Source organism: Schistocerca serialis, chromosome 5 (genome assembly GCF_023864345.2).
Source record: "Schistocerca serialis cubense isolate TAMUIC-IGC-003099 chromosome 5, iqSchSeri2.2, whole genome shotgun sequence".
In the NCBI taxonomy this organism is placed as follows: Eukaryota; Metazoa; Arthropoda; class Insecta; order Orthoptera; family Acrididae; genus Schistocerca; species Schistocerca serialis.
Genome location: NC_064642.1, coordinates 688,662,860 through 688,734,948, shown reverse-complemented (window position 1 = coordinate 688,734,948; position 72,089 = coordinate 688,662,860). Strand labels below are relative to the sequence as shown.

Genomic DNA, 72,089 nt, shown 5'->3' with positions numbered 1-72,089 from the left:
GTCATCGCAGTGGGTGGGGAAAGGGTCATCTCTTCCAAAAAAAGCACGCATGAGCCAGTCGAAGGTCAAGGTGATGTTGGTGGTGTTTTTTGACTACAGAGGCATTATTCACCATGAATTTGTCCCACGTGGTCAGATGGTAAACAAGGAAGTCTACCAGGGAATCCTAGTGCTCGTGATGGTTGCTGTGCACAGGAAGAGGCCTGAATTGTGGGAAAACCAGAGTTGGATGTTGCATTATGACAATGCGCCAGCTCACGCATCACTCCTTGTCTGCAGCTATCTAGTATAACACCACATTCCTGTTGTGTTCCACCCACCATATTCTCTGGACCTAGGCCCAGCACACTTTTTCCTGTTTCCAAACTGAAATACATGTTGAAAGGATGTTGTTTCCAAACCATGGAGGAGATGAAACTTCCTGGCACATTGAAACTGTGTGCTGGACCGAGACTCGAACTTGGGACCTTTGCCTTTCGCGGGCAAGCACTCTACCAACTGAGCTACCCAAGCACGACTCACGCCCCGTCCTCACAGCTTTACTTCTGCCAGTACCTTGCCTCCTACCTTCCAAACTTTACAGAAGCTCTCCTGCGAACCTTGCAGAACTAGCACTCCTGAAAGAAAGGATATTGCGGAGACATGGCTTAGCCACAGGAGGAGATATTGGACAATGCGAGGAGAAACCTGCATGCCATTCTACAAAGTGTGTTCCAGGAGGCATTCCCGAACTGGAAGAAATGGTGGGAGCAGTGTATTGCAAATAGAGGGGACTATTTTTAATGGAACAGTGCTTAAAATATTCTACAATAAAGCTGATACAGAAAAATTCAGTTTCTTTTTGAACACACCTCATATATCACAAAGATAGGCCATAGACTGGTGGTGTAGATGTGAAACAATTTGTATGAAACTTGCCTTCATAGCTGAGATCGCTTACAGACATCTGTGTGGTGGCATTCCACTCACACATAAGCTGGTTCAAATCGTGATGTGGATCAAGTTTTCACTGGCAGTATTTGGCTGGAAAGTGAGGAGAGGTGGTGGCACAAAGTTCCTTATCAGCAGTCTTTGCTCCAATGTCCTGAATTAAATTCAAAACTTCTCCGCAGTGACATGTGCAAAGACATGTGATACCATCAATGGTGATCCATCTGTCAGATGGGGACACTAAGCTCTCTTGGTGCTATTTGAGAGTAGTAGTCTGTGTGGCAGCACCTGGTTTCACCTTCTGCTTTCTTTCATCATCATCGTCATCATCATCATCATCTAAGACTGATTATGCCTTTCAGCATTCAGTCTGGAGCATAGTCCCCCTTATAAAATTCCTCCATGATCCCCTATTCAGTGCTAACATTGGTGCCTCTTCTGATGTTAAGCCTATTATTTCAAAATAATTTTTAACCGAATCCAGGTACCTTCTCATTGGCCTACCCCGACTCCTCCTACCCTGTACTGCTGAACCCATGAGTCTCTTGGGTAACCTTGCTTCTCCCATGCGTGTAACATGACCCCACCATCTAAGCCTGTTCGCCCTGACTGCTATATCTATAGAGTTCATTCCCAGTTTTTCTTTGATTTCCTCATTGTGGACACCCTCCTGCCATTGTTCCCATCTACTAGTACCTGCAATCATCCAAGCTACTTTCATATCCGTAACCTCAACCTTATTGATAAGGTAACCTGAATCCCCCAGCTTTCGCTCCCATACAACAAAGTTGGTTGAAAGATTGAACAGTGCACAGATACCTGTTGTAACTTTGTTCCTCCTATTTGGCACTCAATCCATTTATATCTCTTTCCCACTGACATTAGTTTCGTTTTGTAGATGCTAATCTTCATACTATAGTCCTTACATTTCTGATCTAGCTCTGAAATATTACTTTGCAAACTTTCAATCGAATCTGCCATCACAAATAAGTCATCCGCATATGCGAGACTGCTTATTTTGTGTTCACATATCTTAATCTCATCCAGCCAGTCTATTGTTTTCAACATATGATCCATAAATAATATGAACAACAGTGGAGACAGGTTGCAGCTTTGTCTTACCCTGAAACTACTCTGAATCATGAACTCAATTTACCATCAACTCTAACTGCTGCCTGATTATCTATGTAAAGACCTTTAATTGCTTGCAAAAGTTTGCCTCCTATTCCATAATCTCATAGAACAGACAATAACTTCCTCCTAGGAACCCGGTCATATGCCTTTTCTAGATCTATAAACCATAGATACAATACCCTGTTCCACTCGTAACACTTCTCCATTATTTGCCGTAAGCTAAAGATCTGGTCCTGACAACCTCTAAGAGGCCTAAAGCCACACTGATTTTCATCCAGTTTGTCCTCAACTAATACTCGCACTTTCCTTTCAACAATACCTGAGAAGATTTTACCCACAATGCTGATTAAAGAGATACCTCTGTAGTTGTTACAATCTTTTCTGTTTCCATTTTTAAAGATTGGTGTGATTACTGCTTTCATCCAGTCTGATGGAACCTGACCCGATTCCCACACCATTTCAATTATCCTGTGTAGCCATTTAAGACCTGACATTCCACTGTATTTGATGAGTTCTGACTTAATTTCATCCACCCCCAGCTGCTTTATTGCACTGCAATCTATTGTCCATTTTCTCCACTTCCTCAAATGTGATCCTATTTCCATCATCATTCCTATCCCATTGTACATTGAAATCTGAAACATTACTGATTGTATTTTCACCTACATTGAGCAACTCTTCAAGATATTCCCTCCATCTGCCCAAGGCATCAACAGGATTCACCAGCAGTTTTCCTGACCTGTCCAAAATACTTATCATTTCCTTCTTATCTCCCTTTCAAAGACTGCTAATTACACTCCAGAATGGTTTCCCAGCAACTTGACCCAAAGTCTCCAACCTGTTTCCAAAGTCTTCCCAAGATTTTTTCTTGGATGCTACAGTTATCTGTTAGGCTCTGTTTCTTTCTTCAACATAACTGTCTCTGTCTACCTGAGTTCTAGTATGTAGCCATTTTTGATATGCCTTCTTTTTCCTTTTACAGGCTGCCTTGACTGTGTCATTCCACCAAGCTGTTTGCTTCATGCTACCTTTACACACTACCGTTCCAAGAAATTCTTTAGCCACTTCTGGTACTGTGTCCCTGTACCTTGTCCATTCCTTTTCTAATGACTGTAATTGACTACATTCAACTAACTGGTACCTTTCTGAGATCCCTGTTATGTACTTGTGCCTGATTTCCGTATCCTGAAGTTTCTCCACTCTTATCCTCCTACATATGGACCTGACCTCCCGCACTTTCGGCCTCACAATACCAATTTCACTGCAGATTAAATAGTGATCAGTGTCATCAAAGAATCCCCTGAATACACATGTGTCCCTCACAGCCTTCCTGAATTCCTGATCTGTTATTAAATAGTCAATGACAGATCTGGTTCCCCTGCCTTCCCAATCATACAACACAAACATAACACTACACTAGACCTGCAGCCATTACAGTCACCTGCACTCTACAAATACACATACAGCATAATTCTCATGCATCCAAAAGTAAGGGGCCACTGTGTGCAAAGGAAGAAGACCCTTTCCAACAGTTGACTGAACCCACTCCATGGGATATCTCAACAAAAAATGCTGTACAACATTTAATTTACATTTGTGTGAAGATAAGTATTAAAAGTGGATCAGACATGATAACTGGCTGATTTTTTAGGTCACCCTGCCTCAGGATCTGTTGTGGTAGATCATTTCATGGATAAACAGGACACTATCACAAATAAATTTTCTGATCATGTCATAGTATTAGGTGGAGATTTCAACCTACCATCAGTAAACACAGTGACTCAAGCGAGCAGATTAGGACAGGCATTTGTGTGATATTGTTCTAAATGTCTTATTTAAAAATAGCTTGAGCAGCTTATCCAGTTAACTACTTACGAGGTAATGCCTTAAACCTCCTGGTTACAAAGAGGCCCAAATTTTTCGACTCAGCTATCATAAAGCGGGGAAACTGTAATCATAAGGCCATTAAAGTACCACTAATTACAGGTGTCAAATAGAATATTAAGAAAACTAGAATGATATTTAAGCTTAGTAAGTGCAACAAGAAACAAATATCAGAGTATCTGAGTGGTTAACATAAAACATCCATCTCTGAGACTTCAAATGTTGAGTATAAATTTAAGAATTAATGAGAGTAGACAATTATGCCCTAAGCATTGTGAGGTATGGGAAACAGCCGTTAGAAAGCTGCTCAGAAACTGAGGAAGAGTTCATCACTGATTTAATCATAACTCACTTCTTAATGACAAACAAAAATTGAACAGAATCAAAATGAGTATAAGAGGAGCCATGCGTGAAGTGTTCAACAAATTCGGAAAAAAAAGAAAAAAACATTGTCAGCTATCTGAGCAATCACTCAGTGACCATACTGGCACCAAAACGGAGGATGACAGAGAGAAAACTAAAGTACTAAGATCACACTACAGTTCCTTCTTTTAACTGTACAAAACCAAAATGGCAGATACTGAAATAAATAATGGTGAGATAGAAAATCAGTTGAAATCATTTAACACAGGGAAGGCAGGATACCTACATGAATCGACACAAAGAATGTGAAAGAACTTGCTCCTCTTTTTGCAGTAGTGTTTCATAGGTCATTGGAAGAACAATGTGTTCCAAATGACTGGAAAATTAACAAGTCAGCCAGTTTTCAAAAAGTCATGTGTACAGGCCTGTGTCTGATGTCAATCTCTTGTAGACTTTTGGAACATAATTTTGGCTTTCATGAGAACAGAAATCTCCTTTGTCAGAATCAACACAGATCCCATATCCTGCAAAATACAGCTTGCTCTGTTCATCCACAGGACCCAGAAGGAAGTAGATACCACCACTGAAATGGATGCAGTGTTCTTTCTTTTTGGAAGGTGTTCAAGAAAAGCCTGCACATTTGCATAATGAACCAAATAGAAACATACAGAATTGCAGACCAGTTTTGTCATTTGAGCAGTTAGTCTGTAATAAATAGAACACTGTGTGTTATTTATAGAGATAAATCTTGAAATGTGAAATTATCTTCAGGTGTATTCCAAGAGAATTTTAGAGAGACATTGCAGTTCACACACACATATATATATATAACAGCCAATGTCAGAAGCTCACTGAGGTTATTAACAGATGATCCTGTTGTATATACAGAAATTGCAACACTAGACAGTTATAATAAAATGCAGAAAGTCCCTGTCTGGTGCAAAAATTGGCAGTTGGCCTTAACATAAACAAATGTATTGTATTTTGTACAAATAGGTGAAAGATAGATTATACAAATTAACCATAAATTTCTCTAAAACTAATTATATCCATTACAGGAAAGCAAAGTCACACTCTGATCTAGATCTCAGAATACAAAATAAAGAAATTGTGAGAGTTGCTACCACAAAATTCTTAGGTGCACATATAGATGAAAATTTAGACTGGAAATCCCATATCCTGTATCTCTCACATAAGTTAAGCCCTGCTTGCTTTGCTTTACACGTTATTAGCTTTGTATGTAATAGGGAATGTAGCAGAGCTGTTTACTTTGCTTATATACATTCTGCTATTACCTATGGCCTCATCTTCTGGGGTCATAGTAAGAAAAATCTCAAAACCATCTTCACTCTACAAAAACGAGCTGTTAGAATAATTACCAACAGTTCAAGGCTAACTCCTTCAAAGCAATTATTTAAACAGCTGAATATTCTACCCCTACCGTGCCTCTATATACAGAAAAGCGTAATTAATGTAAAACGAAATATTAACAATTTCCAATCCAACTCGGATCTACATACTTACAACACAAGAAAGTGCAATGACATTCATATAAAAAGAGTTAACAAGGCTTTGGCGCAGAAACAAACAAACATACAAGGAAGTAGATTGTATAACAAACTACCGGTAAAGATAAAAGAAATAAAAAAAATTGTCTTCATTTAAAGAAGCAGTATTCAAATTTTTAATGACCAACTGCTATTATAGTGTAAAAGAATACCTGGAATAGCTCCATACTAAACAATTATATTTATGTACTCTGTGCCAATAGTAATTTTTATCTGACTGTTGCTATGATCTAAATAAATAATATGTACAAAAGTGCTAGAATCGTATGTGTTATATCTAAATATCAACTGTGTATTCCATGTAAAAAGTCTTTCTCATACATCAATGTAAATAATCAAAGTTGTACATGCTATTTCAATGTGGTCTGATGTTACGTAGTCTACTATGCACATTTGTATTTTGTATAGTATTGTTCATCCTATAAGTGTGTATATATATATACTATGTATTTTTTTGATGAAATCCATGCAATGTAAATTGTCTCTGGATGAATAAACTACTACTACTACTACTACTACAATTGGCAAACAGTCACTGAAGACCATCACACCCATTAAATATCAAGGAGTACATATGTGTATGGAATGATTTAAAGTGGAATGACCCCATAGGGGTGCCCACAAGATTGTGAGGGGTTGGAGTGGGGAAGGGGGGGGGGGGGGTTGCTGTAGGGACATTTGTTCTTAGTGAGAATTCATGTGACTATGAATATGAAAAAGGACCAGTAAACTCAGTGTCTAAAATTTTATGGCCTAAAATGCCTGGATAAATTATCATTAAAATGACATGAAAATAAGCATTAAAATTATATAAAATGTTTGCAAAGTGAGTCATAAAATGAACTAGAAAGAACTGAAATGTTGAAGCTTGTGGTAATGGTTCAATGTGGGGAATGTTATTCCATTTGAAATTTTTAATTGCAGGAAAATAATGAATTGTGAGGATCTGTCTCAGAGTGAGACTGACAGTAAGTAACATAAATATGGGGAAGTAAGATCTGAGAATTTAAAAACAGATATTACTACAATTAGCTTGTTTGTAACTCTGACCAGGTACTAAAAGTTCACTGTAGAAACTGATAGGAGAAATGATAGGCAGATAATAATGTCCTCAAAGTTTCTAAACCACTTATAAGAAGTAAAATGTTTTGCCCCTGCTGACACAAAACATGCAAGCAGCTCTGTGATCACATACAATAAATCATAGAGAAGAACTGAAAAAATTCTTATAAAACTTAGTCCCTCTGAGAAGAAGATAGTTTACAAAATCCTTCAGTCAATTGATACTTGAATGTTGCTCCTCTGTTTGGGCCAATTACCACATAGAATTGACAGAAGAAGTAGAGAAGATGCAAAGAGAGCAATGCATTCCATCACAGGATGTATAATGGAGATGTTCTTATTCAGGTGCAGTGATGATGCTACAAGAAAGGAGTTGTGCACCATCATGTGACCTGCTGTTAAAATTACCAGAGTGTACAGTCAAGGTGGACTCATTCAGTGTATTTGTCTTCCTATATACGTCTTGCAAAATAAAATTAGAGAGATTCAGTTTCATGCGGAGACTTACACTATGTGATCAAAAGTATCTGGACATGCCCAAAAACATAAGTTTTTCATATTAGGTGCATTGTGCTGCCACATACTGCCAGCTACTCCGAATCAGCAACCTCAGCAGTCATTAGACATCGTGAGAGAGCAGAATGGGGTGCTCCGTGGAACTCATGGACTTCGAACACGGTCAGGAGATCAGGTGTCGCTTGTGTCATACATCTGTATGCGAGATTTCCACACTCCTAAACACCCCTAGGTCCACTGTTTCTGATGGGATAGTGAAGTAGAAGCGTGAATGGACACATACAGCACAAAAGCGTACAGGCTAACCTCATCTGTTGACTGACAGAGACCACTGACAGTTGAAGAGTGTCGTAATGTGTAATAGGCAGACATCTATCCAGACCATCACACAGGAGTTCCAAACTGCCTCAGGATCCACTGCAAGTACTATTACACTTAGGCGGGAGGTGAGAAAACTTGGATTTCATAGTCAAGTGGCTGCTCATAAGCTGCACATCATGCCAGTAAATGCCAAACAACGCCTTGCTTGGTGTAAGGAGTATAAGCATTGCACAATTAACAGTCAAAACACGTTGAGTGGAGTGACAAATCATGGTACACAATGTGGCGATCTAATGGCAGGGTGTGGGTATGCAAATGCCCAGTGAATGTCCTCTGCCAGTGTCTGTAGTGCCAACAGTAAAATTCAGGGGTGGTGGTGTTATGGTGTGTTCGTGTTTTTCGTGGAGGGGGCTCGCAGCCCTTGTTGTTTTGCATGGCATCATCACAGCACAGGCCTACATTGGTTTTTTAAGCACCTTCTTGCTTTCCACTGTTGAAGAGCAATTCGGGGGTGACGACTACATCTTTAAACATGATCAAGCACCTCTTCATAATGTAAAGCCTGTGGCAGAGTGGTTACACAACAATAACATCTCGGTAATGCACTGGCCTGTGCAGAGGCCTGACCTGAATCTATAGAACACCTTTGGGATGTTTTGGAACGCCGACTTCGTGCCACGCCTCACTGACCGACATCGATATCTCTCCTCAGTGCAGCACTCCCTGAAGAATGGGCTGCCATTCCCCAAGAAACCTTCCAGCACCTGATTGAATATATGCCTGTCAGAGTGGAATCTTTCATCAAGGCTAAGGGAGGGCCAACACCATATTGAATTCCAGCATTACCGATGGAGGGCACCATGAACTTGTAAGTCATTTTCAGGTAGGTGTCCAGATACTTCGATCGCATAGTGTACTAACAGATGTTGTTCTCATGCACCAATTACAAATGGAATAGAAAAGGGGTTAAATAACATTAGTACATGAAGTACTCTCTGCCACACACAATAGGTGGCTTTTGCAGTACAAACGCAGATGTAGCATTTTAGAGAGGCAGATGATTGGAAGGCAAAAACAGTAATAGTGCTGACAGAAACACTTAGAGTAGGTAGATACTAATATCTTTCGGAAATAGATGTAAATGTTTCTTCTCCAAGGAGAAGTTGGAAAGGGGATGTCACAGATTGGGAGGTGGGATGCTCAACCAAGCATCTGTGAGACCTGCCCCCCCCCCCCCCCCTATGAATAGAAAATTGGGGCAGAGAGAGAGCTACAGTGAACATTTCAGTGATAGGGTTATCATCAGATTTGACAGCAAACCAACACCCACAATGACAGTTCAGGTATACATGCCAATGTCACAAGCATAAGATGAAGAGACAGAAAAAGTATGTAAGATTATTAAAGGGGTGATTCAGTACGTAGAGGGAGATCTAAATTTAATAATCATGGGGGATTGGAACACTGTTGTAGGAGAAGGAATAGAAGTAAGGGTTATGTAAGAATTGAGTTCTGCAATAAATTATAGATGGTAATAACAGACACACTGTTCAAGAATCACAACTGGGGTGGTATACTTGAAAAGACCTAGAGACATGGGAGGATTCCAGGTGGATTACATCACCTTCAAGTAGAGATTCCGAAATCACATATTAGACTGAAGGTACACTCAGGAGCAGAAATAGACTCAGATCATAATTTAGTAATGATGAAGAGTAGACTGAAGTTTAAGAGAACTGTACAGGAGCGGGATACTGAAGTGCTGAGGAATGATGAGATGCCCTTGAAGTTTGCTAAGAATGTGGATACTGTAATAACCAATATCACAGTAGGCAGTTCAGATGAAGAGGCATGGACATATCTAACAAGGGCAATTACAGATTTTGGACAGTCAGACATATGTACAAGGAAGGTAACACCAAAGAAACCTTGAACAACAAAAGAAATACTTCAATTGATCAATGAAAGGAGGAGTACAAAAATATTGAGAGAAAGAAATAAGGCAATACAATTCACTGAGGGCTGAGGTAAATAGGAAGTACAGGGAAGCCTAGGTAAATGGCTGCCAGAAAAATGTGAAGACATTAAAAAATAAATGATTTTCGGAAGGACTGATTCAGCATGTATAAAAATCAAAACAACCTTTCGTGAAATGAAAATGAAGGATGGTAACAATTAGACTGCAATGGTTCAAATGGCTCTGAGCACTATGGGACTCAACATCTGAGGTCATCAGTCCCCTAGAACTTAGAACTGCTTAAACCTAACTAACCTAAGGACATCACACACATCCATGCCCGAGGCAGGATTCAAACCTGCGACCGTAGCGGTCACGCGGTTCCAAACTGAAGCGCTTAGAACCGCACGGCCATGCCGGCCGGCTAACTGCAATGGTAATTCCACTGTTAAATGCAGAAGAAAGAGTGAGTATTTGGAAGGAGTACATTAAACACTTGTATGAGGGGTAGGACTTGTCTGATGATTTGATAGAAAAAGGAAACTGGTGTTGATGAGGAAGACATAGAGAGTCCAGCATTAGTGTCAGAATTTAAAATAGCTCTGGAAGACTTGAGATGAAATAAAGTAGAAGGGATAGATAATATTCCACATGACATTTTAAATTCATCAGGAGAAATGACAACCAAACAACTATTTAAGTTTTTATGTAGAATCTATGGGACTGGTGATGTACCATCAGAATTTCAGAAAAATATCCTCCACACTATTCTGAAGATAGCAAGGCCACATAAGTGTGAAAACTATCACACAATTAGCTTAACATCTCATGCATCCAAGCTGGTAACAAGAATAATATACAGAAGAATGGAAAAGATAACTGAGGATCTGTTACATGACAATCAGTTTAGCTTTAGGAAGGGTAAAAGTACCAGAAAGGCAGTATTGACTTTGTGTCTCATAATGGCAGTAAGAGTGAAGAAAAACAGAGATACACTCATAGGATTTGTTTATCTAGAAAAAGCATTCAATGATGTGAAATGCTGCAAGATATTCAAAATCCTAAGAAAAACAGAAGTAAACTACAAGGAAAGATGGGTGATATGCAAGATGTACAAGTCCCAGGAGGAAACAATAAGGTTGAAAGAATGAAATGCTCAGATTGTAAAGGGTGCAAGACGGGAAAGCTGTATTTTGCCTCTGTTGTTCAATCTATACATCAAAGAAACAATGATGGAAATAAAAGAAAGGTTAAAGAGTGGGATTAAAATTCGGGGTGAAAGAGCTTTGATAGTAATATTTGCTGATGACATTGCCATCCTCATTGAAAGTGAGGAAGAACTACAGAACCTGTTAAATGGAATGAGCAGTCTAATGAGTACCACATATGGATTGAGGGTAAACCGGAAAATGACAAAAGCAATGGGAAGTAGCAAAAATGATAGTAGTGAGAAACATAATATTAAAATTGGTGATCATGAAGTAGATAAAGTTAAAGAATTCTTCTACCTTGGAAGCAAAATAACCCATGACAAAGAGGGCAAGAATGGCATAAAAAGTGGACTGGGACAGGCAAAGAGGGTATTTCTAGTCAAAAGAAGTTTACTGATATCAAACATAGACCTTAATTTGAGGAAGCAATTCCTGAGAATGTATGTTTTAAGCACAGTATTGGATTGTATTGAATCACGGACAGTGGGAAAACAGGTACAGAAGAGAATGATGCTACAGAAGAATTTTGAAAATCAGATGGATTGATAAGGTAAGGAATGAACAGTTTCTCCACAGAATTGGCAAAGAAAGGAACATGTGGGAAATGCTGACAAGAAGAATTGACAGAATGATAGGATATGCGTTAAACCATATGGGAATAACCTCTATGGTACTAGAGGGAACCTAACACTTGTGATGATGACAGTGAAGGTATGTAAATGATTTGGCATGTACCGTTACAAGATGGATAATTTACTATATACAAAGAAATAGCATAGCGGAAATATGATGAAAACTGCTAGAAGAGTTAAATGCAACTCTAAAATCAATTATTTTTTAAAATACTTTAGTTTTTTAAGGAAATGATATCATACTATTCTTGTTATTTGCGTTCCAGTGTAACTTAAACTGTCACATGCTTTTTTGTTTCTTTATACCACATTGGCACAGGGTTGGCATTGTTATTAACAAATTTGGCATTGTTACTTTAAGGGGTGGCTGGATGCCCTTCCTGTCTTGTCATCCTGTTATGCATGTAGTGTTTTTCATGTGAAAATGGGTGAAAGATCTATAAACGTTTGTGAATCATGTAACTGAGACAGGAAATGGATACCAGCCCCATGTTCACTCAGTAGGATGAAGGAAACAGCCAAAAACCACATCCATGCTGGCTGGCAGACCAACGCATGTTGATAGTGTGTCAGGTGGATTCTAGCTGGGGTCAGCACATCTCCACATCCTGGACAAGGAACTTTGATATGCACAGTTATATGGGTGTAACAAAATTATGAAAAGGAAAGCTGCTACTCACCATATAGCGGAGACACTGAGTTGCAGATAGGCACGACAAAAAGACTGTCCCAGTGAATAAAGCTTTTGGCCATTAAGGCCTTCGTCAACAATGGGCACACACACACAAACACACACACACAAACACACACACACACACACACACACACACACACACACACACACACACACTGAGGGTTTCAGTTACCTGAGACTGCGGTCGTGTGTGGGATTGTGTGTGTGTGTGTGTGTGTGTGTGTGTGTGTGTGTGTGTGTGTGTGTGTGTGTGTGGGTGGGTCGGTGGGTGGCTGTGTGTCTGTATCTACGTCTATTGTTGACAAGGGCCTTACTGGCTGAAAGCTTAATTTATTTGTGACAGTCTTTTTGTTGTGCCTATCTGCGACTCACCATGTCCACTATATGGTGAGTAGCAACTTATCTTTTCATAATATCCTGGATTTTCCTTTGTTTGACAGCTGTACAGATGGGATCATAAAGAAGACAACACTTATCATAAAGCAAAATGATCACTTAGACTGAATTTATTCATTGATTTCAGATGAGTTGTTGTTATGTCATTTGTTATTACAGCAATCAAAAAGCACTGATAGATAAATCAGAAATTATTTACTAATTGGATTAGTTTTTAACAACTGTTAGAAATCATGAATAAGTCATCTAGAGGAATGAGGAGAATGAGTCTAGATTAGATCATACAAGAGTGCCTTATTAATGGATGAACAGGTCCTTACTCACCGATGCACAGAAAGTGTTGAATTTATAATATTATTGTTCAATTTTAAGCACAAGGGAATGATGTTTAATGGAATGGAAATAGACATTAATAGCTGCAAAGTGAATGAAACCCTGTATGTGAAAGTTATTCATAATTTGATAAATGATGGTTACAGTAGACTCAAAAAATTGAATATTGATTAGCTGAAGACCAAATTCCATTCATCGTATTATGCATCTGCCAGTACCTACTAGATTATTGTACATTCTCTTACCCACCATTTTCCATTAGAGTTATCAACTCTTGTAACACACTTGACAAAGATTTGTTATACAAATTTGGGTAACATAAATATTGTATTAAGCCTTGCATAAGACTCCATAAAAAATTGGATTTATTGCATTATCAGAAAAACATTCCTTGTGAGCTGAAAATTAATGTGTGCTTTGTATATCTGAAATAACTGGACTATTTTTCAAATTTCCCTTCCTGTAAATGTGAAAGTGAACCAGTTTTCTGGAAGGAAGAGAGTCAATTCCTAAGATACGACCGTTTTGTCCAAACCAACTTTTGAGTTACAAGCTAGTTTTATTAAATAAACCACATTATACACAAATACAATAGAAGACATAATAATAATTCATGTCTTGTGTAAGTTCAGAAAGGGATCCCATATGTTATCCAAAGTTCTTTAGCACAGGGCTAAACTCTGGGGATCACTACAGGTTTAAAAGTATTTTAAATTGAAAAATACTACTTGACTACTTCCAACAAACAATGAGAAGAGTCAGTCTTGTGAATGTAGTTGGGTTACATTTATAAAATTTTGTTGGATTTTAGGACTAAACCAACAAGTCCAGTTATGTAAATGGCCACATATGGCCACGTTTTCACAGAGGAAATGTGTTTTATATTTAAAGCTATTGACACGTTCCACATTTTGGCAAATTGTCATGCATGTGATCCATGGAACATGTAAAAAACTAACTAAAGTTTAAATTGAGCTCTGTGGACATGTGTTCATTTTAACTTGCACCACTTTTGTCTATCACATTCCTTGTGTTTGCAGCCCAGAATTTTAGCACTGATACTATTCCAGTAGTACAGAGTATGGTCAGACTGATTCAAAAGATGGCATGCCTCCCAAGACTTGGGACACTGCATCAACAATATTGTCTGCAGTGTGCATGCTGATCTTCTTCAAATCCAAAATTCCACATTGAGAATGTTATCACCTACACATCCAAATACAGAAACTATTACCATTGCTGTCTAATGCCATCTCTTTAAGCACATTCATTTGTTTCTTGTCTTCAAATTTTAAGCAAGTATGTAACTTATGAGTTGCAGTCTATCAGGAAGTGAGACAGTCCTGACGGGTTCAAATATTGGAAAACAAGACTTTGTTTAATGTTGGGCACATAGTTACAGCTTGATTTTGACATTGAGTGCTGCTCATCTTGAGACATCTATGTTAGGCTTTCTCACCTCTTCTCCATATCACTGACAGCTGCCGTGAGGCTTCCCCATTTTTCATACTACCCTGAATTTAACAGGCCTTAAGGCACTGAACCTCCTGCTGTGTCAGAGGTCAATAACACACACCTGTCTGTGGGTGCTCATCTTGGAGATAAGCTGATTCATATCCTGGTGTTGGAAGAACGTTTCACTGCCAGTATTCGGCTAGCAAAGGGAGGAGGGTAGGTGGTGTAAATTTTCTGATCACCAGTCTTTGTGCCAATGTCCTGGATTAAATTCTAACCCCTTGCAGTGTCTTCTGAAGTGTGGGTATGTGACACTATTGATGGTGATCCATTTGTCAGATGGGGACGTTGAGTTCTGTGGGCCCCCTGGTGATTTTTGAGAGGAGGGCTGTGTCCCAGCACTTGATTTTATCCTCTCAATTTCCTTCATTCATAAGAACACAGACCAAACACTACACTGTACCTATGTCATCCACATGACATAGGTACAAACTTGACATGACATAACTCGTTGGAGGAAGGCAATGGCAAATGACCTCCAGTAGGACCTTGCCATGAGTGATGGTGCAGGATTCCTGCATCTGCTCCCCCTAAACTCATTCCCTTTGTAAGGAAACTAATTGTTATTGTAATAAGACATTGAAAAGAGGTGTAATCAAACTCTTGTTATGTGTTTGTTGCTGTACCACACCTAGAATTGTTTGTGCCTAGCTTTTGATTATTCCCTGCAGTAAAACTCCTAATGAGGATTGAAGGACAAAGAGAAACATATCCCACTGCTTTCATTGAATTATATGTAAAAGTGATATGCAGTGGTTAATCTATGGTAGGCAAATATTAGCAATACAATATGCAGACCAGATAAGTTCAGACCACAGGAAAAATGTATTGAATCACAGAATCATAAACAATGACTCAATGATAATTGCAAGAGAGATATGATGGAAAGAACATAAGAAAGAGATTTATTGTGCTGACATTGTACCCAGAATGTTTAATTTTTTTTTTTTTTCAAGCACATTCAAACATCACTGAGTGGTGTTGCCTTCTAAAGTTAACATGTGTAAAAATGAGTGGAACTAAGAGCAAGGGAAGAACAGCCAGTAGTATAAAAGTATTTTGCATGAGAAAATGAGAGCTTTACAAAAAAAAAAAAAAAAAAAAAAAAAAAAAAAAAAAAAAAAAAAAAAAAAAAAAAAAAATTTGTATGAAATCTTATGGGACTTAACTGCTAAGGTGACCAGTCCCTAAGCTTACACACTACTTAACCTAAATTATCCTAAGGACAAACACACAGGACAAGAGTAGAAATTCGAATTCCTCTAGTACCATAAAACCCATCTATCTGTTACCAAACAAGCAAAACACATCACAGTGGCAGCAAATATTGCACTTACTAATAAGAAAAGAAAATGGATGCATTAGATTTATTTTGGCAGCGCTCTGAGCACTACTAAAATTGTGTATTGAACTGGGGACTTAGAAACGACGGAGAGGCTTCATCCCAACATAGTCCTCAGTGGTTCACAACCCCACAACAGGCCACAGCAGTCCACCCACCTTACCACCGCCCCACACCGAACCCAGGGTATTATGCAGTTTGACTCCAGTAGACCCCTTGGGAACATCTCATACCGGACAAGTGTTACTCCAATGTTTGCATGGTGGAGTAATGATGGTGTACACGTACGTGGAGACAGTGTTTGTGCAGCAATCACCGACATAGTTTAACTGAGGCGGAATAAGGGGAACTAGCCCACATTCGCTGAGGCAGATGGAAAGCCACCTTAAAAACCATCCACCAGACCTCAACACTAATCCGCTGAGCAGATTCATGCTGGGGACCAGCACACCTTCCCGCTTGGGAAGCAGCGTGTTAGACTGCACCGTTTCTAAAATAGAACACTTACTAAGGTCACTAAAAACTGGTAATTATTCCGCCTGTTATGAGTTTAGAGTACTAGAAACTTGTGCTGAACTGACAGAACTACCATTAAGCTGTCTTTGTAAGAAACAAATGACAGGGCGCATTTCCTGATGGACTGAAATATGCAGCAGTAACACACACAAATAAAACTGGAGATAGCAAAGCCACCTCTATTTATGGACTCATTTCACTCTTTCCAGACTTTCCAAAAAACTGAGGAACTGGTATGTGATGAAGACTCATTTATTTGCATGTAAATTTCTTAATTGTCTCTCAGTTTGGTTTTTGTAGGGGAATCTCCTCAGCTTGCCAGTTAGCCCTTCACATGTTTCACACACAAGAGAATAAATTGCATTTTTTTTTTATACTCATTTTTATGCTACTGGCCTGTAGTTGCCTACACAATCTCTTTCTCCCTATTTATAAAGTCATTTTACTGACATCTGTATTAATCTGTTTGGAAATGACATTCTCGAAAGATATATTGCACAGATGAATTAGCACAAAACCAACATATGATGCACAATCTTCATAAGTCTATTTCATATTTCACTCTGCTAATGTGAGTCCTTACTCTTTAGTTATTCAATATTCATTCATTAATCATGTTCCTTAGATTGCATCAGAAGGAGAACCTTCAGCATTTAGAATGAGTAAAGATATACAATAACAAAAGACAAGAAAACCACAGAAATTTTATCTGTATACTGTATTAACAGCAAACTATGGCTGTACTGCTTCATGCCTATCATACTTATTACATTTAAATTTAATTGAGTTAATTAGGAAGAAAACTGCTACACTGGAGAAATAAAAAAGCTACTGCCTTGTCAGTTATGCCATATACCTGCTATTTATCTGCTCCTGGTTATTTCATATTTTCTTGAATGCAATGGTATTTTTTGAGATATCATTTACCACATCTCTAAAAATTCAGATAATTTACAGAAAAGGTGGCTGATGATGTATGTTGTAATTTTCTTTTGGTTGGTTGTGATTGCCAATTTCTTGCTTTGTGTTAGATGGGATTCTGTGGAATATTTTTCCACTGGAGTACAGAACTCAATTCTGAACCGTAAATAAAGAGGTAAAGCGTACATGAAAATTATTTTTGCACCTTGTATTGTAACTGTGTGAATAACAGCTCAGCTTAAACTGAGTTTTACCAACAAAAACTATTGAGGATTACATGTGTTGGGAAGTGAATGTAAAAATTCTGTGTTGATTTCATTTTAACTTGTTATTCAGACTGGACCCCTAAGGAATTTTGCACTGGGTGTTTCATTTTGTGTTGACCATTAATGTCTACTTTGAGTGCTAACAGGTTTGAAATTTCACACTATGAACCACTGTGAGATTAAAGCTTGAACTGTTAGCTGTGAATCACTTGTAGGCTTATTCAGCTATCATCTGATCTAAGGTTGAGTTTGGCCCCATGATTAATGTGTCAGAATGGAGACAGCATAGACAGAAAAAGGTCCAGAATGAGAGCTGAAAAATTTTATGTGCCACAGGGCTTGATATTGAGACCATATCTTTTTATAACATATGTAGACAACTTTCTCAGGACTCAAAATAATAACCTTTCATCATCATGTATGCTGATGATAGACTTAGTCTTTGCTGAGCAAAAGATCCAGGTAATCTTCATAATGAAGTTCAAAAATTTATAGAGAAAGCACAAGATCATTTTGAAAGTGAAAGTTGAATGGTTAACCTCTCAAAAGTCAAAATAATGTACGTTCAGCCTGGTGGATAAATGAACAACATGCATAGAAGGGAAATCTACTGGACAAAACAAGCCCTCTTTCAAGTTTTTGGGCGTATTTCTAGAAAATAAACTGATCTGGAAAACTCCAAGTTGACTGTGTACCAATATGTAATAAGCTAACATATAGACGATATATGTTAAGGAGGGTATCACCATACCTAAATTCAGAAAAATTAAGGATAATATATTTTGGACTTATGCAGCCTTTTCTGATGCATGATATTGTATTTTGGTGAGGAACATATCATACACACATAAACAAGTCTTAGTGTTACAGAAGACGGGTAGTAGCTAAAGTCAAAGGAAGAATTTCATGTAAATATCTATATATAAATTTTAGTATTATGGCTATAAATGCGATGCATTAAAGTGATTTTAATCTTTGATAATTATGTACGTATATCAATGTTGTTTTAGATGTTGTATTTTAGAGGCTATTTTTGAATACATAAGTCAGTTTACTGATACATGCATGTAGTTATAAATTTTTGAAGCTTGTAATTTTTTGTACTTCATGTAAACTTTTCCAATACCATTGAACAGAATGATCCATGTAGATAAATTAATAAATAAATAAAAAATACATAAATTTAGACACTCGAAGACTCAGACTAATGGAAAGCAGTCTATAATGTACCATGCCCCTTTACTCAGTGAGCTGAGAAACCTCAAGAAATTGCATAAGAGAAAGTCAAACCTCAACCACAATTGGATACTGAAATAAATCCAGTGGCAAAAAGAAAAAAATCGTGCTGAATGGGAACTCACACCCAGATTTCCCACTTTATGGAAGCAGTCATCTCAACCACTTTGGCTATCTGAGCACACTTTTGTACAGTCCAAATTCTCAATGTGTCACACACAACACATGTAGTGCCCATTGTCCATTATTCTCACACAGATACTCAAGAAATGGTGTATAGAAAAAGCTGACATGGGACTCTGAACTGAATTAAGGAAGTTGGTAAATATAAAATTTAAAGTGTTATGTAAAATATGTGGAAGGCAATGACTTACCTGTAGAGAAATGCTGTATGGCACACAGAAACACATAATAGAAAACAATTAATACTAGCTTTCGAGCTCTGGTTCATTTTCTACTAAGAGTACACATGACCACACAGACATCCAAATGCACATGCTCAAGGCAAAAGAAAACAATGAGGATAGTAACTAAAGTCAAAGAGAGAATTTTATGTAAATGTCTATTTATATATTTTAATATTATGGCTGTATACACAAAGTATATGTTCCAAAAGCTTAAAATAGTATGTTATTTTCGTTATTTCAACAAGCATACCTGTTTATATATTATGCTATGAGACCATACTGCTGCTGTGTCTGATTACATTTTTTATTACTGTTGAGCCACCAGTGTTATATCAACTACCAATACAGCTGTCAGATAACATCATTATGGAATAAACTTTCATGACTCAGAGACTTCAGAGACCACCTGATATAACCTGAGATGGCAGTTATGCCAAAATAGGCCAATTATAATAAAAAATGTAATTGAACATAGCAGCGTCTTGGCCTCAAAACATAATATATAATGTCCTTACATGACATATATGATACAGCAGTCCCAGATGAGTACAAATCCACCTGTGTAACTTAACTGCATTTTAAACTCACACTGTTCTGCTATTAATTTGTGCATTAAAGATTTAAGAGTATAAAGGTATGGTTTGAAGCTCATGCATGTCTTGTCACATGTTGGGAACAAATAAATGAATAAATTAATATTCCAGTATCATCAGCAAATACTACATTTTCTGAACTACCCTTAAAAGTTATTAGAAGATTATTTATATAGGTTAAGGGCAAGAGCTGGCCCAGTGTTGGGTCTTGTGGTGCCCTATCTACTTCCATATTCTGCAAGCAACCATAAGGTGCATGGTGGAGTGTACCTTATACAACTACTAGTCATTCCCTTTCCCGCTCCACCTACAAATGTAGCAAGGAAAAAAATGACTGTTTGTATGCCTCTGTAAAAGCCTTAATTTCTCTTATCTTGTCTTCACAGCCCCAACATGAAATGTTTCTTGGCAGCATTAGAATCATTCTGCAGTTAGCCACAAATGCTGGTTCCCCAATTTTGTCAATAAAGTTTCACTAAAATAATATATTCCCTGCAGGTATATCCATTTGAGTTCACAGAGTATTTCTGTAATACTAGCATGTAACTTAAACCTACCAATTACATATCTAGCAGCACTTATCTGAATTACTTTGATGGCTTTCTTTATCATGACCTGGTGGGGATCAAAAACATCCGAGCAGTACTCAACAATGGGTCACACAAGTGTTATGTATGTGGTCTCCTTTATAGATGAGCTACTCATTCCTAAAATTCTCCCAATTAAGCAAAATTGACCATTTGCCTCTCCTACTACTGTCCTTACGCGCTCATTCCATTTCATATTGATTTTAAACATGTTGTTGTTGCTGTGGTCTCCAGTCCAGAGACTGGTTTGATGCAGCTCTCCATGCTACTCTAACCTGTGCAAGCTTCTTCATCTCCGAGTAGCTACTGCAACCTTCTGAATCTGCTTAGTGTATTCATCCCTTGTTCTCCCTCTATGATTTTTACCCTCTGCACTTCCTTCCAATGCTAAATTGGTGATCCCTTGATGTCTAAGAATGTTACCTACCAACTGATCCCTTCTTCTAGTCAACTTGTGCCACAAATTCCTCTTCTTCCCAATTCTTTTCAGTACCTCCTCATTAGTTACATGATCGGCCCATCTAATCTTCAGCATTCTTCTGTAGTGCCACATTTCGATAGCTTCTACTCTCTTCTTGTCTAAACTATTTGTCGTCCATGTTTCACTTCCATACATGGCTACATTCCATACAAATACTTTCAGAAAATACTTTCTGATACTTAAATCTACAGTCGATGTTAACAAATTTCTCTTCTTCAGAAATGCTTTCCTTGCAATTACAAGTCTACATTTTATATCTGCACTACTTCAACCATCATCAGTTATTTTGCTCCCCAAATAGCAAAACTCATCTACTCCTTTAAGGTCTCACTGCCTAATCTAATTCCCTCAACATCACTTGATTTAATTTGACTACATTCCATTATTCTTGTTTTGCTTTTGTTGACGTTCATCTTACATCCTCCTTTCAAGACACTGTCCATTACGTTCAACAGATCTTCCAGGTCCTTTGCTGTCTCTGACAGAATTATAATGTCATCGGCAAACTGCAAAGTTTTTATTTCTTCTCCATGGATTTTTAATTCCTACTCCAAATCTTTCTTTTGTTTCCTTTCTGCTTGCTCAATATACAGATTGAATAAGATCAGGGATAAGCTACAACCCTGTATAAGCTCTTTTCAACCACTACTTCCCATTCTTGCTCCTCGACTCATAACTGCCATCTGGATGGATCGGCCGCCAGGCAGCCCGTGACAGAGCACTTCATCACTGGCCTCCAAGAAGCCCTGATCTTACCCCCTGCGATTTTTTCTTATGGGGGTATGTTAAGGATATGGTGTTTCGGCCACCTCTCCCAGCCACCATTGATGATTTGAAACGAGAAATAACAGCAGCTATCCAAACTGTTACGCCTGATATGCTACAGAGAGTGTGGAATGAGTTGGAGTATCGGGTTGATATTGCTCAAGTGTCTGGAGGGGGCCATATTGAACATCTCTGAACTTGTTTTTGAGTGAAAAAAAACCTTTTTAAATACTCTTTGTAATGATGTATAACAGAAGGTTATATTATGTTTCTTTCATTAAATACACATTTTTAAAGTTGTGGTATTCTTTTTGAATCACCCTGTATATTAAAAAGTTCTCAACACAGTTTCAGGAAGGGCAAGTCTACAATAACAGCCATAGCCACATTTATTCAAGCAGTATTGAATAAACTTGATGGAAACAAAGTTATTGGCACCTTTCTAGGCGTATCTAAGGCTTTTGATACTGTAAATCACTCTATTCTTCTACATAAGTTAGAAACTTATGGGGTCAGAGGAGTGGCATTAGATTGTTAAGATCATACCTTGCTGACAGGAGACAATGTGTTAAGTTGTATCATACAACCAGGGGACTTATACAAACAGTAAAATCATCTTATAAAATTCTTAACTGTGGAGTCCCTCGGGGAAGTATTATTGGGCCTTTTCTGTTTGTTGTGTACATCAATGATATAATAATTCCAAAAAATGCAGACCTTGTGAATTATGCCGACGACACCTCCTTCATAAGCTGGGGCCCTACAAAACAGCTAGCAGTGCAAAATATGAAGAACACTAGCGTCATCACAGAATATATGACTAAAAATAAATTGGCATTAAATAAGGAAAAGACAATTCTAATGGAGTTTATGCTAAATTACAAATCAAGACAAGAGGATACTGAGTCAGAGTTATCAATTGAAACAATTGATAAACATAAATTCCTGGGTATTATAGTTGATGAACATCTTACATGTAAGGAGCACATCAGTTACATGTGTAAAAAAATCTTGTGTAATACCTACCTGATAAAACGCCTTTCTAGCATAATAGCGCCACCAGTCTTAAGACAAATCTATTTTGGTATTATACGCTCCCACCTACAGTACGGTATTGAGATTTGGGGCTGGGCACCAACGGTATACATAGATAGGGCTTTTAGAGCCCAGAAGAGAGCTATTAGGATAATAGCGAATATTAGTAAGTGTCAATCCTGTAGAGAATACTTCATTAAGTATAATATACCAACAGTGTATTCATTATATGTTCTAAGGACTATACTGTTTATAAAAGGAAATATGGAGCACAGTATAATAAATAGTGACATCCATAGTTATAATACAAGGAAGAAAGAGGATTACCACATAAAAGTCAGAAATAAAAAAGCAACCGATCATAATCCATTTTCTGCTGGAAGATTTTTTTACAACAGACTGCCAAATACCATAAAAATGTTTAAAGGAAACAAATTTAAAATAAAATTAAAGCAGCTGTTAATTGCTAAATGTTTGTACTCCATCAAGGATTTTTAATGTTCTATGTACTTTATTTCTACTACTAAACTATTATTATTGTTCATGTATGTACTGACTGACTATGTCCATGACTGTAAAAGTTATTATGGACAAATAAACCATTATTATTATTATTTCTATTTTTCTCAGACCTTAGGTCTGGTTAAAAATGGAAAGTGACGCGGACCTTCATCAAGCGTGACTTCCTTTTAACTGTACGGTATATGTTACATTGTATTTAGAAACTTTCGGGTTATTGAACATGTATCAATAATTACAGATTTCTGTAGTTGTTTATATAAGTTTGGATGTAGCTGTATTGTGTTGATGCAATGGTGGATATTGTGTGGTATGACTCCTGTAGTTGATAGTATAATTGGTATAATGTCAACTTTATCCTGATGCCACATGTCCTTGACTTCCTCAGCCAGTTGGATGTATTTTTCAATTTTTTCTCCTGTTTTCTTCTGTATATTTGTTGTATTGGGTATGGATATTTCGATTAGTTGTGTTAATTTTTTCTTTTTATTGGTGAGTATGATGTCAGGTTTGTTATGTGGTGTTGTTTTATCTGTTATAATGGTTCTGTTCCAGTATAATTTGTATTCATCATTCTCCAGTACATTTTGTGGTGCATGCTTGTATGTGGGAACGTGTTGTTTTATTAGTTTATGTTTTATGGCAAGTTGTTGATGTATTATTTTTGCTACATTGTCATGTCTTCTGGGGTATTCTGTATTTGCTAGTATTGTACATCTACTTGTGATGTGATCTACTGTTTCTATTTGTTGTTTGCAAAGTCTGCATTTATCTGTTGTGGTATTGAGATCTTTAATAATATGCTTGCTGTAATATCTGGTGTTTATTGTTTGATCATGTATTGCAATCATGAATCCTTCCGTCTCACTGTATATATTGCCTTTTCTTAGCCATGTGTTGGATGCGTCGTGATCGATGTTTGGCTGTGTTAGATGATATGGGTGCTTGCCATGTAGTGTTTTCTTTTTCCAATTTACTTTCTTCATATCTGTTGATGTTATGTTATTATTATTATTATTATTATTATTATTAAGGTATGCTCTGTGCAAAATTCTACTAAGCACCTTCCTCCTTCATTCCTTACCCCCCTTCCATATTCACCTACTACTATTTTTCCTTCTCTTCCTCTTCCCACTATTGAATTCCAGTCCCCCAGTGACTATTAAATTTTCATCTCTCTTAATATCTGAATAATTTCTTTTATCGCATCATACATTTCTTCAATCTGTTCATCATCTGCGGAGCTATTTGGCATATAAACTTGTACTACTGGGGTAGGTGTGGGCTTTGTGTCTATCTTGGCTACAATAATGCATTCACTACGCTGTTTGTAGTAACTTACCTGCTCTCCTATTTTTTATTCATTATTAAACCTACTTCTGCATTACCACTATTTGATTTTATATTTATAACCCTGCATTCATCTGACCAGAAGCCTTGTTGTTCCTGCCACCAAACTTCACTAATTCCCACTATATCCAACTTTAATCCATCAATTTCCCTTTTTACATTTTCTAACCTACTTGCCCAACTAAGGGATCTGACATTCCATGCTCCAATCTGTAGAATGCCAGTTTTCTTTCTCCTGATAACGATGTCCGCTAGAGTAGTCCCCACCCGTAGATCTGAATGGTGGACTATTTTAGCTTCAGAATGTTTTCCCAAGAGGATGCCATCATACAGTAAAGCCACATGCCCTTGGAGAAAATTACAGCTGCAGTTTCCCCTTGCTTTCAGCCGTTCGCAGTACCAGTACAGCAAGCCCGATTTGGTCAGTGTTATGAGACCAGATCTGTCAATCATCCAGATAGTTGCCCCTGCAACTACTGAAAAGGCTGCTGCCCCTCTTCGGGAACCACGCATTTGTCTCATCTCTCAACAAATACCCCTCCATTGTGGCTGCACTTATGGTATGGCTATCCGTATCGTTGAGACACTAAGCCTCCCCACCAATGGCAAGGTCCATGGTTCATGGGGAAAGTGATGCTTAAATATTTAACTGACATGACTGTCAAACAGCACACTACTAATGCTGTATTCGAAATTTACAGGATTTTTTTTGCTACTTGTCTTCATTGACTTACATTTTTCCTTTTTTCTGTTTAGAGTAATCTGCCATTCACAACAACAAAGAGAAAATCTGTCTAAGCCATCCTGTAACCCCTTGCAGTCACCCAATGATGACACTTTCTTGTACTCTACAGCATCATCAGCAAACTCTCACAGATTGCTGCTAAGCCAATGCATCAGATCATTTATGCATACGGAGAACAAGTGCAGTCCTACGACATTTTCCTAGATTGTTCCTGATGATCCTCTTGTAACTGGCATACACTTGCTGCTCAGGAGAGCATACTGAGTTTGATTTCTTAAGAAGTCTTTGATCCACTCACACATCTGAGAACCTATTCCGTATGCTCATGGTTGTTAACAGTCTGTAAAGAGGCACTATGAAAACACTGTCTGGAAATCTTGGAAAATGGAACCCACATGTTGCCAGAATGAAATTTTTGGTCTGCAGTGGAGTGTGCACTGATATGAAACTTTCTGGCAGATTAAAACTGTGTGCCGGACCGAGACTGAAACTCGGGACCTTTGCCTTTCGTGGGCAAGTGCTCTACCATCTGAGCTACCCGAGCATGACTCACGCCCCTCCTCACAGCTTCACTTCCGCTAGTACCTCATCTCTTACCTTCCAAACTCCACAGAAGCTCTCCTGTGAGGAGCTTTGGGTAGGTCACATAGGATTCCAGTTGGTGCCAATTTTCTGTTAAGGGATTCGAGAATTTGATCAATGAAAGAGAAAATAGTGTCATCAGTTGATAGGTCTTGCAGGAAACCAAACTGACATTGACTGAGAATGTTATGGTGATTAACAATTCTCCTGTATACCAATTTCTCAATGATCTTTGAAAAACTTGTTAGCAGGGATACTGAGTGGTCGTTTGGTATATCAGTTTTTTCACCTTTCTTGAAAAGTGGTTTCACACAGCCACATTTTAATCTAAGTGGAACAATACTTGTTTTAGGGATTCATTAAAAATGTGACACAAGGCTGCATGTATATAGCCATGACAGTGCTTAAGTATCTTAGTTGAAATATTATCAACCCACAAGAGTTTTCTGACTGTATCTGGCAAACTCTGGCATTGTCAGCTTTATGCAGGACTGTCGCATGACCCACTGAGCCTTCACAGCCAATTTTTTTCTGCAGCTGTTGAAAAATGTTTGCTGAAGATATTAGCAACTCCCTCAGTATTTTTTACAGTATTTCCATCCTGAATTAATTCTATGTCAGTCATGTACTCTACTTTTTTGCCACTCTCCCTTTTTATAACTTGCCAGATGGTTTTTGATTTGTTGTTTGAGTAACCAGTTTCAGATGTTATGTACATAGTTTTAGATTTTTGTATTACCCTTTTTAAAATATTGCAGTACAATCTGTAGCCCTTTTTTAATGGGATCATTAGATAGCCTAAGGGAGTCATCTAAATTTATTTTTGTTGTACAGGAAATTCTGATCCCTTTACTAATACAGGGTTTCTGTTTTGCAGACTGAGGATTGTTTCTCAAGATTTTTTTGGACATACAGTTTCAAACAACGACACAAACTCATTAGAGAAAAGATTGAATTTTTCATTAATATTCCTCTCTATAAATACGGGGTTGGAGATTTCTAAGTGATCATTATTTACTGGCCTGACAGTTTTAAAGGAGTGTTTCAGTTTATCACACATTTTGATATCATTTACTGTAAGCAGCTCACCATCATGATCTGACAGACCATTGAGAACTTGACTTACAATAATACTGCTGCTTCTGTATCTGCCCAGGAATATATTGTCAATTAGGATCTTACAAGTACTATTTACCCCAATGGGAAAGTTAACCGCTGAAATTAGGGTAAATGATACCATCAGGTGCTCTAGTTCTCTTCTGCTGTTATTTGTAGTTAAGAAGTTAATATTAAAATCGCCCTTGATAATTAAATCCTTGTGTTTTGAATATATTTGGTTCAAAAGTTGTTCCAAATGGTTAAGAAAGATACATGGTTCAAAAGTATGACTCCTAAAACATGGTAACTCCTATGGTTATAGTGGTTTGTCCAGTAGAGTATTAAAACCCTGTGCTGAGACTTGAAATGATTACTCTCATGCCATATTTGTAAACAGTCAGTGACTACAAATATCTCATAACAAATACAAATTTGCTCTGAGGGAGATTTCTTGACAGACTTTAACATTCCAACGTTAGACCAATTCATAAAAATGGAAATAAGAAAAACCAGCTGTGATTACAGACCCATCTTACTCTATTCTGTCTTTCCAATTTTTTTCTAATAAGGGGTGCATGAAAAATTATGGATTCATTTTCCTATGCAAAACTTATTTACTGCTTCTAGTTTGATTTTCTTAGAGTATGCTCCACAGTGAAGGCATTCTAACACCACAAAATTAAATCCTTTCAGACCTAAACAAAAAATATTCCACGACTTACAGGTAAATGGTACATAGCAATGTTCATTGCAAAGCTGCATGACAAGTAGTATTGTATTGTTAACAGATTTCTCTAGTTAATTATTTTATTTATTTATTGTCTGTGTAAATCTCTTTTTCATTATCTACTTTGTACACAAGATATTGGACACAAAATCTTTTTACCTGTTGGTTTTACAACTAGCAAATACACATCATTTAAATTTTTATAATAAATTGGATCCATGTTATGATTAGATATGAAGTTGAATGTATACTGTGCATTTACAAGTTATTTCTACAATTAAAGGTATGGAGTACATATTTTCATGCTTGAAGTACTGAGAGATTAATTAATAGTAGTTTGACAGTTGGTAAGATGTCACAGAGTTTTTTAAGGTTTGTGGTTCAGAAGAGATTTAACATGTCTGAATAATCTGTTGTATGGTTTTGTTCCTGCATGATATAAAGAATGGGTTGCATGATTCGCTGCTGCAGTTTTTTTTTCCCCATAAATGTCAATCTGTCCATGTAACTATTATGCTGCCTGTAGAATGTAGCAGTTATTTAATATAACAGATCAAGCACCAGTGTTGTTCAAGGTAGTGGCTTTGAACAGTAGTTTTTTTCAAGGTAGTGGCTCTTCTGCTAATTTACTAAGTTATATTTATCGGGTATAAACACAAATAGTATTGAGCACCATGATTTAATTTTGTGTGTAATGCATTGTATAGACTACATTTTTAAGAGTTGCTGTTTCTACAGTATACAGATTAAGGTTCTAAGAACTGCCTCTTTTTTTCTAATGTCTAAAATGTCTATGGTGATTTGTTCTACAAACCTGAAACTACTTCTTTTTCATGAGTTCTGTGAAAAATAATGAATGAATTAATAGATGGTTGAATGAATGGGTCTATTCAGTAGTATGAGTCCCTTAGAAGTCTCAAAGAAACAGAATACCAGGGAGATAATTTGTTTCAGATCTATTTTTATTACTTCCATCAAAATCTGTTTTCATGATATCATTAGAGAAAGTGTCACTTTCTGAGTTTGTTAATCTTGTACAAAATCCCCTCCTAACAGAGTTGGTAACTATGTTTGACTCTTTCATTTTGCTTTTGCATGTACTATTCACTATTTGTACTGTAAATATAACATGTTTGTGTTGGGGTGAAAATGGGAAACCTGTAGTTGGAATCTTTCAACTTAATTCTTGTAATGTGGATCCAGATTTGGGCGAGTTAGTGTGCATTCAGTTAGTATATGTAAGCAAAGACTGATGTTCTACAAGTGCTTTTATTTTATTTGTTAAATGCTGGAGTGTCTGTTTCATGATAAAGTTTGTCTTTGTTGCCACAGAAAAGTTAATTGCATGACAACATTGGTAGTTTCTATAAGGAAAAAATAAAAATAAGGCTCCATGGCTCTCCCAAAATAACTAAGAATGTTTCAACAAACAGTGAAAAATCCAGAATGGAATGTAACAGTGAGTGGCAGCTGTACTCTTCATAATATTGTTAGAATGTTTCATCTTAAGTTTTGTAATGTAGATCCAAATTTGTGTGTATTTCGAGGAATTTGTTGCTCTAGAAGTTCAGTTCCTTGCCTCTATAACTAAAACAGACTATTAATTTTCAAATATTGTATTTTGTGGCCTTTATGAGGCTCAGTCATAAATTACTTCAACACCCAATTCTAAATACATTTATATATGTTTCCATTTTCACTTTTAACGCTATGAATTAGTGATAGTATGGTCATACTACAGCAATTTTTGCCACCTTTAAAAATAAACTGTATATCTTCTTTAACATATTGCTGTTTTTAATTGTGGTAACAACCTCATCTGATCTTATTTTCCCTTTCAACTATCTGCATGGAGCCCTCATCTTTCCTTTAATTTCTTTTATTGGTGGTGTGAGGATTCAGCAGTAAGATTCTAAATCCTTTATGCGTAATACAAAACCATTTCCAAAGCAGATTAACTGCTTTACAGAACGAATCATAATATTATAGTTTTAATGTATATTAAATGTATAGTGTAGGGCGGCTAATGTTAAATATAAAGAAATAAAGAGTTTCTAAGGAAAGCTACTTCATACTGTCATAGAAATTCTAATCCAGTACGAATAACAGTAATATCTGAAGATATTCCCGTTAGTCTAATATTTTCAGACATCTCAACCTCTTACTTATTTTAACAGTTGTTAACAGTTATGAAATGCAAAAATTTCAATTAATTTTGCATTAAAGGGGCTCAAATTGTGCCAGAATATTTGTAACGTAAATTATTTGTGTTGCATAGGAAATTATCAAACAGTTCACACTAAATTCCGTTATTATATTTCACCTGACAATCAACGTCAAATAACACTCAAACGTGACGCGTTTACTGCTACATTTTTTAGTTATATCGTTTGCACGTTTAAATAAATTACGTACATTAAATGATCTATTGCCTGAATTTGTTACTGCCCGCTCATAGACAGTTCGCTTCAGTAATGCTAAACGTATGAAACAGATTTTTTTAAAGCGGTGGGGAGAAAAATTAGAACGGAGAAAAAAAAAGTTTGAAACCAGCGCCTGCGTCGTATCGATTTGCGCACTCGAAGTGAGCAGTAGCAGCCAATGAGAAACCTTGAGAGTCGATCGATCAACCAATGAAATGTCTTATTTACCCCGACACTAGTAAACAGAGGCGCGATAAACCTGCCATCTGGCGAGGGAACGGCAAAACAGTCAGAGAAACAAAAGTTTCGCCGGCAGCGTACTTCATAGGTGGATCGGTGTAGCAGATGAAGGACGTGTGCGTGTGAGAGTACAAGACGGTTCCCCCTCCCCCGGCTATCAAGACTACACGCAGCTTCAAGAACTAATGGGGGATTACAAGTTTAGTGTCAATTCTAACGTTGGGTCTGTTTCATCTGTGGAATTTCCCGCAAGTTCGACTAGTAGTTCATCGCTGTTTTTTACGACACCAACGTCTGTGCCGGATACTATTTCGTCACATCAGCATTCAACTATGCAAGATGAACTTTTGATAGAAAAAACTGCTGTAAAAACGACGCAGCAACTTTCACCGAATTCAGATGTCAACGGAGAGCAGGCAGTGAAAACCAAAGAAGATGAAACTTCATCTGGAAACATTGTGCAGACTGAAAACAAGCAGAACGAACAGTCACAGATCGGGCCTGCCGTTACTGCTCCGCTCCAGCTCGGAACTGGATTTAATGTATCTGAACCTAGTCTTAACGTGATTAATTCTAGTAATACTTCCACGGCTAGCTTGTGGTCTTCAGGACCGATGGAGGAGGGTCTTTTGCACAGTTTAAATGTACCTGCTGTAAATGGGACCTTAGCATTTCAGAATTTTCCTCCTACTAATCCAAATCCTTTATATAATACTAGTTTAGGACCTCAGATCGCAGGCTTACCACAGTCGCAAGGACAGCCTCCACAAAGGCGAGCCATCACAGCAACTCACAACTTTCCACATAATTTATCTCGCCAGATCCAGCACCAAAATCATCCGCAGAATATGTTTATGGCTAATAAGGGTTATACTTCTTGGTCCAGTCCTCAGCAAAATACATGGTCACCGGGCCCGCAGAACCAAGCTAACATGCAAGGTTTGTCACCGTGGAATAGAGGAAGATCTGTACCAAATTTGAATCCACTTCAAACCATGGGTAACATGGGCAATCTAGGCAACAGGAAACCTAGTCCAACATTTAATCATCAACACTCCGGAATGGTTATTTCACCGATAAAATTTCGACGCAGTACTTCATACCCAGGCAAAGGACTTTTTCCTCAACCACCAACGTTTGAAATTACCAACATGGATGAAAACAGAGAAGTGCTGCTTCCTTATCCGGTGAGTTTTATTACCATGTTTTGCATGATTGTTGTTGTTATTTTGTGTATGTGCTATGTTTACGAAGTGTGTTTTTGTTGTCATAGATGAGCTTCCATGCGTGTATGTGTATTAAGTATTTTATACGTGTTCCAGTGTGAATCGACAGCTTGGTATCTGTCTTAGTATTTCATTCGCGATTTATTAACGTCAGCCGTAAGGGGAATACTGCATTTACCTTTTTGTTCTCTTATACTTAGTATTTGCGGAAGTGTTATAATAGCATTCATTGAGAGATGTTTCGCAAGAAGTACAGTGAATGCAAATCTTGACAAATGTGTGTGAAGCTGTCAGTATTTAACATAACCTCAGCTGCCCATACTTATTGATCCGCTGTAATATAACACAGCCATTCAACATGGCCTCTTTACTAGCTTGAAAATGCATTAAAGCAAAGGAGCAAATCGTGCCCATGCTATTATTTCAAGTGTGTAATATACAGTATTATCAACCAGCAATCAAGACAAAATTGTGGCCTAGAAGAGCAATAGGATCTCATTGTGTTAAAGAAGTTATAAATCACTCCTGTGTCACCATTTCACGTTTTCTGAGGTTTTTTAAATAGGATTATTTTTTTAGGCCGACAAACTCTGTTATTCAAAGTGTCTTACATCAAACAGAAAATTCCTTTTGCATGAAGTTTTGTATATAATTTCATAGGGATGTGTGTGTCTCTTTCTCAACTGCAGAACCATTCATGTATCTACTAATTTTTCTTATTATTTCTATGTGCTGTGGAATGAAGCACAGAAATAGTCAATTTTATGAAGGATTCAGTGGATATTCTTTCTTCAATACAGTCCAAAATTTATAAAAGTTGGGGTGAAGTGATAGTTTTCACACAGGTCTCTCACATGACTACAGATTTGTAAAGTAAAGAAAATGCACATTCCAATTTGATTATTACCAAATATAGTGTTTATTTACTTAGTTGATTTACTGTGAGTAAAGCTATACCAGAATTTTTCTTGTGCAGTTATTGCTGGCACATGAAACAGGTACTATAGTGTTTTCCCTTTTGGGTTGTGAAGAATGTTATGAATTCTTGTTTTTGTTCATGTGAACATTTATGTCACATTTTGCTTGAAATATTAAGGGTTTGCATTATTTTACCTCGTATCAGTAGTTGTGCATGAAAGAGAATCTTCTCAGGCATTATGATATGCATGTTGCCCCTATAGTAGCTCTGAGTCTCATTTTTGTTCTTTAGTTTTGTAAACTGATTACCTACCCATTAAACCTATGTACTCCATAGGTAGATGCCTTGATTTTTGTTGGTGAAGGATTTTTTTTTTTTTTTTTATCCTGTAGTTAAGACTTTGTGTGTACAATATCTATTTCAAACTATAATGACTGTAATCTATTGATGCATATTGCATTTTGTTATGATGAAAGCAAAGAATTCTCTTTGTATGTGGGAAAGGAAGGGAATACTGATAGTTACAATATTTTGTTTCTTTTAGCCAGTAATAAGCAATGATAAGCAAGAAACCACACCAATAAATCAGTTATTACAGATATGAGAAGGTGAGGGTTGTATTATCTGTTGGATGTTCTGGTCATTATTGCACAAAGAAGTGGTTCATGCAGTGAGTAACCCTTATAGGACTTCTTGTCGGACTTGCAGGTTCATTCATTACGGCAACTGACTGCATATAATTGTAGTAAGTACAAATTGTTTATGTGCAATGAAAGGTGGAATCTTTTTGCCTGACATCAGAATTCTTTTGAGTAGGTGGGGCCTCTGTGTAGAATTATGCTATCAACTGCACAAGTGTAGTTTAGAGTGTCTTGGAAACAAAACCAAAAGAAATTAATGGTTGGTGAGCAAGCTCCTCCTATTAATCTGATGCTATAGTAGAGAAATGTAAATAACATTCATGGATTTCAGAAGGTTAACCATTGGCGTCAGATGGCTTATTTTACAGAGAACTACACTCAAGCCTCACAAAACAGTGTAAACGTTAAATAATGTTGAAATCTATAGTATCTCTCCCCCCCCCCCCCTCCAGACCAACATTTGCCCCTTATGTACAACTACATAAAGACGACCAAAGCATATACCTCCACCGTATGTTACTAGTTTTACGATCAAGATTTACGCAAATGATTCGTATCGCTGTATATTTTGAAATGAAGTAAAAATAATAATTATTATATTGAATAAAAAAAGTGTATCTGAGTGAAGCTGTGAGAGTAGGCTAGTACCAGATAAACGGTCACGAATTGCTTCCATTCGGAACGTGGACTACTTTCTTGATAAGATTGACATCTCATTTCCAACAACTTTAATCAGTTTACAATCAGATGAATTTACTATGTATATATATTTTTTTTTTTTTTTTTTGCGTTTCCTCACGCACTCCGTAATAACACAAAATTTCCCTGTTTAAATTGCTAACCTTTCTTGTTGATAGTACATAAAAGTTAAATCCGCTGGTGAGCGATACGTATTATTCGTACAAATTGAAGGGTTTATTGTGATAGTTTGGATTTGTTTCGTTCTGTTATGTATTGTGAAAGACATGGTGTACACCTGTGTGATACTGCTGTCGATAGACGCAGTCCAAAATTTTATCGGGTGCAATGTATAAGGTAGGATGCAGTAATGCATTTTCGTACAGTGTGCATGAACTTAAGCCTCTTCTGCCCTCTGCGAATATTGTTAACACGAGGATATAGTGGAAACATTTGAAGATATATATGGTCAGGCAGGAAATTGTTCCACTGTGACAGAATATTGGTTTGTGATTTTGGTCAATGGGTGACTAAACAATTTGACTTTTGAATGAATTAATAATGTTAGGCTTTGTATGTTGCGTCACTCAAGTGCGCCCATTTTAAAGTAGATGAAAATCTTATAACTGTGTCCCGAATTATTATTTCGCTGCAGTATAAGCATAATTATTGAACTGATTCACTGCCTTATCGAGCATTATGTGGTCCGAGCCTGTAGCTTCATGCACTGCATCCTGTAGTCAGGGCATCTGCTCTAAGACATCAACTAAATGGTGATCTGCTGTGGCAGCGGTTAACTCAATCTCTTTCTTATAAGTATAACGGAAATCTTAATATCAAGTTCTTCATCCTGTCTCCCACTATTTCACTTTCAGTCAGTGTTATCAAAAGAGCACAGTGAAAACTAATTCACTCGGGCCATTTATATAACTTCTGTACCGGAATATAAATACTCTAGAGACTGCAGAACACATGGTTTGTCATCGAAAACATCGATTCAGAATTCCAACAGTTTTCACCGTGAATGTGGCTGAAGATGGAAGTCTGAAAACGTGCAGATGGTTCACCAAAAAGTACTGCCTTAGTTTCGTAAACCACATAATTATATAAGCGTAGTTGGTAACCCATTTCACAATGGATAATTAGTCGCTTCTTTGTCCGTTTTTTCCGCACATTGCAGCCAGATAAGCTGGCTGGTGCACTGAGCTTCCTTGCATTATTGGTATGCAGTATGAGACAATATAGTAGTTTTCCGTCTACTTTAAACTTCGTTTCATGATTTACCTAAAGGAGAAAAACCTCTTTCTTCCAAAGACTAACAATTTTAAGCTCTCTGATCGTCATCGCTACTCATTGGTGTGGATTTAACCGCCAATCAGAACGCTAACAGTACCTCTCATGCAATTTTATTCCGAAGACCGACTGGATGAAGGGACAATTAATTTCGTCTCTTATCATTAGAAAAATTTGGATATCTATGTTCATTAATCCATTTGATTAGTGATTTTTCTTTCATTTTCTCTTCAGCCCTTTGGTATCAATGGATTGATTCCATACTTCCAAATCATCGTTTGACGAGTTCGCGGAAATACTGATAGTTGGTAAAGGGTTGTAATGCGTAAGATGATTTATTAGTGTTTGTTCTGCTTTACATGCATACTAAACTGCGTCGAGAAAATCACTAGGTTTCAGTGGACACCAGACGTTTTATTGTTCTTTAATATTATTTATTTCATTCGCGAGATATACGGCTTATATCTTATTTTCCTCATTGTTTCTCAATATCTGCGTCTATATACTGCTACTGGGTTATTACGTTTTGTATAAATGTTAATAGACGCCATTTCGTATTGCGAGCTGGTAGTAGCGTAACAGGATTTCCTTGTTCTGTCAGAATGTGTAAAACGTTAATGTACAATTGGCTAAAAATGGAAATTTCTCATAAAGCGCCTGAAATAAGCATATGAATCTTCAAATTCTGGCGCCATTCTTCCAGAAAAACGTTCCATATGTCGTCAGTCTTAGCGACGTACAGTACGTGTGTTATTGGAGATACTGAGCTTATGAAGATAAGATGATGATAAGGAATGCTGTCTCGAGATATGAGTCGGAATTACCTGGTGTGTGAGATAGAGAAATTTATGTGTCGGTTCTGCCCACCAATTAAGCAAAACAGTTTCGAGTTAATTCGGTAGTGCGCTGCGCAACTATGCTTAACTAGGAACGCTGAATAAGGTCCGATTAGAGCTCTCTATTTTCTTTCATCGCTCGTCGCTTTTTAGCATCTTGTGCATCTGCAAACTCTTGTTTATCATAAACCGAAATCGTATGATTTTCTACAATCACCATCTCTCTACAGCTTGACAATACTGGAAGTGTTTTCGGTAACCATTGTAAACGTTAAGGGAAGGTTGTACTATTCAGATTAAGCATGTTGAATTATCTCATCCAGCAGTACTAAGCTATTTTGTGAAAATGGCAAGATAGTCTTACTGCATCGTATTTCAGTAATAACTAAATCGGATCTAACCACTTTTGTTATAGATGATGTTAGTGAAGATGAAGATGTTATGATTCTGCGGGAAGATGTAAATAACCCTGTGAGTACATAAAGTTCGTATGCACATAATTATTGTCTTTGCTGACTGGTTCCAGGGATGAATTCATCAGTATAGAGGTATTTCAGATCTGAAATTTGAAAACGTTAAAAACGTTAAAAATTGCACCGTCAACATCTGCACATTTTCGAGTTCTTTCGAGAGTGTAGAATAAAAAGGAACTTAACGATGAAAATACTATTTCATGAAGATACGATCATTTGGATCTACCTGTCCATTTGTTTTCTTTTGTACACTTTTGTCTTGATCCAACCCCCATAAATATAAGTGGGTATTGTGCCTGAATGTCATCGTTCATTGTCAGCACGTAAAGTCCAGCGACATCGGATAGTCGCCTAATACATTTGGAAGAATGTGGAAGGATTTAGCCACACAGGAAATGCATTTGGATTCTCTGTGCCCATGGAAATGCCACACAGCTGTCAAAGTAATAGATTTGCTGACAAAATATGATTGCTGTCTGTCGTTTGTTTTGTCGAACATAACGGAGCCTACTAACATGACGAGACGGAGAAATTAATTTGGAAATTGTGCTGCAACAATCTGGATAGTATTTGAAGTCATGATAAATGAAGGTGGGTGAGCGAAAATAACTAATGACCTTCTACCACAGAAAATGATTCAAAATTAGCCATTTATATCGAAACATAGTAGGGAATACCCCATACAAGCAAATAAGCATTTTTGCAACAAATATCAGTTTTTTTTCCTGTAACGGAGCATTGAGAGGATGAAGTATTTTTAAAATTACATAAGCTTGCCGTGGGAGAAGACTATTTAGTGAATGAATTCATCTGTATGAGATACACTTCACTTATCAGAAAAAGGGTATCCATTTATATATGGACCCAGCAGTTAGCTATTTCAAATCTGTAAGTGACAAATAACAAAATCTTCGACGTTAAAATGTCACATTATACAGACAAGATCGATTAATGAGCGCCATTAGTTATTGAACATAGCTGCCGTTTTTACTTTTGTTGGTTCACAGAAAATGTTACGAACCGACATTGTGCCTTTAAAAATGTAACCGTTCGTTTACTCACCAAATTTCTTTAATCTTAGATTACTACACCCTCTTAAAATTTTTGATTGCTGCTGGTACCAATTCGCGGTTCCCGCCAATCTGATGTTCTCAGTATAGAGCGTAAAACAGGACATTTTGTACTTATTTTGTATTCGACATAGATTTGGAGAGCTTATAATTGTAATTAACTAATGCTTAAACCATAAATTATAACTTCCTTTGAATAAGGGGTTAGTAATAATGTAACAGCCCTCCCCCTGCCCCCTTAGTGTTCCATGGCTGTGAGATGTCGTCGAAGAGCCTTGCAGAAACTTGTTATGTCCTTGGTTACATAATTATTTCCCCAGGTGGATTACTAGGATGGGGGACAGCATAGTTTGTGATGACAAGGATGCGCGAAAAGGCTTCCGGCGTTATTTGGCTGGGATGAGAATGCGCCTTTGAAACTGAACGTCATTTACGCGAGTCGTATTATCGCTAAATAATGCAGATCCCTCGGTATCCAAATTGTAATCTTCTGAAGTATGTTCGTAGCTGATATCCGATTTCGTAGATGCAAGAGACTCTCTCTTCTCTCTCTCTCTCTCTCTCTCTCTCTCTCTCTCTCTCTCTCTCTCTCTCGTGGACTAAACTATGTCTCGTGTACCCTTTGTGACGCATACCTACCAACAGAAATGATACAAAATTTTCACGGTGTACCTGTCAAGCGCTTGGGTATGAAGTTTTGCTATTTCCTCCGCATCGTGTATGTCTTTTTTTTTTTTTTTTTTTTTTTTTTTTTTTTTTTTTTTTTTTTTCCAGTGTAACCCCTTATTTCGAAAACCGCGAATTGGTACCAACGGCACTCTTAATTTTACGAGGGTGTAGTAATCTAGAGTCAATGCAACATCAGATTCGACTACACCATTATGCAGAGGTTTCAACGTTGTTACCTGGTAACATCAAACTGTATTCGCTGACACGTGGAGTGGGATTGGCGTGCGTTTGACCGTGGTCTAAAGCCATTCGTGAAAAGAGACTAATGGCGCGCTGTTTATTATGGTGCCTGTTACACTGCTCAGTAAATCTGACGTAACAAGGGAAATCTATTAACTTTACAAATTAAAATATTGTGCACTCCGTCGTTATCACAACCAAGACACTTCTCGGTTGTTACATGTCTTGCATTTCGAGAACCAGCTGAATACTGTTGGGAATAATGTTTATGTTAGATGATGCTGTACAACTCTAAAGCGTCAGTAGTCGTGATTTATAGATGGAGTCCGTGTAAATAGAAGCAAAAAATCATCGGTCGTAGTGCCTCATGGAGAAGACTGTCAGTCACCGAAATGTCCGGAATCATGAGAGTGAGCGTTGTTCGTGATTGTGCAAGTCACTACCAGCACCTAGATTTTTTCCGTAGAATTCTGCTCCTCACTTTCGTGTGCAGTTTGCCCCTAAAATCTGAGGGACTTTGTTTAGACATGTACATCAACATGTTCGCCTCGCAAGCCGCTGTGCATGCTTGATTTAGGACTTCGCACTGATACTAAGGTGTCGTTGTCTTGTCATATTCTTTTCGCTTCTGGAGGAGGAGGAAGTGGAAGTGTATCCCCGTGGTTCAAATGGCTCTGAGCACTATGGGACTCAACAGCTGAGGTCATTAGTCCCCTAGAACTTAGAACTAGTTAAACCTAACTAACCTAAGGACAGCATACACATCCATGCCCGAGGCAGGATTCGAACCTGCGACCGTAGCGGTCTCGCGGTTCCAGACTGCAGCGCCAGAACCGCGCGGCCACTTCGGCCGGCTGTGCCCCCCTGCTTTGCGTATTCTTTCTAGTGTTATTCGCATTACCGGTAAGGTAGTTATACGATGGAGTCAGTTGAATTCCTGCACCGTCAACGTGGAATACCATCTCCCTGAGTTTATGTGTTGGAGTTTCGAGAGAAAGGCGTTGTCTTTCTTCCAAAGATTCCCATTTAATTTCTCTATTGCATTTTCATATGTCTGTGGCGTCCTTTCTTCGGGATGCACTCAGCCTCGTGATGCCAACTGAGGCGCTACTCGACCGAATAGTAGCGGTTCCGGTCAAATAAAACCATCATAACGACCGGGAGAGCGGTGTGCCGACCACACGCCCCTCCTATCCGCATCCTCAGGTGAGGACCACGCGGCGGTCGGATGGTCCCGATGGGCCACTTGTGGCCTGAAGACGGAGTGCTGTAGCGCCCTTTCGCGATCGTAATGGCGTTTATTTGAATATCCCCGACTTAACTGATGGGGAAAAAATCGGAACACCTAGGAGGAGTTGTGCGACACGAACGAAAGTTGGTAGGCGTGCTTCTACATGTGACAGACGATATCCTTTCAAATTTCGGTCAGTCTTATAAGAGGGGTGCTAGTAGTGCCATTATGAGAACGCAAATCAGTTTTGCTTTAAATACACGCTATAACGTTCGTGAGCGTTAGTTACATTTGAGATTGGAAGTGGTGAGCTGATATTATTATGAATCTCTTTAAGGCGACAAAGATGCCGTTATCAGCGCCTCACCGAGTTTGAAAGAGGTCGTGTAATACGACTACGAGAAGCTGGCTGTGCCCTCTGCGATATTGCAGAAAGACTTGGCAGGAAAGTAGCCACTGAACGTGACTGCTGGCAACGGTGCTCACGAGAATGTAGAAGACCAGGCTCCGACGGCCACGTGGCACTACCGAGAGAGAAGACCACCGTGTTCGGCGTATGGCTCTTTCGCAGCGTACTGCATCTGCATAGCAAAGCACCGCCATTTTCGACTTCAGTGGTGTCAAGCGAGAGGTCATTGGAGGTCAGCGTGGAGGTCTGCTGTGTTTTGTGATGAAAGCTGGTTCTGCCTCGGCACCTGTGATCGTCGTGTGTTGGTTAGGAGGAGGCCGGTTGAGGATGTACGACCAACCTGTCTGTGTGCTAGACACACTGAACCTACACTGGAGTTGTGGGCTGGGTTACGATTTCGTAGGACAGCAGGAGCACTGTCGTCGTTATCGTACACACCCTGACAGCAAATTTGTACATAAATATGGTCATTCAATCTATTGTGCTGCCATTCAAGAACAGGAAGTGTTTTACAACAAGATAAAGATCGTCCAGGTACCGCTGTTGTAACCCAACATACTCTACGGAGTGTCGACATGTTGCATTGCTCTGCTCGATTACCAGATTGTCTCCAATCGAGCACGTTTGGGACATCATCGGACGACAACACCATCGTCACCTGTAGACAGCATTAACCATCCCCGTGTTGACCGACCAAGTGCAACAGGCATGGAATTCCGTCCCACAATCTGACATCCGGCACCTATACAACACAATGCAGGCACGTTTGCATGCTTGCATTCAACATTCTGGCGATTATACGGTTATTAATGTACCAGCATTTCACATTTTGCAATGGCTTGTCTCACGCTTACGTTGACCTGTGATCTTACGGTGTTAATCACATAAAAATGTTACGTAGACGTATTCCCGAAATTTCATTACTGTACATTAATTATTCTTTGGTGCTGCGATTTTGTTTCCGTCAGTGTATTTGCGTTGGAACAGGCCACTAATTGGCACTAGGCTTCTACATCTCCGACTGGCATATTGTTCAGACAGGATCTTCGCTGTGAATAAATAAGGTGCTCAGGAAACGAGTCGTCCTAACTGCAAATTCGTCCCTTGTTCGTTAGTAGTTTCAGCAGGTTATTCCGTAAAAGTTTACCCTCTCCGTGCAGTTAGTCGTCTTGACGCGGGCAGCGTCAGAACCGCAGCAGATGTAGCAGCCATCGCGAGTCTAGTCTGAAAGCGAAACCGGGTCGCGGTTACTTTCATTGGTTGCTAAGCTCTCAGTTCCGTCGGAGCAGTAACCTCCTGCCGCCTGTTCGCGAGGCCGACTAACCGGAATGCTGTCCGGCAAGTAGGAGTACCTGTGTTGCATGAGCGCACTTAGAGCCAACGCAGCGCGCAGCTGTCACCGAAGTTGTAGTTTCCTTTCCTGCACGACCGTCTGGGTTCCTTCACAAACTCGAGGAAAACTGAAATCTGTTCGAATCAGTGTTCGGAGATACCGTGCTGTTTATTATACAAGTTACGGATCCTATGGATATTTGATCTGACAATTTTCGGTCCTAGGTATATTCGTAATTTTCAAAGGTATCGGTACACGTGGCATCGTTCGTTTCAAAACCATAACTAAGATCGTACTTGCCAGCGATAATAGCATTGCGATTTTTTCACACTTACATATTAAGTAAAAGCAAGAATGGGCACCAAGATTTCCAATATTTTATTTTGTCCTGGGTTATACGAGACACGAAAGAAACCATTTAAAGAAACTGGAAGTAACTACACCTTTCAGTTAGAAAAATATGTCCGATGAACTTCTTTCCAAAACATCTGGTGCAGCTGAAAATATTGTATTACATCTACATATACTTTAAATGTTTGCAATTATATGCCAGGTCAAACTGCAGTCAAATTACACTCAGGTGACAAAAGTCATGGGATAGCTATATGGAGATATAGAGATGGCGTACACCAAGGTATAAAGGGCAGTGCATTGGCGCAGTTGTCATATTGTACTCAGGTGATTCATGTGAGCCGCGCGGTTTGAGGCGGTCATGTCACGGCCTTCGCGGCCCCTCCCGCCGGAGTTTCGAATCCTCCCTCGGGCATGGGCGTGTGTGTTGTTCTTAGCATAAATTAGTTTAAGTTAGTTTAAGTAGTGTGTAAGTCTAGGGACCGATGACCTAAGCAGTTTGGTCCCTTAGGAATTCACACACATTTGAACATTTTTTTGATTCATGTGAAAAGGTTTCCGGCATGATTATGGCCGCATGTCGGGAATTAACAGTCTTTGAACGCAGAGTGGGTGTTGGAGGTAGACGCAAGGGATATTCCATTTCGGAAATCGTTAGGGAATTCAATATTTCGCGATCCACAGTGTCAAGAGTGTACTGAGAAAACCATATTTCAGGCATTATTTCTCACAACGGACAACACAGTGGCCGACCGAGAGCAGGGGCGTGTGCGTAGGGTTGTCAGTGCTAACAGACAAGCAACACTGCGTGAAAGAACCGCGTAAATCAATGTGGTACGTGCGGAGAATGTATCCGTTAGGACTTAGCGGTGAAATCTGGCGGTAATGAGCTATGGCAGTAGTAGACGACCGACGCGATTGTCTTTCGTAATACGAACGCCTGCAGCGCCTCTCCTGTGCTCGTGACCATATCGGTTGGACCCTGGGCGACTGGAAAACTGTGAACTGGTCAGATGAGTCCCGATTTCAGTTGATAAGAGGTGATAGTAGGGTTCGAGCATGGCACAGAACCCACGAAACGAGGCCCCAAGGTTTCAAAAAGGCACTGTGCAAGCTGGTGGTTGCTCAATAATGGTGTGAGCTGTCTTTACACGGAATGGACGGGTCCTCTGGTCGAACTGAACCGTTTATTGACTGTAAATGGTTATTTTCGACTACTTCGAGACTATTTGCCGCCATTCGTGGACTTTGTTGCCAAATAACGACGGAATTTTTATGGATGGCCATGCGCCATGTTACCGGCCCACAGTTGTTCGCGATTTGATTCAAGAACATTCTGACAAGTTGGAGTGAATGATTTGGCCACCCTAATCACCCGACACGAGTCCCACGGAACATTTTTGGGACATAATCAAGAGTTTAGTTCGTGCACAAAAGACTACATCGGCAACACTTTCACAATTACAGATAACTACGGAGTCAGCATGGCCCAGTATTTACGCAGGGGATTTTCAACGACTTTTTGAGTGCATGGCACGTAGAGCTACTGCACTACGCCGGGTGAAAGGAGTTCCGATACGATATTAGGAGGTATCCCCATGACTTTGGTCGCCTCAGAATATACCCTTCATTGCCGCTTTGGTGAATTGTGTATTGGCATGCGGTTTCCGTCATGCGTAGGTTTTCGAAAGACGAAATATCCAGAGAATTGTTTGTGAGGATGGATACTTGGTAATGTTACTGTCCAAACCCATCCAACACTTTCCAATATTCTGCTATGAATAACAAGATGTTGCACAAGCGGTACGGTTTGTGTGTGCATAGTGGCAGCTAGTAAACAGACGGACACAAAACAACAACTCGTTACAGAATTAGTTTAAGCCGTACCACAGAGATACTAAATAAACAAACGTGGAAGAGTCTCTCGGAATTTACAGGGCTGTTACACACTTAGTACATGTGGTGCACTGCAGCTCGTAAATATTTCAAGACAATCACATAAATGTTCTACTAGGAACTGCGTGCATACGCAGATTGCATTCCACATAGTAATAGGAAACAGAACTGGACAGTTTATTAAGATTACTCAGTTGTAGTAATCCATTTTACCCTTGGCGACAGTGGCGCATGATGAATTTATATAAGTTTATATTTATTTACCCAACTGCATCAGTGGTGTTGTATAAGCTGACATAACGTTTTTTTTTTTCTTGCTGATAATGACCGTTTCCACCGAATCTGGTACCATATATAGATTTATTTTATAAGCGGCTACTGGCGGTAAATAATAAGATCTCCTTTAATTATAAATAATATTTTCTTGGTCCTTTTTCTTATAATCATACGATTTGGTAATAAGATTCCTATTTCAGCTGAGAGTATGTTTTACAAAGACCGCAGTATATTCCATGCTCCTCACTTAAAATTCCAGTAATAAATATGTAACGATTACTGTACATTGTCTGTGATACCGTCTGGTATATTACACAATCACTGTTACGCAGATCGTTAGGCGGCAGCGAAAAATCAAAATCGGCCAGCACCGCGCGTATTGCACGGTCACAGCCCCATTTCAGCTTTAGCGTGCACTGTGTGGTTTCTCCGGCTAAGTAATGGCCGGTGGTTCGCACCGCTGTCCTCGGGTGGAAACCCTACGACTCCACCGCGTTACGACGTGCTTTCTGTACGTCGCCTCAACCGAGAAACCACAGTCTTTCTGCCTAACATCGCGGCTGCGGAAGAGTTGGGCAAATGCAGGTCAGATGTATGCACAGAAACAGATCTCGCCGCAGCCGTTTGAGCACATGCCAGCTGCCGCCTACAGAGTGCCCGGCAGGGGCCGTGAGCTCGACAGATGGGCAGCTTCACGAGTTATGCTCCATTTTACAATGCATGTCTAAGGGAAGCACTCGAAACGTCTCGACTGCGTTTGAGTCGATATCGTGGTTGGTAAATTTGCGTGTTTCGATTGTTCTTGCGAAGTTTGTTATATGCTCACGGGAGACTATACTCGTGTTTATAGAGAAGAACAAATAAAACAGCGTCAGCCACTTACTTATGTTTCCACTAGACGTTCCCATGTTTCACACCATCTTCAGGTGGAGATTTGTCATCGTTACGTTGCTGGCGTTAGTGAGGAGCAAGGCGCCTTTTCATAGCAGCAGCAGAACAAGTGCAAGGCAGATTATGCTGCGTCTTTTGCTTTTTCTGGACAACAATTTTATTACCAGCAAAAGACACAACATAATCTGCCTTGCACTTCGTCCGCTGCTGTGGAAAGTCGTCTCCACCTGAAAATGGTGGGAATCATCGAAGCGCGCAATGGAAAAATGAGCGACTGACGCAGTAAACTGTTTTATTTACATTATCAACAGTCGTAGCCCCCAAGACACCGCCCATTATGGACGAAATATCCAATCGTAGACAAGTAATACGGATGTTTAAAATCCTTCTTTGCAACTGCTACAAATTGTGTATTTATATTAACGTACACTTTTTCTTTCATTAATTTTAAAATATCTTCAGCGGAAGTCTTTTTTGTGTGATTTCTGCTTATATCTTGAAGTGTCGTCTGCGTAACACACCAAAATATCCGTGCGTTTGGCACTGTTATTTCAGGACCAGTTGAGTATATTGCGTCGTATACTATAATGAAAATGTGTATTGCTGCAAACCAGCCTGAAATTAGGCCAAAATCATCAGTGCCTAACGCATGATTACCTGGAAAATGTGCATGCAGACGATACTGGATGTAAGAGGAAATTGGACAAAAATGCTAACACTGACGATGTTTTTTATGTCAAAAAGCCGAAACGCGTATGGTAATATAAATACTATAAATTTTTTGTAGTTACAAAGACTGATTTTAACCCTTGATAACTGTACCCTCGTAAAATATGCGATTGCAGTAGGGTATGAAGCAGAACTTTCCTACTTAATTTGGTATGTAACATAGCATTGGAGATCTAATAATGGTAATTAGCTAATGCATTACCTATAAATTATGACTTCCTTTGAATAAAATGTGGAGTATTAACTTTACCATGATTTACTTGCAATGTAATATTTTCCCCTTTAGACCTCAGGGGTTAGTACCTTTACTAATTGTAAAGCAACTACGAACACTGGCCACACAGATGAAGAATTCATAGAAAAGTTATCACTCCAAATTGTCTGAATTCCAGTTTCTTAAACGAACATACGCCCAAACGAGTTGATGCCGTGGTGAGACTCTGGGCTAACAGTCAGAAGGATGGGTGTTCAAATCTCCGTCTAACCATCGAGATTTAGGTTTCTTAATGTCTGCCCGAGTCGCTTAATACAAGTGCTAGGATGGCTACTTAAAAAATGACGCGGCATGTCTCCCTTCCGTCCTTCTCTCTAGCTTCTGCTGCGTTTCTCATGACCTCACCGTCGATGGAACGTTACACGTAATTATTCCTCCTTTCAAATTTGTGCATACCAACAGCACCGACGTTTGAAAGTTGCGTGTTTCGGGAAGAATGTTGACGAATGATTCCGTAAGACTGTTGGGAAAGTAGCAGGGATATGGAAGGAATCATTATCAAGTGTAGGAAATGCTGATATACGTGCATATTTACTAAGACTGCGGCAGTGACGAGCAGCTGCTGAAAGTAGGCCAGAAGTACTCGTAAACAGGTGGTCGTGCTACCGGTGGCCGCTTCAGTGTACAGCGCCTGTGTCACGAACCGCTCACTGAAGGATGGAGTTTCACTTCCAGTTTCCCTGCTTTTTTGTTTGTCGCACCGCGGGAGCGCATAGTTGGAGAGATGTATTCAGATTTCCCTGTAACATACTTTACAGTTTTGATATTGCACACTGAATATTTTAGTGAGCATAAAACTGCAGAGCGCGGTCCCAACAAAAAATTGAACATTCTTATACAGGAGGCTAGCGACGTTACACCATTTCAGGAAGTAAGTGTATAAAGGGACTATTGTTATCTGCTGTCCGAGCTCTAGACCTAGTACTTCCGTTTCCGTCAAATTAAATAGTTACACACTAACCCTCCATCGTTGCTATCTGTCTTATCGCTTTTATCACATCCGAACATAGTGGACGAAGATGCATACAACAAAAGAATTCTCTCATACACATGGAACACTGAAAGACAATGTGGGAATGACCACCACGTGCGTCTCCTTCTTCCAGTTCACAATTGGCGCTTCACAGCTGCAGTTATTATTCGTCGTCTGCTGAGGACTGTTATCGCACTGTACTGCGAAAGAGATGCGGCGAGGTACCAGCGAAGTGATTGCTCGCTGGACGAGTTTCCGTCCACAGCTCACTGAAGAAAACGTCCAAAATATTTTTTTCGTCGCAGTAAATCCGAGCTCGTAAAGGATGAGCTTCAACGCTTTTGATTTATGGAATTTTAGCGTATTTTCCCCTATAACAATCTCTGTATCCTCGTAAAACCACGGTAAAGAAAAAAACGTCGTTAATTGCGGTTTTAATTTCCTTGGTGTTCTGCACGCTTTCCTCTTTCTTTTTTCATATCAAATGTACATTGCACTGCGGATTTCTGCTTGCTTGTAAAGTGATACATAAAATCTTATGAGTTTAGTTCACATACTTCCATTTACAGAAAGTGGTTAATTTCTTCTCCCCTTAAACACCGGTGTGTTATAGCAGCAGATATTTCTTCCCATCAGCAAAACTGCGTAAGTGTACGACATCACTTGTTACGGGCATATAATGCTTTGGTATTCTAGCTAGGTAGTTCAATATATGATTCGGAATAATGGCTTTGCAACTGATATAAGTTATACGTAGTTTGCAATTACTGTTTCAATATAATCCCAAGATAACCCTTCAGTACAGCAACAAATGTTAGTTTTCTACTTTCTTTTTCATTGAGCACGTGTACAGTGTAAATGCATCAGGTCGACAGGGCAGTACAGATACAACTTTCATTTTTCTAATAATTCACTTGTCGAACGGCACTATGCGAATTTATGTATGTTCCTGCAAGATCACTTAGTAACTAAAATGTTCACATTACCGGTTGTGACAATTTACTGCCAGTTTCAGACGTGACAATCCACAGCTGCGTCGTGATGCATAAAAGTTCAAGTTATGCACTCCGAACATCAGGAGGTGGTATAAATATGTCAATTAACTCTACACCATGTCGTCACACAATAAGAGAGACCGAAATTAAATTGAAATTTTATGTCTCGTGACGAAACTGTTAGTAAATTAGTCACATCCGAAGATGACAGTAAATTGCCGAAACAGCTAAAGTGAAATTTTAGTTATTGAGCGATTTTGATGTAATAAATTCATATATCAATATAACCTTCATGTTCTCTTCTTTAATCATATAATCGTCCACGATATAACTACCCGTAAATGTTATGAGGAGCGTAAGTTTATAAATCCGCAGACCTATCATAGTCGATGTCCTTCTGTTTCGGGTATTATTCACTGTAGTTGTAAGTGAATTGTAACTGTTGTCCTATTTTAGCCGGAAACTACTACGGGATCATATATGTACTGTGAATAGATTATGCGAAGCTTGTTCAGTAATTGGAAAAAGGGACAATTATTATTCTCCCCGTGTTAGTGCAATCGCCGAAAAAACAATTCCTTCGTCATACTTGAGAAATATATTGAGAGATATGGTGTCATGAAATGAAATGAGTGGAATGAAAAAGATTGTCTTCCATGCATTTTCCCGCTCTATTAACTTATTTGATTGCAGTTGTTGCCGTCAGTTTTGTCTTCGGTTGGAGCTATATATGGGAGTGTCAGACGGCATAAACATGCACAGTAACAGTTCTTGTTATCCTAAAAAAAGCAGTTAATTTTTATTTGTTTATCGTGTGAAATGGTCGCGTTGTCTGTGAGCGTCTATGCATTACCAACGAATCCAACGCACAGCATCTGTCAAGGGAAAAGACATTTGGGATGTAAACTTTGTTGCCTACCAGTCTGTGATTAGCACGCTTCAGGCGCGGACCTGGCTACATTCTCAGGGCATCTGCTTCTAAGTTACTCCGTATCGTATTTAACACAGGATAGTTCATCTTCTAGCATACCCTGGTGCGTTGTTACAGTCACATCTTTCTACCTGTACTGCACCATTTTATTGAGTGATGGACTCGTACCGGTTACGAGACTACAGCACGCAACGGTCATCCGAAGTTAGGATTGCCGAACTATGAATCTGTTAGTCACTGCCACAAGCGTAAATGCCCTTGCCGATTTAGGTCTGAAAATCTACTGTCCATCCAGTGGCACATGAGAGAACGGCGACAAAGTGCGATGCCGAGAGAAAAGTGCAGTTCCAAGGTGTAAGTCGACACAAATCAGTGTTCACGGAGCAGTGACAGATAGTATACTACAGGAGCCGTACCGCAGGCCTTTATTTGTTGTTCAAAATAGCATTTTTATTGACAGAAGCGAAGTATTCCTATGAAGCTGGTTTTACTTCCGCGTGCTGATAGAACACGACGAGGATACCGCCAATCCGCTTTAGCTAGCGCATCCCGCAGTGTCATGCATACAGCAGCACGCTGTCTTAAACGTGTGGCCACTACACTAACTCGCAGTCGTTTCTAGATATTTGCTCACACGTGAAATTTGAGCATCCACTATTTGTGCGCGTTTCCTCTATTGTGCAAACTGTCAGTCTGTGTACGTTTTCTTCGCTGTAGTTATGCAACAGAACTCAGTTTCAAACATACGTATGGTTCGCAGTAACGCACCTATTATACTGGTTACATCCAGTTTAAAGCGCGCATTTCGAACATTAATTACTTCATTAAGTTCCAAAACGTCGGAGCGCTTAATACAAGTCAAATATACGAAGGGACTTCAAAAAGTAAGTTACACATTATTATGGCAGGCCAAGTAACTTTTGTTGATTTCTGCACTACACTTCAAAATGACACAGATACTTGACACTGTTTTTCAGCATCATCACAAAGTCTCTGTAAGAACGTTCTGCAAATCGTTGTATTCCTAGACGATAGAAATCCGTCCCTTAGACACGGAACAATCGAGAACCGCTGTGAGACCGTCCTCAATGTTCAAAAATCTCTCTCCCGCAGACCTTCGTCGTCGTTTGTAGTTAATGTCTGTAAGCATCACCCACAAATCTGTGGCCTTCTTCAAATTGTTGGCATCATTTCACTACAGCTTGGCGCGACGTTGCATTTAGTCCATATAAAGCAAGACTTTCATGGTGAATCTGTGTGCAACTTAAATGTCTTGCCCACAAGAACCCTACTGCCCCCTGTATTTCGGTTTTGGAATGCGTCTCCAGTTGCCGTACTTTCTCATTCCCACACTTCTACACCTGTTATCCGTACCGCAGCAGAACTGTCTGCAGGAAACCTTGAACACGTACTCTGACGGTGTGCCACTGTTGTTGCACAGTTGTCTTAGCACGTAACGATATACGTAACTTCCTTTTTGAACTTCATGCGTAGCAAACTCTTAAAATTAAGTTGTTGGTAGAGGTATGCACTATGTACGCAGTATGAAATTTTCTTAAAATGTTTGAGAACAACATAATTCAAACTATGATAACGACCGAAGGCAGTAAATTATTTAAGTATGAGGTGTAGTGAAAATTTTTAGAAATTGGTCAAAAAATGCGTGTGAATTCCTAAGGGCCCAAACTGCTTAGGTCATCGGTCCCAAGACTTACACACTAGTTAAAGTAGCTTAAACTAACTTATGCTAAGAACAACACACACACACCCATGCCCGAGGAAGGACTAGAAACTCCGGCGGTAGAGAAATTGGTCATTTTTCGCCTGTGTTAGTCTTGTCTTTGATGGCGACGACATGCCGTCCGTTGAAACAGACACTGGCCGCTTTTTATTTTTCTGAACGTTCATTCAGTACGCGTTTCACTTCACCCAAGTTTCGGCATTTCATTCGATGTAACTTCGCTGCCGGATGGCCTTCCTCTCGCCGATGGAGCCTGACTCTCTTACAGAAGAAACCAGTGCCTGAAGTGTCACGCCTTGAAAACAGGTATACACATCTTCATAATTAGAAAATATAATTCGCTCATCTTTTGTCGTATCTTCTCGTAAGTACCACTCGAGATAGCCATAGTATGTGACACACAGTGGTTGATTTGCTTTTAGTTATGCAATGCAGGGACGAGTGCGGCCAACTTTTCTCCTCCTGAACAGGAACAATTTTATGAAGCAAAGGTAATAGACAATTTAGTAATTGATTTTAAAGAACTACCGGAGGTAACCAATTTTATCTCGCACTGTATGGTCATGTAGAATAATCAGAGCACAACGCTAGGCTCTTGGCCACACGCAGTGATAAAAGAAAGTGTAGATAGTCGTTTGAGAAGGGGCCTGAAATACGACATGATCTTACTAAACGTTTTGCCATAAATAAATTATTTATTTATTCCATAAAGGGGGGCAATTGAGCTCCTTACATGTATAAGACTGATACAGCTACCATCAAATTTGACTGAGAGCTTCAAATATGTTCTATGTTACGGCCACGGAGCGTATAGAGCTACGTTCTTAGGGCGAGAGGCTTCCAATTCGTGCTCACGGTTTGTCGCACCATATTTGCTTCGTCCCACGGTCACCTCTGCAGGTCAGCAGCGTTTCGTCTTAGACTCTAAGCTGTCTGCGCAAAACATCGCTGGATCCCTGGTTCCGTGGAGTTATAAATAAGTCGCCACGCGCCCGCGTTTCTGGTCCAAGTCTCCTCTCGCCAACACATTATTAGGTAGCCGGTAGAAAACCTTGGACGCGGTTTCAATGAACGTTCCGAGGTTATTCACAGAGTGGTTGAGAGTAAAAGAAAATAAATTACACGTACCCCACTCAGTATTTATTTTGTTCCCTCTGCTTTGAATTGGTGAACTGTGTTTCTAGTAACCATGCCACCATAGTTCTCAGGTTTTGCCTTATGTCCTGATGGCCTATGGGATAGTTAAAAACATCTGAATTCTGCCTGGGGCATTGCACCTGAAATCTAGTGAGAGAGGCGGATTGTTCTCCTGGTCAGATATTTCGAGCGGTGACGTAGGCGGACGGATCGATGTCGTACTGCGTAGTCGCCGCTTCTCTGATAAGAGACGCCATGCTGTCGCCACGAGTTGAATTTCTGTGAAAATTAAGCACTGACATTGGTGGTGAGAGCTACTCGTATTGTCTTCGCGAGAGTGTGTTTCCAGTTTTCGGTCAGCGAATTTCCGTATTCTTTTGGTGTTTTTGTATTGCATTTTAAGGGACAATCTTCTTCAAAAACCATGCAGTTTTCCATTTTTTTAAAAATTAAGATCGTCGAAAAACAGTGTTTCTTAGCAGACAAATGGGTTTCAACCCTCCTCCTTGGATTTGGTTCCCCTAAACCTACAAATCCTGAGATTTTACTGCAACAAGCGCTCTGTATGATTGTCAGACTCGTACTAGACTTCGAAATGATATTTTTCCACCTTTGGTTAAACAATAGACACAGATTTTTCTGCCTTACATGCTTAAAATAAATGGAGATCGAGAACAGTACTTTTTTAGTACATTGTGACTTTGTTGTTAGCATATTCTGTGAACCTCACGTCTTCTCACCAGTGGTAGTGCGATAATTAACTCGCCGTCGGCGTTCTTATAGTGATTTTGGAAGGGGATCGGGGGAAGTTGCTCTTTGCTCTGCGTGGATGATGCTCGCGCCCTTAGGGCATAATTTTCACCTCGCGTCTCTTCGTCACTGGTGGTGCAAATTCACTGATAGGATGGAATCAAAACGTCACTGGAAGTGCCACCCGTGCTGCTGCGTATCTTACGTCGTTGCTGCCTACTGCCAGCTCGCCTTAACAGTGTTACAGAGCGAGCTGGCGAAGTCGCTCTTGTTTGGTATGAACGGGTTACAAATAATCTTCTTCCAGCCCTCCTAACTTAGCTTTTTTCACCTTCTTTCAAATCACCTCATTTGATTGCGTGAATGGTTCGAGGCCACGGACGATCCGCTGCATCACACTTGTCCAATCCGAGCTTGCCCTCCGTCTGTAATGACCTCAGCATCATCGGATCGTTAAACCGTGCTGTTCCTTCCCTCCGAAGGCTGTGAATAAAGAGTGAATTCTCATTTGAATCTTATAAGACGCGTATATCCTGTAACACTCTATTGTAAGCTAATTTAGTTGACTGGTCGTGGAACTGTTGCCGCGGGCTTGGAATACCTAACATTAACGAACGGTATGGTGCAGAGGTAGTGTCTTCGAGTCGTACTTATTTTCCTTAAATTCTGGCAGAAGAGGGCCTGGGAGGGCGTCTTGCTTGTGACAAACAAACTTATCACGTATTTCCACAAACATGTATGTTGTGGTGTGGGAAATAAGAGCCCTATTTTTTGATTTCGCGCAATAGTGTTGAATGTATCTTGTTAAAGACGACCTTGCTACCGAAATATCTAAGCAGAACTAGGAATCGAAGGCGATATCTCCGCGTTAGTAAGGAGCAACGTTAACCACGACATCTGCAGTAATTTTTGTTAGTTATTTGAACCGCAATGTTACAAACAGATTTTGGTTAGTAAGCGATTCATAGCAGAAAATTCTGACTTAAGCTGTCCGCGTGCGAAGGTGTCTGGCAAGGTGTCAGGCTTATCATCTACAGAAAATCGTTGACAGCTAATGGTTTGGAGGAAACATAGTAGGATCTTTGTGTTTCAGCTGGCAAATAAAGGAACATGTAAATGAAACTTTGAAAGATGAAATGACTTTACATTTGTGATAAGGGAGATTTCTTTCAATAATTACAGAACAAAGGATTACAGCTAGACTTTTAAACTATTTTATGACATTTTAGTCAATACCTACATTTCATAAAAATGATAGCGCGATAGCTACAGTCGCGAAATAAGACCATCATAACCGTCTTCCAAGATGTGAAATTATGTGAGCTATAAATTATTTCAGCTATAAAATATATCATTTCTACGATATGAGTTCACTCCTCAACAACCAGTGAGAATAACCGAATAACAACTAATTACGATAACTTAGAATACAGTCCTTTTGAGAATGGTGTTGTACCTGGTTAATCGCAACTCATACATTTTCTTCTCCTAGAAACATTTTATTCTTATCTCTTTTAAGTACACTGATATGTAGGCCATTAAAAAGCAAGGACTGCCTCAGCGACTGTGCATTTTCACCGAGAAATTTTTTTCTCCAATTGAACTCCATATTATTATGTTTGGAAAATTATAATCGGCTCTCGCCTCGATAAACAATGGCAAGCTGTAATTCTAAGTGACCCATTAGTAGCATAATAAAATAAATTATATTTGTTTTTTAATTTTTTGTCTAGTAAATGCTACTTGAGAAGTAGTTTTAACTTGTGTAGTACTCAGTTCTGTTTTTATTTAGAATGTATGTTTGTGTTTATGTAGAATACTGTGAAGCAAGTCGATTAGAAGCCCTTTAATTTGGATTGGTTCTTGGTGCTGGTTTATACATATCGAACAAAGGTAGTATTTTAGTGTGTAACATCTGCCATTTTCCTGCCCTTAGTTCCATCCAATGCTGGAATTCCCGAAGCGTTTCCCATGCCTACCGAAAAAAATCATTCCTCCCTCAAGCCTTTCTTTGTTCCACCAAGACCTCCTGAACTGCTGTCTGTCGAAGTAAAGTATCCAACTGGAATCCCTGGCATTCGCCGTCTCACTTCTCCTTGGCCATCCAGAAAATTTATAACAGCTCCATCAGTAATGGGATAGGCAGGTGATTGGTAGCCTCTTGTGGTTCTTTCCCTTCCCATGCGGTGTCTCTGGTGGTCATGCCATTGGCTAATAGCACGATAATGTACCTTTTTGTGTGTGAACATTGTCCTACAGCGCAATGTGAACCTTGTTTACAGACCGCCAGAAGCACTGACAGCCAAGATGCTTTCCTGCCGGGGTTCAGCTGTAAGAAAGGCCGACGCCCGTATGTTGGGACAGTGACCTGAGGGCAAGGCAACCGTGCTCCTCACTTGTTTTGACACCGGCTTGAGCACACCTTGATGAGGACCGCCAACCACCGCCATTCTGTAGAGGCTTTGCCAGAACATCGCCGAAAGTGCGGCGGGATGCCCGTAGATATGGAATGTTTGGAGAAAAGACGTCGAACGAATTGCAGTGTGTAAAGTATGCAATGATTATAATTATAGAGGAATTTATGGAACTCGTTTGATTATTCCCTTCAAGTATTGACAGATTGTCTCAGACGTGTCCAAATGCAGCTGTTGTTTGCTATGTAAACACAGCATATTGATGAGACCTTCTCCTATCTCTCTCACTCTTGTGTTGTCTGTGATGGTTGAAACTTAAGTCCACAATCGTATCAAGCATAATTTCAGACCACGTATTTGTGTACTTCGCTTCTGATTAGTTTCTTTACCGAAATAAAAATGTCTGATTGTGCCATGTAATTTTTTGAATCCAGACTCATACAATACAGAATAAAGAAAATAGAATTACCATTGTTGGTTACGCCTTGTTGTTTTTATTTGTATGGATCACAACACCTGCCCTGTTCCCTGATCCTTTGTTAACAGAACTCAGATTGCAGCAAGGCAACCTAATAATACTATTGTCCCTGTATTTTTGGAAATAAATGATGGAAATCACATTTTCCTGATTATTATTCCAAGATCTTTTTGTGAACGATCGCCTACAAGTGCACAAGATCTCTTCAGTGAACGTAGCCCCTCTTCTCATGTTTCGAGTTACCACTTGCTTTCAGCTTGCTATGTGTCCTTCAGCAGCTGGATCCCAATTCAGTTTGTAGAGATATTATACCTAATAACGAAAATTAGCACTGATGCTCTATTAGAGCAACAGAAGAAATCGTCTTCACCCTACAGTATTGTTTTACGTAGTAATCGTTATTTATAAATCTTGTTCCCCTATATAAATCATTTTTAAGTCTTTTACCTGTACTGAAAGTAGGTCGTTGAAAAGCAAGGCTATATAACCCCCCTCCCCCCATAACGTATACTACAAGGAAAATATTTTTTTCTTTTAATGTAAGCTGCTACTGACGTATCTCTGCCTCGGCACAAGCATTTTTACTGTCTCAGCAATTGTGCGTTTTCGCCGAGAAATTTTTCTCTTCAATTGGACTGCATATTAGAATTTTTGAAAACTTATAATTGCATCTTGACCTGACGAACAGTGGCAAGTTGGAATGAAAAGTGATACACAAGCAGTACGAATAGTACTAATTACATTTGAGGATCTCACGGTACAACAGTTCTTTCATCCTTTCCTAATTTTGCACAGTTAGTGCCGCCTTTTATGAACGTATGGAACACAACTCATCACTTACTGCGTGTGCTCTTTTCTGCATCCCTCCCATTTCTTGTCCTTTTGACCTGCATCAGCGCAGGGTCGGCACAGTTAGTGACGCATTTGGCGTGGTTAATTTAATGGGTCTAGAGTGGCACTCGGTGTCTCAGTTGATTCTGGCTATACATCATGCAAATCTGTGTGATATGATGTTAGTGGTAAACGAAGCATGGCCTGTTGAAATCTCAATCCATATTCTAGTGTTCTGTTCCTCACAGTTCATGCTGACACTCTGCATGCCATCTCTGCCCGGATTTCACCTGTTGTCATCTGTCTGCTTGTCATTGTGACCTAAACAATCCTTCGATCTTCTCATGGTGTAGTCCCCCCCTGTAAGCTCCTGTTCCTAGTGTCCCTTGCACACAGTTTTCTTAAGCCCACTTGTGACCTCTCCTTCCGCAGTCATTAAACCACCATTTGTGCGGTCTTTTGGTACGATACCAATGATTCGAGCTTTCTCAAGAATTGACAGATGGTGACACATTGCACGTAACAGTGTGATTCAGCAGTCCGTACTGATGCGTTTTATGCAATCCGCAACGCCTTCAGAAAGTACACGCGAAATTTTTATATTCTCTTTCTCGCTATTAGTGTGCAAACTCTTAGTCCTAGAGGAAAAATGAACAGGACGTTTATGCAGGAACTGTAATGTAGTTAAATTTTGTACTGCGATACGATTTTGTCGGTGGTCATGGTATTCGAGTTACTCAAGAGAAACACTTGAATATCACTTTTGTAAATTTTTGTTGAATAATTTGAAAACTACAGCCTCTAGCAAAAACATGGCCTAGTACAAAACTTAACTACATTATGTTTCCTACAAAAAGGTCCTGTTCATTTTGTCTGTGGTACTAATAGTTCGCACATAGTAAGAGAGAATATGAAAATCTCGTGCATGGTATTTGAAGGGATTGCAGATTGCATAAAACGCATCGGTAGGGGTAGCTGATTCACTCTGTATATGGCATGTCGTGCTGTTTGCGACCTCATCCCTAACGTTAAAAACAACGATTAGCCACGTCATACATCATACTTCATTTGAAGAAATTTTATTGTATTGAAAGTAAGCTCGAAAAGAATCAAATTGTAAGTAGCATATCTCACGAACATGGAAATACTGGAGAATCACATTTCAGCGTTCCATCAAGGTATTGATGGTGCAACTATCGATTTCTGTCCCTGTTTTTATTCAGACTTGAGTTAATCTCATCAGTTTTGAGGTTATTTTGGACAACCTTCTCTAACCATCTAATTTTCAGTGGAGAAAGGCGACATGCATCGTCTATTTGTAACAAAATTACGCGTTCGGAATAAATGCAGGACGTTATCCCCATGAGTTACCCAAGTTTTGCACTGACGAACTTGCGAAGGCAGAGGCGAATAGCACTGTGGATGTGTTCACGCGACTGTGAGATCGTCTTCTCGTATAGTGAGATTTCAGTGTATGTTTAATGTGTTCGTTCAGCACCCTAGAACCGTAACCAGCAATTCAAATGACATGGCCATGTAAGTCTTGTGCCGTAAGACGGGTTCATCATCCATAGGTTGGCACTATTAAATTGTTTATCACATTATGTGAAGATGTCCGTCACCTGGGTAAAGCAAAATTTTAAACCAGCGTTAACATCTCGAAGAAGCAAAACATTTGTCAAAGCACGTTTTAGCTAAGACTGTAATTATTTCGACGTCCAGAGATGTAAATCGAATATGTGTAACTCATGTAGTCTAAATCACTTATTTCACGTTAAATGTTTCCACTCCTCCCAACTTGGGCCACAAAGTTAGAAGTTGGGAAGAAAAATGTTCAGTGTCATTATATATTATTTAGGAAGTCCTAAGATTGTGTCTAAATATGGCGTGAGTCGAAACATGTAACGCATAATAATATTTTTTTTTTAAATCTTTAAACGATCTACAGGGTATTGAGACGTCACTACGATTGCGGACTCATATTAGGTATTTTTATGGTTGGTGCGTAATTCGTAGCGTTTTGCCATAAGTTTAATAAATGCAGTAGATACATACAACAGAGACCGGTCATCAACAGTACGTTCTCCTTCACTACTTATAATTGTCTCCCAACGTTAGGCAACTTTTCGATTCTGCGACTGTAGAAATCACGTGGTTTTGAGGCTAAGAACTCGTCGAGCCATGGTCGGAGCGCATGGAAAGGAAGTTTCTTGAAGGCTGAAGGCTGTTCGATAGAGAGCGGAGCAGCAGAAAATTTGAGGGTGCAACATCAGGTGATGAAGGTGGGTGCAGAATGACTTCCCAACCAACTCCTGTGTGGTGCTTTTTGTCAGTCTAGCAGAATTGCGGGGGGGGGGGGGGGGGGGGGGGGGCTGTAGCATCACTTCGCGCAGTCTCGCTTTTCATTGTGCTTGGATTCCAATTGCATGAGTCTCAGTTGTTGGCAATAAACGTTAGCAGTAATAGTTACACCTCGAGGAAGCAATTCGTAGTACACCACAGAGTCGTTATTCTAGGAGATGCATAACGTTATCTGTTGTCGATTCGTGCATGTCTTCATACGGGGAGTTGCTGCTGTGTTTGGGCTCAACGTTTCCTTTCTTCTCCCTATGTTAGCATATGGACACCATTTTTCGTCACCAGCAATGAAATTGTAGGTATTGTTCACGAGCAAGTTGATGATTTACAGGCAGAGATGGTCACCCACTGATTTTTGTGATTTCGGATTAGAGCATGCGGTATCCATACACTCGATTTTTGAAGCTTCCCCATCGCATGCAAATGTCTCACGATGGTGGAATGATCACAGTTCATCACATTTGACACTCCTCGAGTACACTGGAGTTTGTCATTGCAGCTAATGCGTTCAAACGATCTTCATCAACCCCGAAGGGCCGGCCCGAGTGGCCGTGCGGTTCTAGGCGCTACAGTCTGGAGCCGAGCGACCGCTACGGTCACAGGTTCGAATCCTGCCTCGGGCATGGATGTGTGTGATGTCCTTAGGTGAGTTAGGTTTAATTAGTTCTAAGTTCTAAGCGACTGATGACCTCAGAAGTTAAGTCGCGTAACGCTCAGAGCCATTTGAACCATTTGAGCCAAACCTCGAAGGTCTTCCTGAACGTGGAGAGCCACTGATGTCAAAATGATCCTCCCTAAAACGAGCAAACGATTTTCTTGCCGTGCAGTGTCCAATGGCATTATCCCCATACACGGTGCAAATATTCCTCCTGGCCGCCTCCGCTGCTGCCATCCCTCTGTTGATCTTGAATAGAAGAACACGTCTGAAATGTTCCGATATCTCCAAATAACAATATGTAAACTCAAATAGCAACAGTGAACCACAAATAAAAAAGTAACAACAGATAAATAAACCCATAGCAACCGGAATACCAACATGTAAAACAAACACGCTGCGAACTTGTGCACCAACTTAAAATATTTTCTTTACTAATAAACAGTCAGGATAAATTTATGCGCAGCACTACTGTAATAATGAAAAAGACCGTTATTTCTCGCATTATATAAAATAGTTAAACCAAGGTAATTAACATCAGTTAATAATAATAATAATAAACGTGCTGTTTGTAACTTGAAAAATACTAATTAATTCTTTGGACAGTTTTGAAATGGTATACCGATCATCACACACGAAGAGATCGAATAGTTTCGATAGTACGCTGAAGGAGTGAATCCAACGGAGCCACAAAGTCATCAGCAAAAATATCATGCATAAAATTTGCATTTCTGCCTATTTACCTGAGCTGATAACATTTAAATCCTTTAGGGCCCACAGTAAAATTCTCGGATTTATAACCATCCTTTAGCGTCTGTGGAAGTACAAAGGATGTAATAACGCCAGTGGAAATCGTGGTATCCACACTTAAAAAGACAAGGAAGAAATCTGCACTGAATGGTAAGTACACTGAGCATGCACTGTATACATTTTCACCTGAGTCGACTGATGGGCTAGCTAAAAATTTTCTGTTTGGCAGCCTGCTGTTTTCGTATACTACATCTTAGGAAATGCTCATTCAAATCAAAAGCAAGGAAATGTGGTGCACGTGATGTGGCACAAGGAAGTAAATGCCCTTCAGGAGAAAAATGGCTCTGAGCACTATGGGACTCAACTGCTGAGGTCATTAGTCCCGTAGAACGTAGAACTAGTTAAACCTAACTAACCTAAGGACATCACAAACATCCATGCCCGAGGCTGGATTCGAACCTGCGACCGTAGCGGTCTTGCGGTTCCAGACTGCAGCGCCTTTAACCGCACGGCCACTTAGGCCGGCGCCCTTCAGCAGAAAGCTGGAAACGATACTTTTTGTGCAGCTATGTAAAACGCACCACGAAGAAAGAAGAAAGTAAATCCTACTCAATCCATTCATTACCTTATCATTTCCCGCCGCGTCAAAAGTCTCGGCAAGCAAATCTCACGGCCGTCTTCATCTATGGCAATGGGAGAGTTCGGTTTATGATTTTGAGGCGTGTTCTGTGCCGGCTGATACACACCTAACCCATGTGCAGTGCGAGCTCATTATGCGTTCACTCTTCAACATTAATTTTCGCGTTAAAAATTATGGAGATGGGTACGTGAATGAATCGGAAATGTGTACTGACTAATCAAACGGCACTAGCTGAAATTCTCAACTACTAGCGTATTCACAAAGCACTTGAAAGGAAAGTTAATAGCATAATACTGTTTCCTCATAGCACTGCGATTTATTTTAACTTACGAATACATTTCCAACGGTAGCTTGTGCTTCCTGGAGGACCACTTTGTTTAATTCCTCCAATTACTGCATTTTTTTAATATCAGATTAAATTTAGTTATGTGCACTTGGTAATAGAGAGATATTATATACTTACGACTGTTAACGTTCGCGGAAATGTATATTTAATATCACCAGAGCCGCCACTTGGGGCACCAAACTGAGTGGCGCGCCGAAATGCAAGATTTGTATACATCAGGTGTCACAAATAATAGAGAAAATTTATAAGAGTGAAGTCGTACGAGGGAAAAAGTGGGGGGAGGGGGGGGGCAAATAATAAGTCTCTTGCGAGGAAAAATGTTATCGAAAAAGCCCTGCATAGCGCTGTACAGTTCCATGTCACTGAAGAAGGTGCCCGCTGATGTAACAATAACGATAACGACCTTAATCAGGCAATGCAATCGTAGGGTTGTTTGACGGAATATCAGTCACGTCGAAACCTCTTACTCACGACTTCAACTCCGGGGAAACTTACTGTGGGACTGCAACTCTGCCAGGGACGTGAAAGAGACGTGACTTTGGATTGTAGGTGTTGATGTGAGACTCAACGAAAATATGAAATATTTTGGTTTTTGTGTTTTAATAAATATGGATCGGCGATTATTTGACTGCACGGAACGTTTAGTCAGTGATGTATTTCTCATCTACATAAAATTAACATCTGCTAAAATAGGTGAAGAAGAAAAGGGAATAGAAGTAGCTACCACGTAACAAAGAGTGTTTACATGTTGTTGAGCTACTCTTAAAAAAGAAAAAGCCGGCAGAATTCGTACTCGCAAGGCACTTATCCTAAAAGTTTTGGGTGTGTTTATTCTTAAACATTTTATCTTTTCTTTCTTTGAGACGTTACACAGCACCCATCCTCCCTTTCTCTGATAAATGTTCTCTCTAGTAGAAGCTTTCCTTCTAAACTGTTCCACGTATTACATCTGTTATTAAATTTCATGAACTTCTTGTCTTTATTCTTCATAAGGAAGAATATAACATACAGTCAAGTGTCTAATATGAAATGAAATTAGGAAGATCTATCGGAAAGGATTTTGCAAATATTATTCTTTATCCTATCTAGCCAACTTGTGACATCTTCATTTTTCATGGTTTATGGGACCTTGATCGTCTCTAAACTGTTAACGGTAATGAATATGACCTACTGCTTCTGGGACTTCTTCGTAGTGTGGAAGAAAATATGCTAGTTGATTAGACCGTAAGTCTACAAATGACGAAAGCCCATGTAGACACGCCAACTTAAGAAGTATTGCGATGAAGCTTTCCTAGTTGATATGGTGCTCTCAGTGACCATTCTACTTATTGCTTTTCAGGGATATATTCACGCAGACTCTTTTCTCCGGAATATTTTTTAATATATGCTATAACTTTATTGGAAAGTAAACACTGAAAACTTTGGGGGCCGAGTATCCAATTTTCGATTTCTTCTGATTTTTTAACTAATTAAGAGATTATAACTTTATTTACCAACAGCAGTTATAAGCGTACACTGTTGTTCGATTTTCTTATCAAATTGCAATTGCAGGAAGTCGAACCAGGGTTATGAGTTCATAAATTCCTTAAGTAATACGGGAATGTGGCACTCAGAAAACATGTAGTTCAAAACAATAGCTGATGTTCCACAGCTTCCACTAATAACCAGTAAATAAATGCCGGTTTATTCGAGCTTTTAACTTGTTGTTCCGTTGTCACTAAACGAGGTGGCACAGTTACTAAGGAACTGGACTCCCGTTCAAACCTCCTACTCGAGTTACTTTTTCCGTGGCTTCTCTAAATCTAATAAGGTGGATGTCAGGCTTCCTTAAAAAGGCGCGGCCAATTTTCTTTCTCGTGTTCGTAATGTCCGAGCTTGTGCTCCCTCAACAGTGACCCCGCAGGCGATGGTTTGCAAGCATTAATTTTCTTTCGTTCCTGAGGCAAGTGACATATGACACAGCAACGTCTTCATTTTCGTATCTTTTTTCTTGTATTCCTTTTTAGCAAAAATTCTAAAACAGATAGTCAATCATAAAATAATGTTTGGTAAAATACAATTACAATGTAAAGATAAAATATTTGCTAAAAGTCTTAATAATTTAAAAAAAATTTTTTTTATAAAAAAATTTTGTTTAAAAAGGACAGAAGAGTAAACATTCTAAAGCAGATCATCGAAAAGCTCAAAGAAATGTTTGTCTTTGAACTGAAGTTGTTCGTTTAAAACAGATAATGGATTAATTTTGTGAAGTGAAAAGATTTCAATTTCTTCTAAGGTATTTAGCAGTGGTCCTTTTGGCACAGTATGTAATATTTTCAAAATATTTCAAAAGAAAAGCAACTCTCAGAATGATTGTATCCATCAATATGTTGACCAAATATTGATTTGGTAGTAGTTCTAAGTTCTAGGGGACTGATGACCTCAGAAGTTAAGTCCCATAGTGCTCAGAGCCATTTGAACCATTTTGCATGAGCATTTGTTGACTTTCTAATGTTATTTTGCTGTTCAATAATTTTTATTACTACAGCAAAAATTTTATTTATGACTGTCGACAAGTAAACGACCTAAGGCACAAACTTTTTCTGAAAAGGTATGTCTGTCGTGATTTGCGAAACACCCCTATACATGCAATCGGATGAGTTACCCAGAACTGCTTTACACGTAGTCGCTTCGACCTGCAGAGACAGATTTCAAGGACGAGGTACAGACTTGGCAAGCCAAGTTGAACACCGATAAATAAGGGTGTAAATAATTTAATTCAGTAATGCAATGAGTTACAATATGCCGGAATACGAGTAATGTACGATTAATCGTCGGATGTGCTTTCGACATTAAAAATTATGGGATGATACTTTTCATACAGACACAGAAAAACAAATAAAAACGACATCTACTGCGTCGAATGAATACAGTTTTGCCGCATGCATAAGGATCTTCGGAGTTTCTAAGGAAAAAGGTATTTCGCAAATCAAGAGAGTCATACATTTTCAGGGGAACTTTATGCATTTGGTCGTTCACTTTTCAATCATTATAAATACAGTATTTTTTCTAATAATAATAATAATAATAATAATAATTAGTAAACTGCCAAATAACATTGGAAATTCAATAAAAGTTCACACAAATACTCCTGTTTTTTCATTATATTACCTTTCAAATGTAATATGTATGAAATAATATCACCAGTGTTGAAACAAATGTAATAATAAAATTAAGGGTGGACTCGATCGAGCAACTCACCCATTACGTTGCGTGAACGCTAACCACATGATCGCCGCCATATCATGAGACGCAATCGCATCGGTATATCATCGACGTGTAAAACTTCTCTTACTACCTGCACATATTTTGTCCTAATGGGCTACTAAAAGTGTACAAAGTTTGATGAAAACACATGGTCCGAGCCTCGTGGCCTTTCCTTGTTAGATGAAATTCGTTGATTCAACATAATCTTAATGATTAAAGCGTAATCAAGCATATTTATGCAATTTATTTCCTCTGTTAATATTTTTAACACAATGTGAGATGATTTGTGCAGTTTCCAACGTCAGTGGTCAGAGAATAGAAACATATTGTGTTAGGTTCTTGCTTAAGGATCGATTTTATTTTGCTTAATGCCTAAGCCCGGCGAAACGTAGGAGCAGATGTAGAGTCGATGACATCAAGGCCTGTATTTTCACTGTTAAGTGTTTAGCCAATATTTCTGTTGCTGGAGCTTCTGTTTTCAAGGAATTTTATTTATTCATTTCAGTATCAACTGTAAATTTTAACATGTGGGAATCAACTGGCGGCAGATACATTTTTACGTATGGCCTCATTCGCCCATGCCACCGTCAAAAGTTTTGAAACTAAGAAAAAATATTCTCCAAGAAAGTTAAAGGAAAGTCACAAAACATTTACATGCGTCAATTTTGTAAATACTATTTTGTAAATACTATCAAGTGAAAATTATCTTACCACTGAGATGCATTTGAAAAAGTGATCTTTCTTTTGGCTAGTGCCAACTGTTTCAAAGTCTTTGCAGCAAACGTCTAGAGGTGACAGATCATGTCATCGGGTACAACTTTTGTTAGAGACAAACTGTACGCTGGTGCTTCCCGGCAATGCTGGCGTTGGTTTTCAACAAGAAAACCTTAAGAATGAATGCCTCTAACAAGCGAAAAAGATACTTTAGAAGCTCGGCCTACCCCATTTCTAGCGGAGCAGATAACTGGAATAGAGGAAACGTAATCATAAATTCCATACACATGCCGCACAGTGACTGTGCCCTGCCATCTCTGAGGGCGTACGAATTACAAAAGACGCCTAGCATCCTCGGGAAATGTTACCGAACATAGTGTCTGTTGTTCCCCACGAAGTGATCTCACTGCACCTATACGTTTGATGCAAATACTTTGAAACACCTTGTATACACATAATCCTCATCATATCCCGTGATCACAGGCCCTGCAGACCAAACACTACTTCCACAAACTGCCTACATTCCTTTCTGTTTTGTGCTCTGTTCCTCCAAGTGTTTTCACGCCTCAGGGTTGCCAGGTCGTCCATCCAGCGCTACCTTAGTCATCCTACGGGATGTCTGGTGTCCAGTTTCTCCTCAAGTGCTTCCTTCACCTATCTTTCTCGTGGCCATACCGGCTACATGGTCCAGCCATTGGTTTCATTTGCTTTTCGGCTTATGTAGAAATTAGTTCTTGCATCAAGATGTAGATTTCCTCCGTATTCCACCTCTTCCATTCTCTTTCATCTAAGCCCGGTCCCCATATCTTTCTCGTTGCTCTTCTTTCAAATACTGATAGTTTTTCCTTTTCTCGTTTAGTCACGCTCCCGGTTTTCGAACCGTACGTTACCGCTGGGCTTCTCACTGTGTTATAGGTTCTCATATTAGTGGACGCTGATACTTATTTTGAGCTGAGTCTTTCCCTGAGGGATTATGTGCATTTCATTCCCACACAATGAGGAAACTTTTTGACTTTCATTTATTTGTGAATGTCGTTACTTCCGTGCATATGACAATGCATTGTGGCTTCCTCTTCCTGTTATTTCACTTCTATATGTTAGAAATGTACTTTTTATACAGTGTTGCCGAAGATAACACTATGAATTTGGAGAACAGTGCAGTATGCTTGGACATCTGTTTTGTTCAATGATCTCGTGACAACTTGTTTATAAGACGTCACACATGCAAGAAGGTAGCATATCACCCTCATATCGATCATAAGTTAAAACATTTCACCCAATTCTTCAAAGTTCATTTCGCATATTTCTCAGTTTTACTTCGCTCTGACCTCTCATAGATAAGCGTTTTTGTCTCATTGAGACTGCTGTGTAAGTTCCGCAATACTTACCTAAAGTCTGAAGCTGTTCTTAAAAAATGTTCAAATGTGTGTCAATTCCGAAGGGACCAACCTGCTGAGGTCTCGGTCCCTAGACTTACATACTACTTAAACTAACTTAAGCTAAGAACAACACACACACCCATGCCCGAGGGAGGTCTCTAATCTCTGGCGGGAGGGGCGGCGCAATCCCTGTTATGGCGCCTCAAACCGCGCGGCCACCCCGCGCGGTGAAGGTATTCTTAGAAATATACACTAGCAAATAATGTAAACTAAAATCACTATTGGCACCATAAATTCAGCAGATTCCGTGTCAGTATTATACTTTCATCCTTATCTGTTACTGATTAATTACTACTGACATTTTTCGTAAAGAAAATTCATATACATTATGACAGATTCCCAGACGATGGTACGCGTACCACTGGTGGTACGCAAGAACATTTCAGGTGGTGTATGTACAAATATGAGTAACACTTTCTGATATTAGTAAAACATTCTCTCACATTACTTTATTTTTAAAGCGGAATGATAGTGAGCAAGGCCGGCCGCTTTGGCCGAGCGGTACTAGGCGCTTCAGCCCGGAACCGTGCTGCTGCTACGGTCGCAGGTTCGAATCCTGCCTCGGGCATGGATGTGTGTGATGTCCTTCGGTTAGTTAGGTTTAAGTAGTTCTTAGTTCTAGGGGACTGATGACCACAGATGTTAAGTCCCATGGTGCTCAGAGCCATTTGAACCATTTGATAGTTAGAAAACTGATTGATAACATGTTAAGAAAATTGATATACCCGAACGTTTGTATTGGACTGTATGCAGGTCACGGGAAAGTAGGATTGAACCCTCCCTAATTCACCATTCATTAGTCTTGATTGCTTGGGCCGGAATGATTTATCTTGTTTTGACGTTGGCGATATTTTGATCGTGTCTTGTCGGCGTCTATTCTAAAGTTTTCGTGCCGCCTTACTACTGCTGCCAAAGTACGCGTTGTACCGATGAGTAGCGCTGTAGTAATCATTTTGCAGCGGACTCGTTTATTCTTGGTATTTTCGCTTTGCTGGGCATTATCCTAAATGACACCATGATACGAAGAAAGATTATGCCTGGAAAGCGTGCATATTACAACGAGGTGATTCTTGACTTCACCATTTGTGATGTAAAGTTTAATTTGATTGTGTGACTTATGCGTGATTGTGTTTTAATTTATCCATGAAGCGACTTTTAAGCCAGGAAGCTCCTTCTACCTCAAAGGATGGAGTTAAAAGCCGGAACCAACACGTAACCGCAAGTATGACGAAAGCAGTTACAGTTTGCCTTTTCAGTAAACGCCGATACAGCAAGAAGTGACAACCCAGTTCACTAATACGTTGTATGCTTAGATATTCTTTCAAATTAAAGCATGGAGCCGTCCTTATTAGCACGTCATCAAAGTTCAGAGCACTCTGAGTTAGTTGGCAGGCTTATTGATCATTTTCAAAGAAAATGCAAGTAGTTTGGGGGGGGGGGGGGGGGGAGGAGACGGCGAAAAAAGTACAAAAAGTTACGTTATCCAACAATATGACAAAAAGGAGAAATGAAGACGTGTCTTCAAATATAGAAGAAACGTTATTGTAACAACTGCAAGAATACACTTACCGCCCTCCAAATAAGTACCACATGTGAACATGAAACACTCTGTGAAAAAAAGTGCTTCTACGAAACTACATTACTTGTGTGTGTGTGTGTGTGTGTGTGTGTGTGTGTGTGTGTGTGTGTGTGTCATTTTTACCCCCCAGCCCCCTAGCGCTCCTAGCCCTACGGCAGAAATCGTTCAATTTTGTGCAACGGCCTCCTCCCTCCCCCCCCCCCCCCCCCCCCAATACAAAGCATTCGTTAAAAAGTGAAGAAGCTATAGTTTTAATCCCTATTATTTAAAAATTACACGTGGTACGCAGTGACAAAAAGTCGGGGAACCCCTGCATTATGCCATGAATCATGGAAGTGGGTGTAAGAATTTTCCTGGGGCTACGACCGATAAATATCTAAATAAGGTTCTGGTTGGAGGGCAGTCTGCTGTGTTGTGTTTGATCGCACCTGCCTTAAAGGCCGAAAGCATTGTCAGAAGCGTTACTTCGCAACTCGGCAGATCCCAGGTGCCCGTTCCGTAGGGCCGAGCGGCGACGCGTCCGCAAATAGCGACAGGGTCGCCTCATTCCCGCAGCTAAAAGTGAATCGCGCTACAGCAGCAAGCAGCCGTGTGCGTCCATACTAGCCTGTGCAACGTGCCACGTGCTGTGCGAAGGTGTTTCCAAGATGGTTGCCGGTATCGTCGAGTCCTCAGAGCAGCCATCATTGTTATTTAAGAAGAGCTCCCGCCAACAACACCTAACTGCACTTCAGTAACATGTGTTACCGATTTTATTTTCACGAACTCATCCACATTGTGCCACGATTTAAGTAAAATTCTCTCTTGAAGTGTAGCCCTGTAAGTTGCCTATATAGGCGCCGACCTTAGTATGTCGGATTGCCCACTGGCGAACTGCACAAATTGTCACCGTCGGTTATAGTTAAACAATGTTCGGAACGTAGTCTTTCATTTATTAGTTTAGGGAACACTGGTATGAATGGCAGTAAGAAATTAAAACTGGGCGCCAGAGACCTTAACTTTGACAGGCAGCGCTCTTCTAGATAGATCTTACTAACCGACTTAATGCTCCAATTAGCTCTCCGACAAAGCTGCAGGGCTAGATAAACGGGAAGAAATTGTAAAGCCGAGAACGATTTTATGCAGTTTCTTTCCCTGCGAAAGGCAAGGATGTGTGCCCTCTTTTTATCTGACACTAGTATTTGCATTATTTCACTGCGAGATGTCGTTATCCCACGAAACACTTCGTGACCAAATTGATTGTATGATGTAGCTGTTCTCCGGATGTAATCCGTTGAACTTCGACTTTGACTGGAAAGTTGTCCTTCTAAAAATGACTTTTTCTTATTCACGGAAGTATTTTGAAGCCTAAAAGTGCGTAAAGGAAAATCGTTTTTGGTTTTCCAAAGAGTTACAAGAATTGACAGCACAGCTGGTCCTAACAGCAAAATCTAATTTCGCTGCCAGTATATCGTCCTTAATTTTGGACTATATAATGTGATCCAGAACGAGGGATTCATAGTCCAAATAGGTAGAGAACAGGAAAACTGACGTGCATGAAAAGTCCGTGAAGATTCAACAGATGTTCGGGAAACATTTTATTCATTAAAGTCGTCGATCTGGTAACGGTGAAACAGTGAACAGCAACGATAGTGGAACGCGTGCTTCTGGAACGCGTGCTTCTCGTGATTTTGGGATTGCTTCTCTGTCTCGTTGTTTAGTCTGCTGTTCGGATCATTACAACAAAGTGCTGCAACAGCGACTGTTTGATGCAAAACAAATACGACGAAACAATTCAGATGCGAGCCGTTAGATTTGTTATCGGCAGGTTCGATAGACAAGCAAGTATTACGGAGGTGGTTCGTATTCGTGAACACAAATGGGAATCCCTGGAGGGAAGACGACGGTCTTTCCGCGGAACACTATAGAGAGAATTTAGAGAACGGCATTTGAGCCTGACTGCAGAACGATTTCGCATATGGACCACGAAGGTAATAGAAATTACGGCTACTGCGGAGGCATGTAGACAGTTGTTTCTCCCTCGCTTTGTTTGCAAGTGGAACAGGAAAGGAAATTCCTAGTAGTGCCACAAGGTACCCTCCGCCATGCACCATAAGGTGGCTTGCAGAGCGGAATGTAGATGCAGATGTATTGGACGTACAAACCTAAATCTGATTGGACTAGGTGTGCTTCGCTCAAAGCCTCCGATTTTGCTCATGAGGTGAACGTACACAGGATATTTCTGAAAGCCTCGATCGTTGACCTCGATGAAGCCGTGAGATAAGTACATATTAATCGAACATTTGGAAAATCCACAGAACCACATAAACTTTCTTCAATTAGATAGTTTCACTCGTCAGCATGAAAAATAAGTTCGAAAGGGAACAAATTACTGCTTACTGTCCCGTCAGCATCGAATTAATTAGAAACGAAGTAAGTTGAAATCGTCCCATTTTCAGGGTAATTGTCGAAGCATGGCCGAAAGGCATAATGTAGGCCTACTTATTATGTAGCATGACTGTTGATTAATCAATATGAACATTAGGCACACCTACGACTGATCAGTTGCAGGCAGCTGCTGGCGTTAATGTTATATTCCATGTTGATCGGCTACTGTTTCTATCCGTTAACGCTAGACATATCGAGCGCACCTAATGGTTGTGGGGATAAGACCACAGGATCGGTTTACAACACACGTCGCAAATGATACATAGCTAAGGCTGTATTTCGATTTCCATTGTTTCTTTTCTTATTTTGCCTCAAAGTCTGTTTACTGGAAACAATATTCACCCCCATGTACACGATGCTGTCATGTTTAATATACTGATGCAGATTTATTCGCTGTATTTTGCTATCGTTTATGGTTCTTCCTGGTTTGTATCACGAATCCGGAGGTAGTTGTGTGATTCTGGGGGACTAGTATTAGTTTTTTAGTAGTTGATAATCGCGCTGTGACATGAATGTGTCAGTTGTATGGCTCATAAACGATGTAAATATTTAGATTACTTTTGACGCGAACTGAGACGGGTACAGTCAGAAATTTAGTTGCCCCACTATATTCACAATCAAATAAAACATTGTTTATATTTCACTGAAGCCTTTTGCTTCCAGGTATAAACGGAACAAAGCACTGCGTTTTATTTATGGGTCACCGGACTGGAGTTTAAATGCCAAGGACGAAAAGTGGAAGAACAAAAATGGCATATTAACAAGCAAATCAATAAACTCGAGTCAGCCAATAGACTTACCCAATACAGTAAGGCTTGAGGCAGTACCAAATCTCTAGTCAGACTACGGCACGTTTTGATTTTCAAATCGGAAAGTACCACTTACAGGGATAAAGCACGGCTTACGACAAAAGACTGTAACGTACACGTGCTGATCTCGCATCGCTGTCGTGACCTATTGTTTTCCGGCAGCGCGACGTTCGTGACACAATGGGAAGATACGGGGGGCAAACATAATACGTCGACGCGTTTCACATGTGCATGTGAGGGGTCCACTGGCATATTACTCACCAGCCGAACCATCGCGGAGCTGAGTCCTGTACGCCACGTATAGTTGATTCCTCCTTTCGATTCCGACAGTCCTTATTGAAAGTAAGAAACAGTTTCTATTTCGGCTTCTTTAGTCCTAGACGGTATATAAATCGGTTGGCTGCGAAACAAGTTTTCAGGACTGATATAGCACGGTCCAATGGGTTCGGGAACGGCAACAAACACATACCAAAAGTGTGACGATGCGTCGACAAAAGTCATGCATTAGCCTGCAATAACGCTTCAACTGACGGCAATGTCGTGCCACACGGGTTCTTATTTAAAATGGAACATCATAGAAAGTTTCAGAACTAGCCCTATCGGAACCAGGAAGTACGGCAACCAAATTTGCGGTAAGACAGAAAAGTTCTGGAAAGTAATCAGTAGCGTGTTTATTGTTATATGTACATTCGGATACATTGTAAACAAATTATTTTCTTAGTCGATCACGTTTGCTTTGTTACAGATCCATCCGTATGACACAATTGTCTACACGTCAATCTGTAACACTGGGGGTTTAAGCTCGCTGATGACGACGCATTATCGCTAACTCTTCTTTCGTGGTTCTTCAGTCTCTCGTATTCTTCGTGATGACGTTCCATTCGAAACCCACCCCTACAATGGCTAAGGGCAACAACAGAATTATAAATCAAAAGCGCTGTATTGTGAATGGTCTGCAGTATTAATTTATTTCGTTAACATGTTCTCGACTAACTTATTTCAGGTCTGACGAAGGCCTTGTAAACCGAAAACAGGTTAACGAAATAAACCGATAGTGAAGAACATCCACAATATTGCGCTTTTCATTTATAA

The 72,089-nt window shown here is 39.5% G+C and overlaps 1 protein-coding gene across 1 annotated transcript; it reads left to right on the top strand.

Moving 5' to 3' along the window:
- The first annotated feature begins 30,435 nt into the window (after positions 1-30,435).
- LOC126481530 (cytoplasmic polyadenylation element-binding protein 3-like) lies at positions 30,436-55,168 on the top strand. Its single transcript, XM_050105337.1, has 2 exons — positions 30,436-31,536; positions 54,594-55,168. Exons 1-2 carry the CDS (start codon positions 30,535-30,537, stop codon positions 54,681-54,683), a joined length of 1,092 nt encoding a protein of 363 aa, XP_049961294.1. The 5' UTR covers positions 30,436-30,534; the 3' UTR covers positions 54,684-55,168.
- The last annotated feature ends 16,921 nt before the right edge of the window (positions 55,169-72,089 follow it).

What these genes read in the sequence shown, in the direction of transcription:
- LOC126481530 (XM_050105337.1), top strand. Translation starts at nt 30,535, where the DNA reads ATGGGGGATTACAAGTTTAGTGTCAATTCTAACGTTGGGTCTGTTTCA. An exon ending in AAGTGCTGCTTCCTTATCCG is followed by an intron (nt 31,537 to 54,593) that starts GTGAGTTTTATT and finishes CCTTGTTTACAG; the next exon opens with ACCGCCAGAAGCACTGACAG.